We start from the raw sequence: 72,089 nt of genomic DNA, 5'->3' as shown, positions 1-72,089 counted from the left end.
GAAGCCTTGAACAATGTCAGTTGTTAGACACTATGGGACATCATTCTTAAAATTGGCTGAACACAGAAATTTGCTGTAATCTTAACTATAGAGTCATATAATAATAGAAAAGTACAGCACAGAAACAGGCCAATCCCATGATCCCACTCAACTCCATACATCTGCCTTCTCCCCATATCCGTTGATGCCCTGACCAATCAGGAAATGATCAACTTCTACTTTAAATGTACCCATGGACTTGGCCTCCACCGCGGTCTGTGGCTGAGCATTCCACAGTTTCACCACTCTCTGGCTAAAAGAATTCCTTTTTACCACCATTCAGGGCCTCTACCTTCCCGAGGCACAGCGACAACACGCGGATACCTCCTCTTATTTACCCCTCGATCGTGCCCTCACTAAGGAGCACCAGGCCATTGTCTCCCAGACCATCACCGACTTTATCCGCTCAGGGGATCTCCCATCCACTGCTACCAACCTTATAGTTCCCATACCCCGCACTTCCTGCTTCTACCTCCTACCCAAGATCCACAAACCTGCCTGTCCTGGCCGAACTATTGTCTCAGCTTGCTCCTGCCCCACCGAACTCATTTTTGCATACCGCGACACTGTTTTATCACCCCTTGTTCAATCCCTTCCGACCTATGTTCGTGACACTTCTCACGCTCTTAAACTTTTCGATGATTTTAAGTTCCTTGGCCCCCACCGCTTTATTTTCACCATGGATGTCCAGTCCTTATATACTTCCATCCCCCATCAGGAAGGTCTCAAAGCCCTACGCTTCTTTTTGGATTCCAGACCTAATCAGTTCCCCTCTACCACCACTCTGCTCCGTCTAGCGGAATTAGTCCTTACTCTTAATAATTTCTCCTTTGGTTCCTCCCACTTCCTCCAAACTAAAGGTGTAGCTATGGGCACCCGTATGGGTCCTAGCTATGCCTGCCTTTTTGATGGCTTTGTGGAACAATCTATGTTCCGTGCCTATTCTGGTATCTGTCCCCCACTTTTCCTTCGCTACATCGACGACTGCATTGGCGCTGCTTCCTGCACGCATGCAGAACTCGTTGACTTTATTAACTTTGCCTCCAACTTTCACCCTGCCCTCAAGTTTACCTGGTCCATTTCCGACACCTTCCTCCCCTTTCTAGATCTTTCTGTCTCTGTCTCTGGAGACAGCTTATCCACTGATGTCTACTATAAGCCTACTGACTCTCACAGCTATCTGGACTATTCCTCTTCTCACCCTGTCTCTTGCAAAAATGCCATCCCCTTCTCGCAATTCTTCCGTCTCCACCGCGTCTGCTCTCAGGATGAGGCTTTTCATTCTAGGACGAGGGAGATGTCTTCCTTTTTTAAAGAAAGGGGCTTCCCTTCCTCCACTATCAACTCTGCTCTTAAACGCATCTCCTCCATTTCACGTACATCTGCTCTCACTCCATCCTCCCGCCACCCCACTAGGAATAGGGTTCCCCTGGTCCTCACCTACCACCCCTCCAGCCTCCGAGTCCAACATATTATTCTCCGTAACTTCCGCCACCTCCAACAGGATCCCACCACTAAGCACATCTTTCCCTTCCCCCCCCCCCCCCCGCATTCCACAGGGATCGGTCCCTACACAACTCCCTTGTCCATTCGTCCCCCCCATCCCTCCCCACTGATCTCCCTCTTGTCACTTATCCGTGTAAGCGGAACAAGTGCTACACATGCCCTTACACTTCCTCCCTTACCAACATTCAGGGCCCCAAAAAGTCCTTCCAGGTGAGGCAACACTTCACCTGTGAGTCGACTGGGGTGATATACTGCGTCCGGTGCTCCCGATGTGGCCTTTTATATATTGGCGAGACCCGACGCAGACTGGGCGACCGCTTTGCTGAACATCTACGCTCTGTCCGCCAGAGAAAGCAGGATCTCCCAGTGGCCACACATTTTAATTCCACATCCCATTCCCATTCTGACATGTCTATCCACGGCCTCCTCTACTGTAAAGATGAAGCCACACTCAGGTTGGAGGAACAACACCTTATATTCCGTCTGGGTAGCCTCCAACCTGATGGCATGAACATCGACTTCTCTAACTTCCGCTAAGGCCCCACCTCCCCCTCGTACCCCATCTGTTACTTATTTTTATGCACACATTCTTTCTCTCACTCTCTTTTTTCTCCCTCTGTCCCTCTGAATATACCTCTTGCCCATCCTCTGGGTCCCTCCCACCCCTTGTCTTTCTTCCTGGACCTCCTGTCCCATGATCCTCTCGTATCCCCTTTTGCCTATCACCTGTCCAGCTCTTGGCTCTATCCCTCCCCCTCCTGTCTTCTCCTATCATTTTGGATCTCCCCCTCCCCCTCCAACTTTCAAATCCCTTACTCACTCTTCCTACAGTTAGTCCTGACGAAGGGTCTCGGCATGAAACGTCGACTGCACCTCTTCCTACAGATGTTGCTTGGCCTGCTGCGTTCACCAGCAACTTTGATGTGTGTTGCTAGGGTTCCTTCTTACCTCTGTTCTAAAAGGTTGCCCCTCAATTCTGAGGCTGTGCCGTCTAATTCTGGATACCCCAACCATAGGAAACTTCCTCTCCACATCCACTTTATCTAGTCCTTTCAACATTTGGTAGGATTCAATGAGATCCTGCCCCTGCATTCTTATAAATTTCAGTGAGTACAGGCCCAAAGCTGCCAAATGCTCCTTATATGTTAACCCCTTCATTCCCAGAATCATCCTTGTGAACCTTCTCTGGACTCTCTCCAATGACAACACATCCTTTCTGAGATATGGGGCCCAAAACAGTTTATAATACTCCAAGTGTGGCCTGACTAGTGTCTTCAAAGCCTCAGCATTAACTGAGTGTTTTTATATTCTATTTCCGTTGAAATAAATGCCAACATTGCATTTGCCTTCTTTACCAGAGACTCAACTTGGGAGTCTTGCACGAGGACTCTTAAACATAGAAACATACAAAATAGGTGCAGGAGTAGGCCATTTGGCCCTTCGAGCCTGCACCGCTAATCAGTACGGTCATGGCTGATCATCCAACTCAGAACCCTGTACCTGCCTTCTCTCCATACCCCCTGATCCCTTTAGCCACAAGGGCCATATCTAACTCCCTCTTAAAGAAAGCCAATGAACTGGTCTCCACTGTTTCCTGTGGCAGAGAATTCCACAGATTCACCACTCTCTGTGTGAAGAAGTTTCTCCTCATCTTGGTCCTAAAAGGCTTTCCCTTCATCCTCAAACTGTGACCCCTCGTTCTGTACTTCCCCAACATCGGGAACAATCTTCCTGCATCTAGCCTGCCCAATCCCTTTAGAATTTTATATGTTTCAATCAGATCCCCCCTCAATCATCTAAATTCCAGAGAGTACAAGCCTAGTCGATCCAATCTTTCATCATATGAAAGTCCTGCCATCCCAGGAATCAATCTGGTGAACCTTCTTTGTACTTCCTCTATGGCAAGAATGTCTTTCCTCAGATTAGGGGACCAAAACTGCACACAATACTCCAGGTGTGGCCTCACCAAGGCCTTGTACAACTGCAGTAGTACTTCCCTGCTCCTGTACTCAAATCTTCTTGCTACGAATGCCAGCATACCATTCACCTTTTTCACCGCCTGCTGTACCTGTATGCCCACTTTCAATGACTGGTGTACAATGACACCCAGGTCTCGTTGCACCTCCACTTTTCATAATCGGCCACCAATCAGATAATGATGCCCTTTGCACATCTGATGTTTGAATTTTCTCCCCGTTTAGATAATAATCTGCACTATTATTCCATTCACCAAAATACATTTTCATACAATTCCCAACACTGTATTCCATCTGCCATGTTTTTGCCCATTCTTCCAATTTGCTTAAGTCCTGCTGCAATCACATTGCTTCCTCAGCACTACCTCCCACATTTTTGGTATCTTCTTCAAACTTTGCCACAAAGCCATCAACTCAATTATCTAAATCACTGGCAAACAATGTGAAATGTAGCAGTCCCAATACTGACCCCTGAGGAACACCATATGTCATTGGCAGCCAAACAGAAAAGGCCCCCTTTATTCCCACTCACTGCGTACTGCCTGGCAGCCATTCTTCTATCCATGTCAGTATCTTTCTTGTAACACCACAGGATTTTATCTTGTTAAACAGCCTCCTGTGAGGTACCTTATCAAATGCCTTCTGAAAATCCAAGTAAATAACATCCGCTGCCTCTCCTTTGACAACCCCGCCCATTACTTCCTTGAAGAACTCTAACAGATTTGTCAGGTAAGATTTTCCTTTATAGAAACCATGTACCTATCCAAATTTCTCTTAAAGATTGAAATTGAGCTTGTATGTACTTGTATCGGCAACTCGTTCCACAATCTTATGATCCTCTCAATGAACGTTTCCTCTCATGTTCCCCTTAAACTTTTCACCTTTTACTTTTAACCCTGGACCTCTAGTTGTAGTCCCACCCAACCTCAGGGGAATAAGCCTGCTTGTATTTACCCTATCCATACCCCTCATAATTTTGTAGACCTCGATCAAATCTCCCCTGCTGGACCAAAGAAGATCTTATTTTATTACAGACAGGTATCAAGCAAAACTCTGTCAATCCCCCAGCATATTTCTCAGTCTTTTTCACTGCTTTGCCCAATAAGATTTCCCCTGAAGTGGATCTATTCTGCAGGACAAAGGGAAAAGTGTTTAATCTATATCACCTTCACTTCAGAAGCAAGTTTATGCCGACTTTAGTCATCGCGTTGCAGTACACAGGCAATCTTGCATGTTCACACATTTGCAGCTCAAATTATCAGTGAAGCAATTTTTAAAGCATACTAGAGGACAAGCCTTGCACTTAAAAGCTACCAATCAAAAGTTTATAGCACTTTAACAAATTGTTAAACAGAAGTTCTTTACGTCAAGTTGTACAACACAACATCTTGACAAAAAAGGTTCTGGGAAGATTCTGGGAAACATGGACAACTTCCCATTCCATGGGAGCCACTTTTAAACAATGGGTAGACAGTGCCGATGAGCACACCATTTCTTCAATTGATTAGCACAGTGTTTGGAGGTCCAAAGAAAAGATCAATACCTTAAAGGTGGAAAAAAGCTTATGATCTATGAGAGAACAGGGATCCTTGTGCTTCTGTGTACATGGTTAACTTACAGGAGGTACCTCAAAGCAATAGAAAGTTACCATTAACATCCTTTCTACAAATCCTCCAAATTAGTTATCAGTATAAGCACACCAATGGCGGCATCATTTTCCAAGTTAACAGCCCCAACATAAGGCCCAATTTAGATCCAACAGTTAGGCCACTTTATTTGCATGAATAATGTTATATAGCTGAATCAGACATCCTACTCAAGGTTAGAGATTTGAGATTCAAAGTTCTAAGCAGATTTATTAACAATGTACATATATGTCACCACACCATATACAAACCTGAGATTCTTTTTAAAATGCTTTTACTGAGTATGTAGTTATACTCAATAAATCCATTAAAAATAATCTCAGGATTGTGTATGGTGACATATCTATACTTGGATAATAAATTTACCTTGAACTTCGAACTTTAAATCTGGAATTTTGAATCTTAAATGGGGTGTCTCATATTTATCACGTGTACATAGAAACACACAGTGAAATGCATAATTTGGGTTAACAACCAACAATACCCAAGGGTATGCAGGAAGCACACCATGTGGTGTCAAGTGTCACCATACATTCTGGCACCAACGTAGCATCCCCACAATGCTCAGCCGGACAACACGGAACACAACAAAACAGAACATAACAAGCAACAAATGAACAGCAGCAAACCAGGCCCCATTCCTCCCTCCCTCTCACCCACACACATACACAGTTGCCATACACCAGGACAGGCTGTCTTCAGCCTCCAGCGGACGTGATCTTGCAGTCATTGGACCTTCTGTTTTGTTTGGCTGTATTCATGTATGGTTGAAAGATTTGAACTTCAACTTCAACTTCAACTTCCTCATTGGCTCACAGAGATTCATAGACTTGGCTACTGGTCAATGTTCCTCAACTTACAGACTTGCGATTTGACTGTCAGGCCTCGAGCTTCAGCATTGAGCCCAGGACCTGCTGATTACTGAATACTAGACCTCCAAATTCACTCTTGCTGATCTGCGCGCCCTGTGTGTCATTGGACCTCATTCCTCCTGCCCACATGGAACTCCAGCTCTGGAACCCACTGACAATTCATTGACCCTGGGGGAATCTCCCAAACTCTGACCATAGATGCCCCAAGTCCACGTCATTGGCCTTCAAATGTTGAGCGGGGGATTAGACTCTGGCCTTACAGCCAACTTCCCCCTCATCATTGTCACTAACTCTTAACCTGATCGTACTCCTCTCTGTTCCCAAAACCAGCTGAAATAAAGAATGAAATCTGAGCCGTGAGCTTGATGGAGACCACGTGTCATTACAATCCAAGCACTTTCATGGGAAGGAATACTTAGATATTCTTAAAGCCTGTTTGAAAAATGTGGAACATCCTCAACAACTCGTCGAAATCCCTAGCCCATGACAATTGAAAATTTAGGAGTATCCAGGACTGCACTGAACTCCATTGACGCATTTATCGAGAGCACAGCAACGTCCAGTTTAAACTACAAGTGAAACATACCACTGACCCGATTACTCATTTGCCAGATGTCTCTTGTACCTGAAGCAGAGCCTGTACATCCACATAGGCTTCAATAGTAATCTTTATTCCTGAGGGGCTGCGTATGATGAAGGAGTCAACAGGACATGAAGAATCTACAAATAGAAATGACACAGGGCACCCAAAAGAAATCCTTGTGAAAGTGGATATATACAGTAAATGAACATATACCATCACAACAGCAGACATGGAAGAGATTGGAAAGGCACATGACAGGGTTAAATCTGTAATGATATTATGTGTATCATGATTTTCTGCCACACAAGTTCCTTTTACCCATTAAACCCCATGCTATAAGTGAAGATGCATTCTTATGGAAAATTTTTGTTTCATATTAAACTTTTATTTCAGTGATGACAAAGTGACCCACTGCTGATACTTGACAACTGAGACCAATATTAGACTAGGGGAATGGACAAGGCTTGTACAGTATGAACAAGATATTTTGTCAATTTTTAATTTTTAGTCACTCATGACCTGGGACAATAAGATTTGGAAATAATGTCACTGCGTCAATTGCGTTGGCAGTCGGGAGAGAGATATGACCGCTCCAGTCTGATGACACGTGAACAGCCACCTGAAAGTGCAGTGATGCCATCTTCTTCATTTCCAAGGCCGTTTAAAAAGTGCGCCTCATCCTGGTTCCCCATTCCTTTGTTGCCACCAAAGGGCTGAATTGTTTTGGTAAGGAGTTTTGTGCTATATCCCCATGATTACAGCACTAGGTAAATTGTACTGTAATTGTTACTTCTACTTCGTAAAATGCTGGAATTCCTCCAGCATTTTGTATGTATTTCTCATGACTTCCTGCGTCTGCAGAACCTCTTGTGTTCATTATTTGCCAAATAATGGTCACCTTTACAGGTAGAGACCAGAATGCATAACATGGCAATAACAAGTTGGATGAATGAGAGATGAAACTTCAGACCAAGACTCAGATCCTGACCTTGATTTCAAGTTAATATTGTCCCCTGCCACAATTCTTCCTGATTTTCGAAATTGTCAAAGTACCACGTTAATTTGCAAGAGGAAGATTATGTCATGTGGAAAGATTGGAACAATTCTGCTATAATGCAACAAGGAATGACTCCCAATATTGGATACGATGTCATGTTTGGAGGTGTCATTGTGAATGGCGGGAGGGGAGCATTTAATTACAGATAAAATAGTTGTTTGATAAGATAGTCAAAGCTGTGGCAACTATATTTGACTATATGAAAAGAATTTTCATGGCATGTATGGGGAGGTGATTAGAACTAATGGGACAGTTCCCGAATTCTGTAGTACGATCAGAAAAAGACAAATTTCTTCCCAGAGTATTTTCTTTCGTTATTTTATTTGCTTAAGATGTTAGATAATAGGCTGATTTCTGTAAAGGTATAACTATTACATGACTGAAAATATTCCTTCAGCTATAGTAAGGTAGGGAAAAAGATGACAGCTTTTGGAAGAAATTACTGACATCGTTCTCTTTGCAACTGTTTCTTAAAATTGATATATTGCATTTAAATGGAACTTTCTGCTCAATGCATAATACAAGTAAAAGCAATACATAGTAAGTTTATTATCTCACGAAGTTATTTCTTTATTTTTATCATCTATGTCAAGAATGAAGCTTTACATTTTGAATGAGAGATATTTTCTTTGAATATTAATAACAACCAAAACAACTCCACACTATTACATATGGCATTTATATCAGTTACAAGTAATCCTATTCCTATTCAATCTAAAAGTACACAAAAGCGTTATATGTTTTTACTTATCTGAAATAGAAAATGTTCATGTAGCCAGTTTCCAGCAAAACTCAGTGTAGGCTCACAAGTGATTGAATTTTTTGTAGACTTCAAATGCTCCTTTGAGTTCACAAATGGAAGTCCTTATTGAAGTTTGGCTGAATTTGGGGATGAACTGCAATTTGAATGGATTTCTATTTTTTTAAATTAGTTTTTCATCACTCGTGTATTGTTGATTTAAAATCCATATCTCCATTTAAAGCCTAATGGGGAAAGCTACCAAGTTGTGTATTGGAAGAAGGCTATTGGTAATTTTTTGTGGTAATTTTGAATTAGATGCTGGTACAACATTGCACATTTCAATCATCATTATTCTTCACCACAACCTTGTTCTCCACTCTTTATCCTCTAAGAGGTAAGGAACCAAATATCTAATCCTATTATCAGACAAATAAATATAAAGTAAATAATCAAAAGATAATTCCTAACTCTAGAAAATGTTTATAGATTAATACAGCTTTAACTAGTCAAAACTAGTGTAAAGAGTTTTGTTTCAATCTGCATGATTAAAGGGTCATCACCAAATTCTCAGGTGCATTTTAGTGTGGGGAATAAATGTATCCACAGACACCAGTAATGTAATTGAAGTCATTTTATGCTTCTATTCTCAATGAGTTATAACAGTTAAATATACAATATGATGAAAGATAAACCAAACAACAATTTCAAACTCATCTTGGAAACAATACTTAAATAATCCAAAGTTAACTAACGCTTGACATTTTGTTTCATTCCTAGTTTTGAAATACTATATAGTTAACAAAAACCATATTAGAAAGTTGGTACATACAGAAGCTAAAAATTTTATTAAGAACTGTACTAAGATCATCATCAAAGACATGAGTAAATGATTTGCTGTAGAATTTCTTGTTTTCCATTCTTCATTATCTGTTGGGGATGTAATTCATTTAAATTAATAATAGTAATGCACTTTAAGATATAAAGTAATATATTAATACACAATTTAGCATATCTGCAAGGAGCACTGCCACAAGTAAGCAGCACGCAGGCCATGCTCTCTTCTCACTGCTAGTATTGGGATGGAGGTACAGAAGCCTTAGGTCCCACATTATCAGAATCATCAAAAGTTATTACCCTTCAACTATCAAGCACTTGAACTAGTGTAGATAATTTCCCTCGCCTCAATACTGAACTGATTCCACAACCTATAGAGGTACTTTCAAAAACTCTACAATTCATGTTCTCAGTAGTATGTACGTATGTACGTATGTATGTATATATATATATATATATATATATATTTATTTATTTTTAATATTTGCACTGTTTGTCTTCTTTCACACATTGGCTGTCAGTTTTTGTTTGTGTGTAGTTTTTCATTGATTCTGTTGTATTTCTTAGTTCTACTGTGAATGCCTGCAAGAAAATCAATTTCAGAGTGGTATATGGTGACACACGTGCACTTTGATAATAAATTTACTTTGAAATTTGAATTCATAAGTCTTAGAAAAAATTGTAACTTGCAAGAGGTAATCTTAGAAATTGGATTAGAGAAATCTTACTTTCTTCCATATTTATTGATAAATTTTGCATGACCATGATTCTGGGAATATTGTGAAGTATATTTTCTTGGCTGAATGGCAGATGAGTAGGAAAAGCTGAACTCAAACAACAGGAATTCTTCAGATGCTGGAAATTTAAGCAACACACATCAAAGTTGCTGGTGAACGCAGCAGGCCAGGTAGCATCTCTAGGAAGAGGTACAGTCGACGTTTCAGGTCGAGACCCTTTATCAGGATGAAGGGTCTCGGCCTGAAACGTCGACTGTACCTCTTCCTAGAGATGCTGCCTGGCCTGCTGCGTTCACCAGCAACTTTGATGAAATCTGAACTCAATTGCCTGCATTATTAACATTCTGTTCAACAAGGGACATTTCATGCCAAAAGTCTTGAATCAAACATGATTTAGAGGGACATTAGTAGTGAGTGACATTAATTATATACTGTTAGTAATATCATAATATCATTTTGATATTGATTATATAATTATAAAGCATACACTTTTTGCTGAGTGATCTTCATTGCATTAAAAATGTCAGCTGCCTATGCCAGGAGGTGCAGACACTACCCCTGACTGAATTGTGATACTTTCTCCTATTTGGCCTACTTTCATAAGGTATTGAACATCTAATCATGACTCCCTATGTCCCCACCAAATTTCACCCACCCCCTGCTTTCTATCCCTTCATCTCCCCACCCCAACTCTATTTTATTCCACAACCCTTCTTAATCTCGCCGGCCCTGATTCTTTCTTCCTGCCTCAACCCTTCATCCTATTTTTTCTCACTTCCATGACAGTTATCTTATCTTTACTCCTTCGTAACTATTATTGTTTCAAAGTGTATAACTTTATACATCCATTTGACTGACCTATTCAACTAACACACTCAAAATGTTGGAGGGGCTCAGCAGGCCAGGCAGCATCTATGGAAAAGAGTGAACAGCTGATGTTTCAGGCTGAGACTCTCCATCAGGACCAATCTAATTTCTGTTTTCATGAATCCCATTATCTTGCAATATTGACTCTTGATCCTTTTTTTAAGGTTTTCTTGTGATATTGCTTTTCTGTTCTGTAAACGTTTTAGCTTACATTATATCATGTCCTTTCTTTCCATGTTTTCTCTATTTAGTTCAGTGAACCTGTTTCCTTCTGATCCCGCTGATTTGGCCATCATTTTCACGCAATGTCCTCAAACCTACATTTTTCATTAAAAGCAGAATTCGCCCCAAATTGGTTTGCTGCTGTAGGTATGGTAGATTGAAAAACTGTGAAACAACTCTGTCAGAGCAAATGACCGTCTCTTAATCAATGCACCTTTCCTCACCAATTTCACTTACAGTTTGTGGCTGATTGAAAGGATTGCTTTGTTGAGACATTCTCGGATGTACTTCAGGAGACCTGAAAGAAAAAAGGAATCTTGTTATTTGTTCTATAAAGTCATTTTTAGAAAGCAGATTACCAGGTCCTTTCTGTAGCTTTGATTATCCAGACCCTGTATATTATTAAGAACTCACTTTGTGATTTTATTCTATTGAAACATACAGTTTCTAATCCTCCCTCAGCAACAGAAAACATCAGACCATCTCTTGCATGACCATGGACTTGTCTCTGAGCACTTTATCTTGTTCTGTACAGTCTGTTTTGCACTTAACTGTTTTGTATAATTTATGCATAAAGGCTTCAAAGTTTCAAACGTACATTTAATGTCAGAGAAATGTATGTAATATACATCCTGAAATGCTTTTTCTTCGCAAGCATTCATGAAACAGAGGAGTGCCCCTGAAGAATGAATGACAGTTAAATTTAAGAACCCCAAAGACCACCCCCCAGCTCACCTCCCTCCCGCGCGTATGCGGCAGCAAGCAATGCTCTCCCCTCCCCCCACCAGCAAAATAAATGCATTGGCACCATCACCAAGCACTCAAGTGTGCAGCAAAGCAACAGCAAAAACATAGACTTGCAGTACCCCAAGGACTACTCGTTCACCTGCTATTCAACGTAACACAGGCTCTCTCTCTCCGTAAGAAGGGAGAAAGGGATGTCTCCATTTCACAGAATTTACAGTATGTTCTGCACTTTGTCTGAATCTATGTGTCTGTGATGCTGAAATATAAGGGTACTGTTTTTCATTGCACCTGTACCTTACCTGTGCATATGATAATAAACACAACTTGACTTAAAACTTCAACACTGTTTCTTTATTTCTAATCCATTTATAATATTTAATTTCTGGACACGTCTTAGACATTATCTTCCTGTTTTACATTCTGGTGTATTTTCAGTTCTTTTAAGAGCGTACATAAAAACATTTCAAATAGGACCAGGGATAGCTAGTCTTCCACTCAAGCCTGCTGTTCCAGTCATGTCTAATATATTGTTATTATTTAAGTGGTAAAAAATTGTAGCATGCTGCTGTGCAGAAGGACTTGGGAGTGCTTGTGCATGAAAGGTTGGTTTGCAGAAGCAGCAGGCTATCAACAAGGCAAATGCTGGTTTTCATTGCTGGAGGGATTGAATTTAAGAGCAGGGAGGTTATGCTGCAACTGTACAGGGTACTGGTGAGACCACACCTGGAGTACTGCACAAAGTTCTGGTCTCCGTACTTGAGGAAGGACATGCTGGATTTGGAGGCAGTGCAGAGGAGGTTCACCAGGTTGATTTCAGAGATGAGGGGTTAGACTGTGAGGAGAGATTCAGTCACCTGGAACTGCACTTGCTGCAATTCAGGAGAATGAAAGGAGATCTTATAGAAACAACAAAAATTATGAAAGGGCCAGGAATTCCTGGTCCTATTTCAAATAAGATAGAGGCAGGAAAGTTGTTTTCACTGGTCCATGAGACTAGAATTAGAGGACATAGCCTCAAGATTCGGGGAGTAGATCTGGGAAGGAGATGAGGAAGAACTGCTCCTCCCAGAGAGGTGAATCTATGGAATTCTCTGTCCAATGAAGCAGTGGAGGTTCCCTCAGTAAATATATTTAAGACAAAGTTGGATAGATTTTTGCATAGCAGGGGAATTAAGGGTTATTGGCAAAAGGCAGATTGGTGGAGGTGAGTCCATGGCCAGATGAGACATGATCTTATTGAACGGTGGAGCAGGCTCAATGAGCTAGATGGCCAACTCTTGCTCCTATTTTTTATGATCTTATTCTCTTAAGTAACTCGGTTTCAACCTGAGATTACTGTGTTCTCTCTTTGTCCCTTGACCACCTTATAGATCAAACATTTGTCAAACTCTGCTTTGAATATGTTCAATGATTTGTGTTCCAGTATAAAAAGAATATATTACTGCCTCTCCGCTCATTCACAAAGCCAGCTGATATGGCTGAAAAATCACTTTAAAAAAAGACTAGCAAAAGGTGGCAAAGGGAGGTAACTGTAGTAAGCTTTTGAGACTGTTAATGACTGCAGCCTTGTGTACTCATTTTCTAAGGTGTTTTTTTCATGTTCCAGCCCGGGCAGCAGACATTTTGAAGCCTTTCCTTGGGTCCTGCTTCAGGAGGGTACTGAATATTTGCGGGACTACGAACAGTATATATCTCACCAACAGAAAAAAAAGATTGCTCTGCCAGCAAAACAAATTTTAATTACTTTTCATCTGGTGTGTTCAACAGCTGGTATTGTTAGATTCTGTCCTACCTCCTATACCAACATTTTATTCCAGAAAACCCAGATCACATTATGTTCAGCAGCAGGCAATTGTTTTAGTGACTTGGATAAGAGGATATGGGATAAAACTTATGCGTTAGGTGTTGCAATGTATGCGGATACTGAAACTGGTCATTGAGGAGAACATACTCAGCCGAGAAAAATGTACAGTTGAGAAACAAGTGTAATTTACTACAGAGAAATGTGAAGAGATGCATTCTGGCAAAAGGAATGAAGAGATTATAGTACAAGAACAGTATAAACTAAATGGGAGCAGCTCTAAAGGAACTGAAGGCCCTCGATCAATGTTTACAAATCATTATATGTTGCAGGGAATGTTGAAGGAAAAACTTGTAAAGAAATATGTTCATAGACTCTATAAATAGTCATTGAATATAAATGCATGGAAGTGATATTGTAACTTTACAAAACAGTGGTATAGGCTAAAAATGTGAACTTGTAAATCAGGCGATTGCTTTTAATGGAAGTTGTGGAGATGCTGGGCAATGTTCAGGACATTGAATGGAACAATTCTAAGAATGACGCCTTCCATCTGTGGCTGGACTGGAGAAGCTGGAGCTGTTCTTCAAGCAAAGAAGATTGCGAGGAGATACGATGGAAGTGTATTTGATTATGTTTGGCAAATTGAGAAGTGCTAAGCTATAGGTGGTTTGTTTGAGGAGCAGGGAACACCAATTAAAATTGATAAGCTAGAATGGAGGGGAATGTAAGGAAAAACCTTTTTGTGCAATGTAGTTACGACCTGAAACTCATACTATAAGTACTGCAAGTATTGACATTCTGAAACTAATTGCAATTTGATCATTTGTAGGGCATTGGGGAAAATAGAATTAATTGTACTGCAGGGATCTGGCATGGACTCAATGGGCTAAGTAGCAGTGTTTCAAGAATTCTATGAGTTGTACAAGAGTGTCATTTTCTTTGAAACCTCTCATTGGAGAAGGCTGTGTGGCATTTAATGCTTCTGCTGAACCTAGATATTTTTCTGACCTTTTGTGTGTCTGTAGGCAGTCTGCCCATTCTCCCTGTGACTGCACAGGTTCCTTGTGGCTGCTCCAGGTGTCTCGCACATCCTAATGGCTTGCTGGTAGCATGACTGGCTGGAGAAAATTACCTCTGTAGCCAATTAATCTCCCAGCATAAGTGACTGGTTCCATCAACAAATTATGACAGCCTCTGAGACACTGGCGTGAGGCTCAGTAGATAAAATATATTTGTGGAAGACTTTGAATTTCATAAGCATTTAAAATTAATGGGAACTTGTTTACAAATATGTTAAATAAAAATAACAAAACCTTAGGTCTAAAACTACAAATAGACTTAAAGTGTTAACATTTAAACTATTTTAATTAAATCCAATAGGAATTTTTACATAATTATCTCCCAGCAATTCATCTTGTTATTATTTTGGGAGATGGAGGAGAATCAGTATGTCATCAATGACTTACAACTTTCTATAAATGTGCAGTGGAGAGCAATACAACAGCTGCATCACAGCCGAGTACGGAGGTTCTGGTGCACAGACTGCAAGAGGCTGCAGAGGGTTATAATCGATGCCAGCTTCATCATGGGCACCATCAAGGACATCCTCAAGAGATGGTGACTTAAGAATGTGGCATCTATCACTAATGACCCCCCCCACCCACCATTCCAGATGTGCCCTCTTCTCATCGCTACCATCAGAAGAGAGGTAAAGGAGCTGAAAGAACTACACTCAACAATTCAGAATCCCCTCTGCCATCAGATTTCTGAACATGACCTTATTATTGATTTCTTTGTATTACTTACGTCTGCTTTTTTAACAGTAATTTTATGCTTTGCACTATACATACAAGATGTCATGCATGCCAGGGATAATAAACCTGATTCTCGTTCTCTCCGTTCATTGAATGGAGATGTTCTTCTTCAGGTATGTTAATCTGTTACAGGTCCAGCAGACAAATTTCCCTGCCTGACAGCTGTGAAATCTCCAGAAGGATGTTTTGTCTTGCTGAGTTCCAATTGCATCATTCTTGTACAATTTGGGTATCTTTTATGATTTTCTTGAGAGAGAGGGAGAGAGGGAGAGAGGGAGAGAGGGGGAGAGAGAGAGAGAGAGAGAGAGAGAGATGCAGTTGGTTTCAGGCAAACCTTTTGATGCCTGCTGATCCAGCTGTGGTCACCGACTGTGACCCCTCCATTCCGGATGCGATCGTTCTTCCGTGGTAAACCCGGCACCCAGGCAAGGGTGGACACAGACTAGATTCCCACTGATTGTACTTCTACACCCTGTGAACCTCTGACCGATTCCCACGAATCGGTCCTCCAAACTCCCACCAACTTGTGGGGCACTGTGCTCTTTCCAGGGTATTGTGGCATGTGTGTTGTGCCTTAGCAAACCGGCTATTTTTATCACCCTGATGAGGTATCACCTGTCCATCAAACTTCAAACAGTTCAGGTTCAAAACCAACTATCTGTGGCAGACGCCAACATCTGAATTATGTGTCTCTTTCTCTTTAATCTCTCTCTTCTCTCTTATTAGCATTTTGAATGGTTCTCCATTGTCTCTCGTTATCTCTCTCACACATGACACTGATAACAGGCTTATTTATTGATAGATCTTATGGGGCCTCAATGGATATTTTTCTCCAATAATATTGCAAGTAAATCTTATTGTCCGCAATGTAACTTTATATTTAGAAACATAGTCACCATTGACCTGAAATGTTTAAAGAATGCTTCCCGCATCTAAATATGATGAAATAATAAGTTATAAAAACAGTTGGGTACAAAAGCAGCAACAAATGTTTAAATTTTTGAAACGTTTTTCCAAAGGTTTCACCTTTGCCTCTGTGAGTCCAGCAGTTACTAACTTAAAGAAGCCGTTGAAGAGAAATGAATACAATGCATTAGGATGCATTTGTCAAGTTTCAGGTGCCCTCCTGTCCCTTCTTGAAATGGACTTACGAAGTTCTCCAAAAGAACTAAAGAGGTCCTAAAAAAGAATACAGGGAGTTGGGAAGGAAGCTGAGGAGCAGGACCTCAAAGGTAGTAATCTCGGGATTGCTGCCAGTGCCACACAACACAGAGGATAGGAATAGAATAAAGTGGCAGAAAAATGTGTGCTGAAAAATTGGAGCAGAGGGCAGGGGTTCAGAATTCTGGATAATTGTGACCTATTCTGGGGCAGGTGTGATCTCTTGCACTTCAATCCGAGGGGACCAATATTCTTGTGGGCAGGTTTACCAGAGCTGTTGGGAGTGGTTGAAACTAATATGGCAGGCGGATGGGAAATAGCGTGATAGAGCTGAGGATGAGCCAACAGGTTTACAATTAGATGCTGGGTGTAACATGAATGTAAGGAAGGACAAGCCAATCAAATGCAGACAGAGCAAAGAGTTAAAATTCAAAAGGAAGAATGCAGGACTGAAGGTGCTGTATTTAAATGTGTGTAGCATTCAGAATAAGCTGGATAAACTCATGGATAAACTCAATCAATATTTGATTTGATGTTGTGGGCATCACTGATTGTGGCTGAAAGAAGACCATAATTGGGAGCTTAACATGAAAGAATATACTTTGTATCTAAAGGAAAGGCAAGAAGGCATAGATGGTGGTGTGGCTTTGTTGGTAAGAGATGGAATTACATCCTTAGAAAGAAGTGACATAGGGTCAGAGAATGTTGAACCTTTGTGGGTGGATTTAAGAAAATGCAAGTGTAAAAAAAACATTATGGGAATCATATATAGGCTTCCAAATAGTAACCAGCATGTGGGCTTGAGATTGCGGAGGCAGCTGGAAAGGTCATGTAATAAGGGTAAAGACACAATTGTAATGGGGGAATTCAATATGCAAGGGGATTGGGAAAAAAAGGCTGGTGTCAGATTGCAAGAGAGGGAGTTTGTTGAATGCCTACAAGATGGCTTTTTAGAGCAGCTTGTGTTTGAACGTACTTGAGGAAAGGCCATCTTAGATTGGGTTTTGTGTCATAACACAGATCTTATTAAGGAGCTTAACATAAAGAAACCCTGAGGAGGCAATGATCATAATATGATTGAATTCATACTGCAATTTGAGAGGGAGGAGCATAAGTCACGTCTATCAGTATCGCAATGGTATAAAGGGAATTACAGAGGCATGAGAGAGGAGCTTGCCCGATTGGATTGGAGGAGGATATTGGCTGGGATAAAGGCAGAGCGGAGATCACGGAAGTTTCTGGGAACAGTTCACAAGCACAGGATAGATATGTCCACAGAGGAAGAAGTCCTCAAATGGCAGGGGGAGGAAACTGTGACTGATAAAGGACTGCATAAAAACCAAGGAGAGGGCATATAAGGTAGCAAAAATGAGTGGGAGCTGGATGATTGGGAAGCTTTTAAAGTCCAACGAAAGGCAACTAAAAAAGCTATAAGAAGGGAAAAGATGAAATATGAGGGCAGACTAGCCAATAATGTAAAGTAGGATACCAAAAGTTTTTTCAGATATATAAAGAGGTGGGAGTTGATATTGGACCACTGGAAGATGATGCTGGTGAGATATAATGGGGGACAAAGACATGCAGGTGATCTTAATGAGTACTTTGCATCAGTCTTTATCATGGAAGACACTAGCAGTGTGCCAGACGTCCGTGAGTGTCAGGAAGTAGAAGCAAATGCCACTTGCTATTACAAAGGAAAAAGTGCTAGGCAAACTCAAAGGTCTTAAGGTGGATAAGTCACCTGGGTCAGATGGACTACATCCTGGAGTCCTGAGGGAGGTGGCTGAAGAGATAACATATGCATTGGTCATGATCTTTCAAGAATCACTTGGTTCTGGCATTTTCCCAGAGGACTGGAAAATTGTAAATGTCAATTCCTTTAAGAAGGGAAGAAGGCAAAAGAAGGGAAATTATAGGCCAGTTAGCCTAACTGCAGTGGCTGGGAAAGTGTTGGAGTCTATTATTAAGGTTGGAGTCTATTATTAAGGTTTTGGGCTAGTTGGAGACTAATGCTAAAATAAGTCAGTCAGCATAATTTCTGTAAAGGAAATTCTTGCCTGACAAATCTGTTAGAGCTCTTCAAGGATGTAACAAGCAGGGTGGACAAAGGAAAGGCAGTGGATGTCATTTACTTGGATTTTCAAAAGGTTTTTGATAAGTTGACACATACGAGGCTGTTTAAGATAAAATGCAATGGCGTTACGGCAAAGATACTGGCATGGTTAGTGTAATGACTGATGGCAGGAGACAGTGAGTGGAAATAAAAGGGGCCTTTTCTACTTAGCTGCCAGTGACCAGTGGAGTTCCTCAGGGGTCAGTATTGGGACCACTGCTTTTCACCTTGTTTGTCACTGATTTAGATAATGGGATTGATAGCTTTGTGGCAAAATTTGCAGATGGTATGAAGATAGCTGGAGGTGTAGGTGCAGGTGTAGCTGGAGATTGCAGCAGGACTTAGACAAATTGTAAGAATGGGCAAAAACGTGGCTGAACTAGAGGTCACAGCCTCAAAGTTGAGGGGTGACCCTTTAGAACAGAGGTAAGGAGGTATTTTTTTAGCTAGAAAGTAGTGAATCTATGGAATGCTCTGCCATAGACTGCAATGGAGATCAAGTGAATCTGTGGAACCTCCATGATGGAATGGTGGAGCAGACAAAAATGTGCTGAATGGCCTAATTCTGCTCCTATGTCTTATGATCTTATGGTTTAATGCCCTGATTCCAAGCAAGCATGATTTAAAAAAAAGTAAGCCAAGAAATTGGTTTGGTTTACAGCCAGACTGCAATGTGTGGAAATCACATTGCTTGGAATTTTATACCAATTCCACTGCAAATCCTACTACTGGGAAACAGAACCAGAACAAAGCAGAGTATTTGATTCCAACACCATTCACACTCTAAACATTCATTCCCCTCTCCACTACTGTGACCACAGTGTATACCCTCTACAAATCTTCTGCAGTTACTTTTCAATTTAGTCTGATAGCAGCTGTCATACCTTAAATCTCTACCACAAAGAAAGGCAAGGGTGTTACGTACATGGGAGCACTGCCTTACGCTGCCCCTCCTTGTCACCATCCTGACTTTGAATTAATTCACCAAGCTTTCATCTAAAATCGGGATCTTCACTGGGATGACTGCAACAATTCAAAAAGTAACCAATCCTTTTCAATCAAAATTATTAATATCAATCAAATAATGTATTTGCCAGTAGATTTCTTTGCATTTTCTAAAGAGATATTGAACTACTCTCTTTATACTGGGACACAGGCAGGCATTCAAATAATGAACTCAGTACAATGTTTCATTTGGATTTTTATTTGAAATTTTGGATTTTATTAGAATTTTTATTCTTAAAATGGAAGTAAATTACTATCTTTCAGATTTTGGCTAGAAATTTCTATGTCTTCTTTCTTTAATGCTCGGAAAGTGTATCTAGAGTGTCAACAGAAACTTGAGAGTCTGGATTAGAAATCTCCCTGTTTGTCAGATTTCCGTTTAAGTTATTCAGTAATCCTGTCAGCACTTCTTTCACATTACCACGATCTCCTGAGAGGTAACACAACCCACTGAAATTAGATTCTTTTTAAGCCACTGTCTATTGGTCCACATTCTAGTTTATCCCTTTTTGTTTGAAGATCTGTTTTGGAATTTCTAAGGGTGATTTTTTTTTAAACAGAGTATGAATTTCATGTCCAAGATCACAAGAAAGTCAATGGTTTGCTGTGAGCAATTAAGTAAAACTTCATTTTCTTTAATGGATTTTAAAAAATGTCCTTAGTAAGTAAATTCTAATATTCTTCGAAACTAAGTAGTCTGTATTGAACTGACAGAGGAGGTATGGGATGAGTGTTTTAAGAATATACATGTTTGTTCGGTCAACGTCAGTCACAGACTTATACAGTTTAAAACAATACATAGACTTCATTATTCCAAAGAAAAGTTGCACAGTTTCTATCCTGATGTTTCAGCAGTTTGTAATAGATGTAAATCTGTGAACAGTAACTTGTCACATTTATTCTGGTCATGTTGTAAGCTTTATGCATACTGGAAAAGTATTTTTCACTGTTTCTCTGAGACTTTTGGGAAGCAGTGGGAACCAGACCCGCTCATAGCCATCCTTGGAGCAACCAGCTCCCTATCTTCAGCCAATAAGTATGAGAAAAAGGCTGTATTGTTTGGAACGGTGATTGCTAAGAAGTTAATACTGCAAATGTGGAAAATGGACTCTGTGCCTAAGTACGATCTGTGGCTGAGAGAACTGGCAAATACTTTACATTTGGAGAGACTGAGACTATGTAATGAAGACAGAGGGGACATCTTTGAAAGGATATGGGGCCCTGTATTGGACTTTCGTACGGGGTGAGGACTGAGGTTTTTTGGTGTGGTGCATCTCTGCTGTGTATGTTTACTTTTGACTTTATATTTTTCTCCCTTTTGCTGCTCAATATTTAAATAGATTTTGTTAAGCTCATGGTTTTTGTAGATGTGCTTTTCTTTTGTCTTGTTTTTCTGTTTGGTAATAAAAAAAATAAAAAGAATATGAAAACAAAACAAAAAAAATATAGTTGATGCCTCTGCTATACAACCTCGGCATCAATACCAAGCACAATAATCCAGTTGAAAGATAAAATACAATTAGTCTCAATGAAGTGAATAGATGAAATAATAAGGAAAGCGGGAGAGGAACAAAAAGGATCATGGAGAAACTGAGGTGACAAAGGGATGCAAGGCTAGGAGAAGAAGAATTATTAAAAAGGAAGAGCAGCATGAAGGAACAATGACACAGGCATGAGGAAGGAAAATGGATAAGAAGTGCAGATGGAGAGAGAAGCAGAAATTTTATCCAGAATCATGTCTAATTATTGGCAGAAAGTATCAGGAAAAGCTATTGCATCCAGAAGCAATAAATTGTCTATTCACTGGGGTACTGGAAGGGATTAGAGTTGAATTCCTGAGAATGGCCAGATGAACTTGATTTAGACTTCGTTGACTTCGATGTCAGAGGCATCAGCGGCAGCAGAAGGCAAGTGGAGCAGCCATTGTTGGAGAGGCCATCATCAGTGTGGGGGCCAGAGTCAGAATGGGAACCTCGAGGCTTTGACTCAAGAGGCTTAATTGAGAAGAGGCTGAGGCCAAAGAAAGATAAGAAAGGTAGGTTCTTCCTTTCGTTATTACTGATCGGTCTTGGTTGCCCAGAGAACAGTACAGGCAGGATGGCAGTAGAATGTTCCTCCTGTATAATGTGGGAAATCATTGAATCTGATGGTCTCCTTGATGACTACACCTGCGGGAAATGCAGCTAACCACAGCTCCTGAAAGACCACATTAAGGAGCTGGAACTGGAGTTGGATGAATTTAGGATAATCTGGGAGGCAGAGCAATTGATAAATAAGGATGTTAGGGATAAATTTATCTCGGTGAGGAAGATAAAGAATGGCAGGGTGAAGGAACCATGGGTGACAAGTGAGGTGGAAAACCTAGTCAGGTGGAATAAGGCAGCATACATGAGGTTCAGGAAGCAAGGATCAGATGGGTCTATTGAGGAATATAGGGTAGCAAGAAAGGAGCTTAAGAAGGTAGCATGAGAAGGCTTTGTTGAGTAGTGTAGAAGATTGTCGAAGATTGCGGAGGGACATTGATAGGATGCAGAAGTGGGCTGAGAAGTGGCAGATGGAGTTCAACCCGGAGAAGTGTGAGGTGGTACACTTTGGAAGGACAAACTGTAAGGCAGAGTACAAAGTAAAAGGCAGGATACTTGGTAGTGTGGAGGAGCAGAGGGATCTGGGGGTACTTGTCCACAGAGCCCTGAAAGTTGCCTCACAGGTAGACAGGATAATTAAGTAAGCTTATGGGGTGTTAGCTTTCATAAGACGAGGAATAGAGCTTAAGAGTCGCGGTGTAATGATGCAGCTCTATAAAACTCTGGTTAGACCACACTTGGAGTACTGTGTCCAGTTCTGGTCACCTCATTATAGGAAGGAAGGAGGGATGTGGAAACATTGGAAAGGGTACAGAGGAGATTTACCAGGATGCTGCCTGGTTTAGAGAGTATCATTATGATCAGAGATTAGGGGAGCTAGGGCTTTACTCTTTGGAGAGAAGGAGGATGAGAGGAGACATGATAGAGGTATACAACATATTAAGAGGAGTAGGTAGAGTGGATACCCAGAGCCTCTTCTCCAGGGCACCACTGCTCAATAGGAGAGGACATGGTTTTAAGGTAAGGGGTGGGAAGTTCAAGGTGGATATTAGAGGAGGGATTTTTACTCAGAGTTGTTGGTGCGTGGAATGCACTGCCTGAGGCAGATATACTAGTTAAATTTAAGAGACCACTGTTACGTAACTGGCAACAATGAATATCAATTGAGACAGATTATTTAAAAAAAACAAACATTTATTGAACACGGATAAATGATAAAAAAAAAACAAATGAAAACTTTAAGCGGAAGTTAACAGATATGCAGCCGTTCACCAACTCGCCACTCAGCTCAGGTTCTGAAAGCATTAAATGCGAAAACAGTTCTTAAAGCGATACAGTCAGATATAGTTCTTAAAGCGATAACTTCGGAAGTCCAACAGATTTATACGTTCAATTGGGAGAGATTTCTCTGGAGAAGGATTTCTTTACAGACGCAACTTTCCTGCTGGTTCTGTCCACAGGATTCACGATGCCGAAAATAAACAGTTTAAATTAACTGACCTGAAATTCCTTTAGAGAGAGAGAGCACCTTTTTGCATGAACTCCTTGCTCTTTTTGGCAAGAGTTATCTCGATGCAGGTAGCTACTCCTCCAACGAAGCCTCAATAGGGTAAACTTTATTAAACTGCCAAATGATGCCGACTTCTCCGATTCTTCGATTCTGTACTTCGATAAATTCTTCACTTTCCCTTCCACTGTTGGAATTGGTAAATCAACATATCTAGCAAAAATTTCCAATCCAATAATATGGAATCTCGCATCAAAACGCACAACTGTTTTAAAAATGAAACTGCATTATAAAAACAAACACGCAACAGAAACGGAAACACAGCACGTTCTACCTGGAAATCTACAAAATAAAAAACCCAATGCATCACCTGGGTTGACCCTTATATAGTCATGGGTCACATGTCATCACGTGACCTCACATCGGCAGGAAAATCACATCAGGTGACCTCCAAAAGACCATTACATCATTCTCACAAAAAATACACAGATCTCCTTGAGCATGTAACACTCCTGTCCAAAAGAAAATTTGGTCTCTTGAAGAACAAAATTTTAACAATTTATACAAAAAAATACAAAGGTATAAAATTTACAAAATACACAATATATACAATCTTATCTTTCAGCCCTTTACAAACTAATGTACAGTAGGAGTGTTACAAATGTTAAAATACGACCTCAAAAAAACAAATTTTCATTGTATATTTAACATCTTGACAAACAATCAGTGATCACATTGTCTTTACCAATAATATGAATGATCAAAATATTGTACTCCTGTAACATTAGACTGTGGTATTAAATTGGAGTCTAATTTCCTTAACACTTTTCCTTAACTGTCACAGTGGCATGCCCAATTGTAGTCCTACATTAACAACCCCTGTAACTAATCCTGACCTTAAATTTACTCTATGTAAATATACTGGCATAAGGGCACTCCCAACTCCTCTTATATACTTTACCTCAGCAATGTCAGACTCATCACTAAACCTTAGCACACTGTCTAATATTAGTGACTGTGATGCTCCAGTATCTCTGAGTATCCTTATTGGTACTGAATTTGATCCCTCTTTCAAGGATACAAATCCTTCTGTTATAAAAGCTTCATATCTCTACTTAACTTGGTCAGACTCTGACACAACTCCATTAATATTTTCTTAACCCTGTGGCTTTACAGGTTTTTCAATATGCTGCACACAAACATCTGGGACCACTTTTTCTCTTTCCATTTCAATTGGAAGCAATTAGCTATTACATGTCCAGGTTTCTTATAATAATTACAAATAATACCAAAATGTCTTTCCTTCACATGTCTCCCTTCATCCTCACTTTTCTCACTAACTTCAGATTTAATTTCTGACTTATCTTGACTCTCTGTGCTGTTTTCCTTTTTAAAAATTATACCTGGAGAAAATGTATTCTTGTGAATAAAAACATACTCATCAGCCAATTTAGCAATCTCCTGCAATGTAGCAGTGTTCCGTTCATTTAAGTATGTTCTCACTTCAACAAGAATGCTTCTTTTAAATTCCTCTTGCAAATTCAGCTCTTTTAAATTATTATACTCCCCATTCACATTTTTAGAGGAAACCCATCTCTCAAAACACACAGATTTCTCATTGGCAAATTCCACATAAGTTTTTTCCACCGATTTCTTCTGTAACGCCAAACCAAGCTATGGGACAATTGATGCTAATGAGAGAGATAAGAGAGACAATGGAGAAACATTCAAAATGCTAATAAGAGAGGAGAGAGGGATTAATGGAAAAGAAACACAATTCAGAATATTGACAGACCGGTTGCTTTGAACCTGAAGTGTTTGAAGTTTGATGGACAGGTGATACCCCAGCAGGGGGATAAAAAGAGCGGGTTCGCTAAGGCACAGGACACCACGAGACCACGAGACAACGAGACCCTGGAAAGAGCGGTGTGCCCCCACAAGTGGTGGGAGTTTGGAGGTCCGGTTCGTGGGGACCGACCATAGGCTCACAGGGTGTAAAGGTATGATCGGTGGGAACCTGGTGTGTGTGTTCGCCCTTGCCTGGGTGCCGGGTTCACCGCGGAAGAACGATCGTATCCGGAACGGAGGGGTCACAGTTGGTGACCACAGCAGGATAGAAGACATCAAAAAGGGTCTGCCCGAAACCAACTGCGAAGACATCAAAGGTCTGCCTGAACCAAATTGCATCCCCCCCACTCTCTCTCTCCAACAGTACAACAGCGATTACTGCGAACTGCACTGGCTGAAATTAACTCTGCGTCACTGTAAGACTGATCATTTTACCCCTAGACTGCAATAGAGCTTGGTTGATTCCTATTACCCTAGTTCTGTGTATAGGTGTGTATTATCATTGCTAACCTGTTACATTTACATCCTTACGATTAGAGCACTGTATTATTTGTTTCTTTAATAAACCATTATTAGTTCCTAGTAATCCAGACTCCGACGAGTGCTCCATTTCTGCTGGTTTGGCAACCCAGTTACGGAGTACGTAACACTTCAAACTTCTAAATCTTTCTCTATACGCTTCTGGAACCATCTCGTATGCCTTTAATAATTGCTGCTTAACAATATCACAATCCAGTGCTTGCTCAGCATTTAAAGCTGTATAAACTTGTTGTGCCTTGCCTTCAATTACACTTTTTAACATCACTGGCCATTGGTCTTTCGGCCACTTTAAACTCAGAGCAACTATTTCGAAATGTTGGAAATATGTTTCTACATCAGCTTCATTAAATGGAGGAGCCCAAATAACCTCACGACTAGCAATAAACTGTTTCGTAGAACCAGAAGACTGACTCCCGGACCTTAATTTCTGCATCTCTAGCTCGAATTTCCTCTGCTTATCAGCTTCTCTTTCTTTAAATTCCCTTAATTTAATAGCCTCCATAGCCTCGAATTCCTTCTGTTTATTTACAGCTTCTAACCGACTCTTTTCCAAATCAGCTTCTAATTGCTTTAACTTTATTTGTTCAAGATGTAACTGCATTTCCAGACTACTCATTGAAAACTTATCTAACACCTCCTCATCAAATAAATTCAAAGTAATATAATGTTCAGTGATTTTTCTTTGTATGAAAGCCTTGGTGGAATTCCTCATGATTCCTTTAATATCCAACTTCCCAGCAATCTCCAATACCTCAGGTTTCCTCACATTCTCAAAAGATCTCGAGTCAGGAGTCTTCAAAAACCCATCAATATCCATTGTTGCCGAATACAACACACACACCAATCAAACCAAAAAAAAAATTGGGTATTTCCCTTTTCCAAATCAAAATGACAATTACGAGCTCTTAAACTCAAAATCCGAACATATCCCGGATAGCCCCCACAGTTTATGTTACGTAACCGGCAACAATGAATATCAATGGAGACAGGTTATGAAAAAACAACCAAACATTCATTAAACATGGATGAATGATAAGGAAAAAAAAACAAACAAAAACTTTAAGCGGCAGTTAACAGATATGCAACCGTTCACCAACTCGCCACTTGGCTCTGGTTCTTAAAGCGTTAAGTGCAAAAACAGATCTTAAAGCGATACAGTCAGATATAGTTCTTAAAGCGATAACTTCAAAAGCCCAACAGATTTACACCTTCAATTGGGAGAGACTTCTCTGGAGAAGGATTTCTTCACAGACGCAACTTTCCTGCTGGTTCTGTCCACAGGAGTCACTATGCCGAAAATAAACAGTTTAAATCAACTGACCTTAAATTCCTCTAGAGAGAGAGAGCACCTTTTCGCATGAACTCCTTTCTCTTTTTGGCAAGAGTTATCTCTGATGCAGGTAGCTACTCCTCCAACGAAGCCTCAATAAGGTCAATCCTTTATTAAACTGCCAAATGATGCCGACTCCTCTCGATCCTTCGATCCTGTACTTTGATAAATTCTTCACCCTCCCTTCTATTGTTGGAATTGGGTATATCAACACATCCAGCAAAAATTTCCAGTCCAATAATATGGAACCTCGCAACAAAATGCACAACCGCTTTAAAAATGAAACTGCGTCATAAAAACAAACGCGCAACAGAAACGGAAACACAGCATGTTCTACCTGGAAATCTACAAACTCAAAAACCCACTGCATCACCTGGGTCGACCCTTATATAGTCATGGGTCACATGTCACCATGTGACCTCACGTCGGCAGGAAAATCATATCAGGTGACCTCCAAAAGACCATTACATCATTCTCACAAAAATAAAAACACAGATCTCTTTGAACATGTAACACTACCAGACAGGTATATGGGGGAATTGAAGGTGGGGGTTATATGGGAAGCAGAGTTTGAGGGTCAGCACAACAATGGTGGCTGAAGGGCCTGTACTGTGCAGTACTATTCTATGGTGAGTTGTCGGAGGGATTTGGAGCTAGTGAGCTGTCAGAGGGATCAGAAGATAGTCAGTTGTCGGAGGGATTAGGAGATAGTGAGTTGTTGGAGAGATTCGGGGTTAGTGAGCTGTCGGAGGGATCTGGAGTTAGTGAATTGTCAGAGGGATCTGGAGTTAGTGAATTGTCAGAGGGATCGGGATTAGTGAGTTGTCAGAGGGATCCGGAGTTAATGAGTTGTTGGAGGGATTCAGAGTTAGTGAATTGTTGGAGGGATTTGGAGTTAGTGAGTTGTCAGAGGGATCAGGAGTTAGTGAGTTGTTGGAGGGATCAGGAGTTAGTGAGCTGTTGGAGGATTCGGAGTTAGTAAGTTGTCGGAGGGATCAGGAGTTGGAATTCCATGCAGGCTGGAGGAACAAGGTCTAATGACAACCTCTGGTTGCGAATGGGTGAGAAAGGAGCTCAAGGTCTAGCTTTCATGTTCCCGCCATCAGCTAGTGCAGAGCTTGAGAGCTACAATTTGGTGACGAATAGATCCTGGGCTCAATGTTAAGGACTGGGGCCCAAAGGTTGAAATGGAAGACCAGAAGTCGAGGCCCATTGGCCAGAGCCGGAATCTGCAGATCTCTGTGAGTACACTGAAGAAGTTGGGGGCCCAATGTCTGTGAGTTCAAGCCCAAGTTCACTGGAGGCTGGAAGCTGAAGCTGGCCTCTGCTGTGGATGAATGACTGTGCATGTGTGTACGTTTATGGGTGAGAGACAGGAATGGGGCTTGTTTCACTGTTTTTGCTGTTTTGTTTCCTGTTGAGTTCTGTGTTGTCCTGCTGAGTATTGGGGGCATGCTATGTTGATGCCAGAATGTTGTGGTGACTCTTGCAGGCTGCCTACCAGACCCTTGTGTATGTTGGTTGTTAACACAAATGACAACTTTCACTGTATATTTTTGATGTATGTGCATGTGATAAATAAATTTGAATCTTGAATCTTGAGGTGGGATTACGGTTTTGGTGGGTGTTATTGTGCAGGCCATGCAAAGCTATTTAAGTGTTCTTCCAAGTAAAATTTAAGTTTCTTGAAGTGTAAGTAGTTGCTTAAAGTATTATATTTAGATCTAAAAGTATTTATAAAAATATTTTATTTACAGTCTATTTAAGACAGACAACATTCCAGGCCAAGTATTCAAGGAATGTGCACACCAGCTAATTGACAATCTTGTGGACATCTTCAACACTTCATTCATCTGGGCTGCTGTCTCCACGTGCTTCAAATCAGCCGCCATCATCCCTGTACCAAAGAACTCTAAACCTTCAGAGCTAAATCATTGCCACCCAGTGGCACTGACACGAATTATCACAAAGTACTTTGAATAGCTGATAATGGTATATATCTATAGGCATCGATTAGTCTCATGAGACCATGGATTTGCGCCTTGGAAGGTTTCCAGGATGCAGGCCTGGGCAAGGGTGTATGGAAGACCGGCAGTTGCCTATGCTGAAGTCTCCCCTCTCCACACCACCGATGTAGTCCAAGGGAAGGGCACTAGGGGCCGATACAGCTTGGCACCGGTGTCGTCGCAGGGCAATGTGTGGTTAAGTGCCTTGCTCAAGGACACAACACGCTGCCTCAGCTGAGGCTCCAACTAGCGACCTTCAGGTCACTAGACCAATGCCTTAATCACTTGGCCACGTGCCAATGGTATATATCAAAAAATCTATTTCCGTCACATTGGACAGTCACCAATATGCTTAACGACAGGTTCAGAGGCAGAATCGTAAAAATTGTTAACGTAGCAGTGGCAGTACAATGCAATACATGAGAATATAGAAATCAATCAATCAATCATGGGTCGCAGCTATGCCTGCTATCTTGTCAGCTATGTTTCAAGCCTACACTCGTGTCTGTTCCCCACTTTTCCTACGCTACATTGACGACTGCATTGGCGCTGCCTCCTGCACCCATGTGGAACTCGTTGACTTCATCAACTTTGCCTCCAACTTCCACCCTGCTCTCAAGTTTACCTGGTCCATTTCCAACACCTTCCTCCCCTTTCCCGGTCTCACTGTATCTACCTCTGGAGACGGCTTATCTGCTGAAGTCTATTATAAACCCAGGGACTCTCACAGATACCGGGACTATATTTCCTCCCACCCGTTACTTGTAAAAACGCCATTCCCTTCTCTCAATTCCTCCATCTCCACCATATCTGTTCTCAGGATGAGGCTTTTCATTCTAGAATGAAGAAGATGTCCTCCTGTTTCAAAGAAAAGAGTTACCCTTTCTCCACCATCAACGCTGCCCTCAATTGCATCTCTTCTATTTCATGCACGTCTGCTCTCACCCCATCCTCTCGACACCCTACCAGGAATAGGGTTCCTCTTGTCCTCACCTATCACACCACCAGCCTCTGTGTCCAGCAAATAATTCTCCAGAACGTCCACCATCTCCAATGAGATCTCACCACGAAGCACATCTTTCCCTCCCCCCCACTTTCTACTTTCTGCAGGGATCAGTCTCCATGTGACTCTCTTGTCTATTCGTCCCTCCCCACTGCAAGCAGAACAATTGCTACACTTGTCCCTACACCTTCAATACTAATACTTCAATACTATTCAGGGCCCCAAGCAGTCATTCCAGGTGGGGTCCCTACACCTTCAATACTAATCAGGGCCCCAAACAGTCCTTCACCTGTCAGACTGTTGGGTGTCATATACTGTGTCCGGTGCTCCTGGTGTGGCCTCCTGTATATCGGTGAGACCTGACATAGATTGGGAGATCACTTCACTGAGCACCTGCACACCATCTGGCTGAAGAAGCAGGATCTCCCTGAGCCACACATTTTAATTTTACTTCCCATTCCCATTCCAATATGTCAATCCATGGCCTCCTCTACTGTCACAATGAGGCCACACTCAGGTTGGAGGAACAACACCTTATATCTCTCTGGATAGCCTCCAACCTAAAGGCAGGGACATTGATTTCTCAAAGTTCTGTTAATGCCCCCACACCCCATACTTCTTCATTCCCCATTCTCCTTTCCCTCTCTTACCTTATCTTCTTGTCTGCCCATTGCCTCCCTATGGTGCTCCTCCCCATTTTCTTTCTTCCGTGGCCTTCTGTCCTCTCCTGTAAGATACCCCTTTCTCCAGCCCTGCATCTCTTTCCAGCTTCCCAGCTCTTTACTTCATCCCTCCCCCTTCCGGTCTCAACTATCACCTTGTATTTATCTCTCCCCCACCCGCCACCTTTTAAATCTACTCCACATCTTTTTTTCTCCAGTCCTTCTGAAAGGTCTCAGTCTAAAATATCAACTGTACTTTTTCCATTAGATGTTGCTTGGCCTGCTGAGTTCCTCCAGCATTTTGTGTGTGTGACTAACAATTACTTCATTCTCCTTACACTTGTGTACAGGAAATGACATTAAATAATTTTGACTCTCATGTTTGCGACGATTGAAGTTTACATCTTCTTCAGTGAAAACACAAAATGCTGGAGGAACTCAGCAGGTCAGGTAACATCTATGGAAATGAAGAAACAGTCAATGGGTCCTGAAGAAGAGTCTCGGCCTGAAATGTCGACAGTTTATTCATTTCCATAGATGCTGACCTGCTGAGTTCCTCCAACATTTTGTGTGTTTTGCCTTTTGATTTTCCAGTACCTGCAGATTTTCTCGTGGTTTTGATCTTCTTCAGCCAACCATAAAAGAATTGGATTAGTCACTGAAATTCAATGGCAGATGAAAAAAATAGAAAGATTTCATTATCAAGTAAATAATATTACAGAACTAGCCTAATGGGCCAGGTCATACTTCTGTACAGAAATGCACACATCAGCACCTACTGGATTAGTGTGTCTGTACATGATAGAGCAAGTGTAATTGTGAAAGGTATGTGGACCTTTGAACTTCTTGCAAAATCAGATGTGAAACATTGAGCTTGATGGAAATTGTATTCACAAATCCTCTAAGTGGCATTTCCTAACAGTAATAAACATTGAAAAAGTCCCAAAATAATTAGAACTAATTATTCATTTTAAATATACATTGTTAAAATTCTCTTTTGTTTGCAGAGCAGAGTAAGATGGTTCCAATAATACACGATACAGATGAAGAGTGGGGAAGTCAGAGTGAAAGTGAAATGGCTGAAAGAAGCGAACTTGCCAATAAGAAAAGCATCATTGCATATTTGGCTTCATTTCAGCCAAAAAAAACTTCATGATATTCATGAAGTGCCTAAGAAAGGAAATTGCCAAAAATAAAAAAAGATTTAATTGAATTGACTTTATTACTTACATCCTTCATCTCAATGAAGAGAAAAAATATTTTCGTTATGTCTCTGTCTAAATGTGCAATGTGCAATTTATAATAAATATTATGTACAACAAGATAGTCAGTAGAATATAGAAATACATTTGTATCAGCATGGGTTAAGCAGTTCGATGGCCTGGTGGAAGAAGCTGTTCCGGAGCTGTTAGTCCTGGCTTTTATGCTGTGGTATCGTTTCCCGGATGGTAGCAGCTGAAACAGTTTGTGGTTGGGGTGACTCAGGTACCTAATGATCCTTTGGGCCCTTTTTACACACCTGTGTAAGTGTCCTGAATAGTGTGAAGTTCTCATCTACAGATGCACTGGGCTGTCCGCACCTCTCTCTACAGTAGTGGTCACTAACCTTTTTAAGCCCAAGATCCCCTACCTCAACCTCAGTGTAAGGCAAGATCTAGCGACTGAATCGTTTAGAGAAAAAACAGCTCAGATTGTACTTCCAGTTTGAGGCCTTTTATTTGGGTGAATTTTATTTGAATTACACAAAATACTTTTGTCAAACTTTCAAATGAATTCAAACAAGAAAACACTGTAGCTAGCATATCAAACAGGCCATAGCTCTCTTTCTTTAAGAATATTACAATACTTCACACCTTTAATTCTGTTTCATTATTTAATTTTATTTCAACTCGAAAAATAAATGAATAAAAATTGACTGTTGCACTCAGTGTGATGACTGGGGCTGAACACTTTCTGCTAGTTCCCTGAAATTTGGCTCATAACTACAGACAGTCAGTCTGAGACAGTCTGTGAGGTGTAGGGTTGCCAACTGTCCTGTATTCCCCCCACTAAGGTAGAATGTTCCTATGAAACGTTTCGTGCCGAAATGCTTTACGCCGAAGAAGCAAATACCATTAATCTATATGGGAGATTTTTCTGAGTGTTCCTAGACCCAAAAAAAAACCTACCAAATCATACCAAATAACACATAAAACCTAAAATAGCATTAACATATAGTAAAAGGAGGAATGAGATGATAAATACACAGCCTATATAAAGTAGAAATAATGAAGATTGAGCCAAAACCGATTCATGGGGTTAAAATAAATCGGCACATCACGCATGCGCACAGAGGTGCTCGTGCAAGGCTTCATGGTCATGGTAGTCTTTCTCGGGGTAAACACAAATGTCCTGGGATTAGACTGTTACTTTTGTCCCTTATTTGGGAGCGAGAAAGTTGGCAACCCTAGTGAGGTGTCTGTTAGTAAATCAGCTCCTGTACTTAGATTTAGTAATTTTCATCTGTTAAAATGCAACTTCACATTGATAAGTTAACCCGAGGTAGGCACTTTCAGTGCTATAAAACTGATGGACACACCCAGCATTGCTTGGCCCCATCAGTAGTAATTCCCACCCATTTATGAATGGGGATGTCATTTTCTTGGACATATTTTTTAAAACTCATTGTAAATATCCTCACCTCTCGTTCTTTCCTTTAATTGAAAAAGAGTGAGGAAGTCCTCCATTGTTGTAAAATCCTGGAAAGCCAATCTGACAAATACAACAAGCTGAGCTGTTTGCATTACATCCAGGGATTCATCGAATTGTAGTGAAAAATATCCACGTCCTCTGACGGTGTCTCTACCCTCCTTGTCACTGTTGCAGGGCCAAGCAGTATATTACGTATTGTCCTGACGAAGGGTCTCGGCCTGAAACGTCGACTGTACCTCTTCTTAGAGATGCTGCCTGGCCTGCTGCGTTCACCAGCAACTTTGATGTGTGTTATTACGTATTGTGGTTGTGATGCCATTTTTGTTTTTAAAGTCATTAAAACAGTCTCTGCGGTAATGACCATTGCTTCCTTGAATAAATCGCCATCAGTAAAAGGCTTCTTGTGTTCAGCCATAAGGTGACTTACATGAAATGATGCTTCAATAGCAGCGTTATTTTGAGCAGCATGATCTGCGGAAAACAACTGCTGGGCCTTCAACCCCGATTTCAGCTCCTCAACTTTCCAGGCACGAATTGCGCTCTTTGGGGGGTAGGTGTCTTTAAATTCCTGGTGGTTGGTGTTGCGGTGCCGCTCCAGATTCCCTCTTTTAGACAGTGCTTGTGTTTGGTGGCACAACATACATACATACATACTTGCCTTTCACCAAGGTAAATAGAAATTCCTGTTCCCATTCTGGATGGAATTTGTATGTTTTCGCCTTCTTTCGTGGAGCCTCCACTATGCTATCAGGAGATCACGATTGCCGATTGCGTCACCTCTGATCTGAGCCGACATTTACGTGCCAGGCAGCACCTAATTAATTAGCTTGTTTATTTCGGCTTTTTTCTTAAAAATGTGCTGTGTGCGTCCCGACTACCGCTGTACCCCTGCCTGCTTCACGGCCCGGAGGTTGGGGACAATGCTGTATATTGATGTTTGCGACAGTCTGTACTCTTATCTAATCTGATTGGTCACTTTGATGCAACACAGGCTACACTGAAAACGTGGTGCATGGCGGGGGAACTACACACATGCGCACTGGGCAGAAAGTACGGAACTAAACCCCTGCAACCCGGAAACAATCTCTCTTTACAAACAGCTTTTAGCGAAAATATTGCTGTATTACCATTATCCTAATTAGTATTACTTATTTTTATAATGCTCACATTACAACAGTATTTGTGTATTTATTTCTGGTTTTTCATCAGGATTTACTGGGACAGTCTCAAAGATCGACCGGTCGATCGCGATCGACGGGTTGGCGACCCTAATCTACAGAGTCCTGTGATTGAGGGAAACACAGTGCCCATACCAGACAGTGATGCAGCCAGTCAGGATGCTCTCAATTGTGCCCCTGTAGACAGTTCGTAGGCTTTGGGGGCACATAACACATTTTTTCAACTGTCTGAGGTAAAAGAGGTACTGCTGTGCCTTTTTCACCACACAGCCAGTACGTGCAGGCCACATGAGACATTCGGTGATGCTTATGCAGTGGAACTTAAAGCTGTTCACCCTCTTAGTCCCAGGTCCATTGATGCCAGTAGGGGCTAGCCTGTCTCCATTCCTCCTGTAGTCCACAATCAGCTCCTTTGATTTTGTAACACTGAGGGAGAAGTTTTTTTCTTGAAACCACTGTGTCAGGGTGTTGCCAAAGAGAAGTAAAATAATCAGATCAGAAAAAGTATGCAACCTGATTGCCTGAGTTTGCTTAAAGCGATTGTTCTTGAATCAATACAGATCAAAGAATGTTCAAGGCATAGATTTTATATTCCTGCAGAAACACATTCTTATCCTAATAAAATTTGCACTAAAACTGTGCAGCTTGACATCAGTCTGGAATTTTCTAGAAATTTTTATTAACCAGCTAAATGATGCTGCAATGTTAGTTCCTTCAATGGAATTTTGCATAGAACATATTTTTGCAAGCATTGGTACTTCATTGCTGATTCTAAGAAATGAAAGCCAATTACATGATTTTGCCCTCTTACAAAAGACCAGCTCTCAACATTCCAGGATTCTCTTATATACTGGACCTGTGTACATTTGCACTAGGAACTTGTATGTGGTTCAAAACCAAGTGATATTCATACAAATGTGATCTTGGTAAAGACATAGAATTTGTCTTTTCTTAAATATAAATGAACACCTGCTCCGTACTTAGCTAAATTTGACCCCTGATATACTGTACTTGCAGAAGAACTGGATGGGCCTCAGCAGCAGGAGACCGTGAGTGTATAGTCAGTGGCAACTTCATTAGGTAGAGGAGGTACCTAATAAAGTGACTACTGAGAAGAGTACTGTGCATATGAATCTGTATTTAGTTGATCATTTTGATTAGTGAAGACTTTAATGGTGACAAGTTGTTCCAGGTAATTGGGTTTGGCTACACATCTCCCTATGACCCTTAGCCTGGTTCTCAGTACGTCTGATTACATGCCCATCTCACTCTGGTTAACCATCTGAACCCAAGTCCCAGCAAGGCACCTGACCCGCTATCCTGACCCCTGCCTCTGGCCACGAGACTGCTCACGTTCCAGACTACTGACTCTGCCCTTACACCTGATTCACTGCATTCCTGTCTCCTGGCTTCCGTGACAAATTTATTCATGCTCCTAAACCCAGAGCTGACTACACACTTGACCCAAGCCCCTGATCACCCGTCTTGCATCTTGTCAGGCACGGAGCACACGTACTCTTAGGAGTATAGAATGCTAAAGAATCAATACCTTCTGGGTGAAGAAATTTATTCCTATCTCTCCCTGTGTACTTACTTTGAAGTTCATAGAAATATCAACCCTGCATCTCAACAAATTTTATATGTTTTCATTATGTAGCAGATATGGTATCTTATTTGTATTACTTCATGAATAATATTTAAGCCTGCATCAGCAGATTTTCTTTGGAGAGATAGTAATTAAGTTTAAGTGAATGATTCACTATCCTTCTGAATTGTCTTAATAACTTACCAAAAAATCGCAAGGCTAAGAATACAGTAATATTCTTGTACCATGAAGCTGCTATTAGAAGAAAGGATGTTGGACTATTGCACTCATCTTCCCCGTGGTGTAGATTTATGTCCCAAACATGCTATAAATGTCAAGATGGTGAAAACTGAATGTTAGTGTGTCCATTTTTCGACAGCCAATGCATTTGCTGAGTGGAACAAAAATGCACTCATCCGCATTGTATTCCTTTTCTTTAGTAGTTTTGTTGGCATATTGTGAAACTTTGGTGGTAAGATGCACTATGTTCATTTTCAAAGTATTTTGATTATACTTTCACCATTTAAAATCAAATATTTCTTTTTCCAGATCAGAAAGGGTCCTTTTGAAAATTGTAAGTGTTGCTTTTCTCTGTTACTTGTTTTAAAAGCCTTTCACGCAACGTCTTTCTTAATGTTTAATGCATTCATTTCAAATTCTTCATTAATTAGATTATGAAGTGGATGTTAGCAATTTAAAAGAGGATATCCCACAAATAAATTCAGGTAATTTATAAGACTTAGAACAAAGAATGCATTCTCTACTATCTTGAAAGTTAAGTCTCTTAAATTTACTAGTATATCCTTCTAAATTTCTCTGGATTATTGAAAATTCTGACAGCATCTTTGATCAACATGTAGAATTTCTTATAATATGTTTTTCCGATTACCTTTCTGATAGAATCCCAAAGGTTTTTGATTCAGGGAGACATTGCAGTAGTTGTAAGTATGATATGCATTATGTTGATTCATAATAGATTCATTTGTTGTACCATGCTGTCATCTTTCATAGAATATTGATTTCCTTACTTTGTTTCAGCGAGAACGGAATGCTCATAAAGACCCAACAAAGAGATGGACATTCCCAATTCCATACATTCTAACAGATAGTCTTGGTAAAATTTTATTTATAAATTATCGATAATATGGAGGTCTTCACACTCATTATTAATGTCCTGATTTAAGCATCTAATATTATATGAATGTATAATGTGCACATTTGAAATTTCTCAATAGTATTTTGCAGGAGAGTGGTCAATCTTGTCCAAACAGGGAAATTTGAAATGTTTACATTGACAGCTTTAGAGACTTATTGAAGATAAGCAATCAGAATTCAAAAGTGAAATATTGCTAAATGGACAGAGCACTTTTTCACTTTTGTTTTGATTAACAAATGTATTCACTGTTGTTGTTCATTGTAAAATAAATCAAAGCAGAATAATTTTTGACCCAGGATGATAGGTAATTTCTAGTGCACATGTTGTAGCCCAGAGGATAATCATTTTGCTTCATTAACTGTATATGCTTTCCTAAAGTTAAATCATGGGACAGCAAAAGATGAACGCATAACGTGCATATCTGAAATTTCTCCGCATTATTTTGCAGAAGAGGGGTCAATCTTGCCAGAATTCTGAATGATGTTTGAACAGAAAACAAAGTTGATTCTTCAAAACATTTTAAATAGTTGAAAACATGAAAATAAATGTAAACAATAATAAAAAAATCAAATTAAGATATTGTTACTTCTTTCTCTAACAGAAGCACAAAAAAATCTAATTAATAGTTTGCAAACATGAGGAAATCTGCAGATGCTGGAAATTCAAGCAACGCACACACAAAATGCTGGTGAATGCAGCAGGCCAGGTAGCATCTACAGGAAGAGGTACAGTTGACGTCAGGACTCCTGGTGAAGGTTCTCGGCCCGAAACATTGACTGTACCTCTTCCTATAGATGCTGCCTGGCCTGTTGCATTCACCAGCATTTTTTGTGTGTGTTGCTCAAATTAATTGTTTCCTGGAACATGATTCCTAGGGACTCTGAGCAAGTTTCTACTCAGTGGCTGGGCTCCATGCAGAGCCCATTCACAGAGCACAACAGAAACATGTCAGTGAGCATATGCTCAGGAGTTGAAAGACATAGTGGCACTTACACTGAGAATTTCCAGAAAAATCCATTCTCATCATCTCATAAGCATGAAGTAGAGGTATTTGGGTGTCATTTTAAATCATATTTTAAGTAGCTTTTGACCATTACAAGTGAAGAAGTTTATGGTCAAACTCCTTCATTTGTTATATTTACTTAGCGTTGGTTTATTGTGTAAAAATACTTCAAATGAATTGCTTAAATTCTGATTTTCAGAGTTAAATGCCAAGGGCATCATCTTGCATGCGTTTGAGCAGTTTCGCTTAAAGTCGTGCATTGATTTTAAACCATACGAAGGAGAGAAATCTTTCCTATCTTTTAAAAGGTTAAATGGGTATGTATAAAACTATACAGTTTTTATAATTATTTTTTATATATAGACTGCACCAAAGATTCTAAGTTTCATAAAATAGTACAAACTGTGTGCTGTTTTGACTGTGAAAGAAGAGAGCCAAGTATTATTTTTCTCCTTTCAGGTACTCTGCAAGTATTAAACAATATAACAGGTTCATGCTGTAAATATTGACCAGTGCTTTAGATTTCTAGCATCTGTAGTAGTTTGATTTACCCTTGCTCCATCTTTTCTATTAACTTAACTTTCTACGTTTGCATTCTTAATTTTCCCAAATCTATCTTTTGCGTATTCATCTCTATCTCTCATTAAAAGAGTCCTCATCTGATCACTCTGAAATTCTCTTCGCAACTATTTAAACCTAAAATCTGTATTTAATTCTCTATGATTAATTGATGGTAGATATAGTCTTTCTTCCTATCTCTCTCCATATATTGATGGGCCTTGGTGCATTAAGCATGATGTACAAAGAAGAAATATTGTTGATTTTGTTCAAAAGAGACAGCAATATACTTTTAAAAATCTTCTCTAAATGTAGAGACAAAAACTAAATTAATCTTCAGAAAATCTCTGGGAAATTTTAGAAAGAAATTATGTTTTAAGTTGAAAAAAAAAGAGAAGAGAGACTGAGAGAGAAATAGGAAAGATCTGAAACACCACCACTGCTAATCTCATTCAGTCTCTCCTGGCCTACACCATGTCCCAGCCCTTCCCTTTATTCTCCCTGTCCTGCTCATCTTTTCCATAACGTAAGGTATAGCGTGGTTCGTAACTTGATTTGCCTACACCAGGATCAGGAAGAAGATCCCTGCACTCCATTTCAAGCTAGATGGTTAGGAGATGGTTAGAAGGAGATGGTTAGAGGCTCGTCTTTTTAATATTGTGCAGTGTACATTGACAGTCAAATTAAATATTTGAGCTATAGCTGAGTTTGTGGCTCTCTGCAGGTACCTGGAAAGAATCCTTGCATATTGCTGCAGCTTATTTTAATCATGAACTTGGCATGCATACTATTTATGATTGACATCACAACAACAACACCAAAGATCTGATGCTATTTTAATAACAGCATTGCAGTTCAATAATTCCATTTAATATCAGAGATGAAATCTCTGAAATTCTTGAAATTCTTTTTCTTTGCAGACATCTACGAAGACAGAAGGGAGCCCCAAAGAATGAGTGGCAGTTAAAAAGTTAGAACCCCAAAGCCTCCCCCATTCCCCCTCCCACGCACAAGCAGCAGCAAAGCAATTATCCTCCCCCACCCCTACCCATCTCTATAAAAATAAACATCAGCACCCTCCACTTGCTGAGTACACAGCTTCTGACAGCTGATCTGTGTTCCTGATGCTTCATTCTTTCCTGTAACATTTCAGTCAGTGGCACTGTCTTAGAATCAGCCCATCCTCAGGGCTGCAAAACCTCACAACCTTGAAAGCATGATCGTTTTCTGGGCTGCGTCTGTGAGGTATCGAAAAGCGACTGGTTGTGAGCTCCTGGGAGCAGTTCCCACCACAGCAAAGAAACGAGGTCTGAGTGTAACTTCAGGTCGGGGTCTTTAACAGAACCCCATCCAACCTGAAAGGGAAAAGGAGAGACATCAAAGTTAGAAATTAAACTGTTTTCATAGATGAGCACAAAGGAGTCACAATTTAGCACCAACGTGACTCCTCCTCGGCTATGTCATGGAAATATGGAAATATGTCCTGTACGTTGCTAAAATGACCATATTTCAAGCATATCTGCTGGATTCTAAACAACTATATATTTTCTTCTTTGTATGTAATTGTCAAAATACCTTCTTCATTGGACAGGTGCTGGTCTTTTATTGGTAATAACCACAATGGCCAAGATTTGTCCATTGGTACGTGGTGTGACACAAAAGCTATTGTTGAGCATGAAATTCTGCATGCACTAGGATTTTACCACGAGCACTCAAGAACAGACCGTGGTTACTACGTTAATATTTGGTGGAATGAAATTCAGCCTGGTAAGGTTTCAAGTTAACAATCTCATAGGTATATTGGTTTAGTTGAGCGTACTGACACAGATCTGAAAGGATCTGGGCTTGACCCTGTCCTGCGATGCTGTCTGTGTAGAGTTTGCATGATTTCTCCATGAACACATGGGCTTCCTCCCACATGGTAAAAACTTGCTGGTAAAGTAATTAGCTCATTCCAATGACTTCTGAGTGTAGGGTGGAGGTAAAAAGAATCAAAGGACAATTGATGAGCATGTGTATGGGGAATAAATATCAGGGAAATAGGGAGGAGATGGGACTATTGGGATAACTATACTGGGAGCCAATGGGCCAAATGACATCCTTCAGTATCAATTTATACATCAGGTATTTGTAATTTCTTTCAAATGATACGTTAATACCTCTATGTTGCAAAAGAACAATAGGATTGCTTGGTTATTGGTATAAAATCTGGAACTCTTTAATTAAATAAATTTAACATTTAATCTAATTTTGAAAATAAATTACCCTTAACTGCTGCTGAATGTCAATGTTGTACTTTTATTCAGATAAGAAGATAAATTTTGAAGTGTATGGCGATGACATCACTACTGACCACAACACTCCATATGATTATGAATCTCTGATGCATTATGCACCATTCTCCTTCAGCAAAAACGATAGTGTGCCAACCATCTCTACAAAGATACCAGTGTTTAATGACATTATTGGACAGCGATTAGACTTCAGTGCTCTTGATCTGCTGAGGTTAAATCGAATGTATAAATGCAGTAAGTTCAGTTTTCAATTCATTTTCTTGATGACTATGGTCCTCTTCAGGGATATTGATTAATTTTGATTTTCACATAAACCTTTATCTCAGATGCCACTCTCACACTGTTGGACCAATGTGCATTTGAGTTTCTTAACATCTGTGGCATGATCCAGGGAGAACAGGATGCTACCGATTGGGTTCATGTGAAGAGCAGTCCTGGAAATGAAGATCATACTATAAATGGAAAATGCAGAGGTGAGTGTGAACCATCAAGTTCTTTCAATTTCCCATGATCACCTAATCCACCATTCCAATCCTTGCGCCTGTTCTGTCTTCGGGAAAGATCGTGGCTGATCTGGATCTGAACAACATTTACCTGCCTTGTTTGCATAACCTCAAATAAACTTGACTAAAGAAATCTCAGTTGTGACATTTCAGATTGGCCTACTCCTCAAAAGCAGTCTGAGAAAGAGTTTCAGATTTATAATACCTTTAGTGTGATGAAAAACTTCCTGATATTACAGCCAAATATCAGAAAGCTCTCATTTAACAATTTTCCTCTTAGTTCTGGACTTCTTGGTGAAAACCTTGATATCTCTTGACCTATCCTGTCAAATGTTTTAATTCCCTAAAACTCTTATCTTTGACTGTTTTATTTAAGAACTGCTGTTGCATATTAGTTATCATTTTATACTGAGCATGTAATAACATTCCTAATGATACAATCTGGATCTTATTAAATATGAATTTGATTCCAGGTGAAGCCACAATATTATTAAATGCCCATACACTAAAATAATAGGGTAACATTAATTTGGCTTGCCTGGTATCAAATGACAGCTGGTCTTCAGATATGAATGACAGAGAAAACCAGTATTTTGATTTGTCCAAATATGACTAAAAGGGTTGCGGAAGTGTGATGAATTGTTTCTTTCTTGCTTTCTCAATCTTTTTTATTAAGTTTCCAAATATTAAACATAATAATGATAATAATACAAAGAGATTAAGATTACATTAATAACAGTTAACGTATACAATCACAGACTCTGAGTAACATATGTAATTTAAGCCTCCCAATCTCTTAATAACTGAACATGAAAAAGATTCGAAAAATTTTATACAAATAAAAAGTCCCCCTACACTAAAAAAAAACCAAAAAAATAAAACGAAACAAAACAAAGGCTGGGCTACCATGTTTCATCAGTTAAGATCATTATTTGTCATTAACTCCGCTCCTCTATACACAAACAAAAAGTTATTGAAAAGGATTCAGAAAAGGTCAGCTTACATCATATGAAAATGTTGAATAAATGGCTTCCAAACTTCTTCAAATTTAACCGATGGATCAAGAATACCACTCCTAAAATTTTTTCCAAGTTTAAACATGTTATAGTTTGGAAAAGCCATTGAAATGTACTAGGGGGATTAGAATCTTTCCATTTAAATAAAATGGATCTTCTGGCTATTAATGTACCAAATGCAATCAAATGGCAAGCTGAAGGGGATAAATGACTAGAGTCTATCACTGGTAATCCAAAAATTGCAGTAATAGGATGCGGTTGTAAATCAATATGGAAAAATACTGAAATAATACCAAAAATGTCTTCCAATATTTTTCCAAAAGAGGGCAAGACCAGAACATATGTGTCAAGGAAGCTACCTCAGAATTACATCTGTCATAGACAGGATTTATACAGCAATAAAAACCAGCTAACTTAGCCTTAGACATATGGGCGCTATGAAACACCTTAAATTGTATCAAAGCATATCTAGCACATATTGAAGAAGTGTTAACTATTTGGAGAATTTTCTCCCATTTTTCTATAGGTAAAGATAACTGAAGTTCTCTTTCCCATTCATTTTTAATTTTATCAGATGTACATAGATGTATTTTTGTAATTAAATCGTAAACAATTGCTATTAAACTCATTCTGATAAGGGTTTAAAGCTAAATTTTTTTCTGTAATTTCTGTTTGATGTGGTATCGGAAAAGTAGGTAAAATAACATTTAAAAATTTTCTAATCTGTAAATATCTGAAAAAATGTGGTATTAATGCAAATTATATTTATTAGATGACTGTTCAAAAGACACGAGACAATTATCCATAAATAAGTCACGAAAACATGTTTTCCCTTTGTCTTCCATGAAAGAAAAGCTTGATCAGTTCTGGATGGTTGGAAGAAAAAAGTGCATATAATAGGACTTGATAGGGTAAATTTATTCAATCCAAAAAATTTCTGAAATAGAAATCATATTCGTATTGTTTGTTTAGTTATTGGATTAATCATTTGTTTATTCAGTTTAATAAGTGCAAAGGGAAGCGAAGCCCCTAAAATAGAAGCCAATGAGAACCTCTGTACAGAGTCGCACTCGAGGTTCACCCATCGTGGACATTGAATTTCATCCAAATCTTCTGTTCAGAACGTTAGATATCGAATATTAATTGCCCAATAATAGAATCTAATGTTCGGCAATGCCAAACTGCCATCTGTTTTTGATTTCTGTAAATATTTCTGACTTAACGTAGGATTTTTATTCTGTACTATATATGAAGAAATTTTAAAATCAATAATATCAAAAAATGATCTAGAGATGAAGATTGGTACCGCCTGAAATAGATACAGAAATTTAGGTAAAATAATCATCTCAGTAGCATTAATTCGACTAATCAATGATAGGGACAATGAGGACCATTTAGTAAGCAGTTGTTTAACATGAAAAATTAAGTGTAAAAAGTTAACTTTAAATCGATCCTTATACTTCTTAGTAATTTTAACACTCAAATAAGTAAAATAATCAGTAACCAGTCTAAATGGTGATTGTCTATAAATTGGAACTTGCATATTTAATGGGAAATGCTCACTCTTATTAAGATTCAATTTATAACCAGAAAAACTACTAAACTGAGGAAAAAATGATATTACTGCAGGGATGGATTTCCCTGGGTTGGGGATATATAGTAACAGGTCATCCGTATATAGTGATACCATATGCATTCCATTCCCACGGATAATGCCAAATATATTGGGTGAATCACGAAGAGCGATTGCCAAGGGCTCCAAGGCAATATCAAGTAGTAAAGGGTTTAAAGGACAGCCCTGTCTAGTACCTCGACAAAGCCTAAAAAAGGGGGATCTCTGATTATTACTAAGTACAGAAGCCAAAGGTGTATCATATATCAATTTAATCCAAGATATGAATTTTGGGCTAAAATTAAATTTCTCAAGCATATTAAATAAATATTCCCATTCAACTCTATCAAACGCCTTCTCGGCATCAAGCAAAATAACACATTCTAGAGTTTTAGATGAAGAAGTATATACAATGTTCATTAACCTCCTAACATTAACATACGAATAACGATTTTTAATAAATCCTGTCTGGTCGTCAGACAATTTGTGGCAATACATCTTCCAATCTAATTGCTAATATTTTGGAAACCATTTTGATGTCCACATTCAACAAGGATATAGATCTATATGATACACATTCAGTGGGGCCTTTATCTTTTTTAGGAATTAAAGAAATAGATACTTCATAAAAGGATTGTGATCATTTACCTACAAACAAGGCATCCTTAAAGATTCTACAAAACCAAGGAGAAAGTAAATTTGAAAAAGATTTTTAAAATTCTACTTTATACCCATCCAGACAGGGTGCTTTACCAGAATTAATGGAAGAAATTGCTTTCTTTACTTCTTCCGTAATGGATGCATCTAGTGTTAAACATTCATTCAATGGTAATTTTGGAACATTCAATTTCCTTAAAAATTCATGCATTATGGTAGAATCATCAGGAAATTCTGATTGGTATAAAGAGGTATAGAATTCCTGAAAAGATTTATTAATTTCGTCATGGTCAACCATTGAAATACCATCCCATTTACGAACTTTAATAATCTGACGTTTAGCCGAAGCAGCCTTCAATTGGTTGGCCAGTAATTTACCTGATTTATCACTATGTATATAAAATTGACTCTTAGTTTTAAGTAATTGATTTTCAATCGGGGATGTTAATAATAAACTGTGTTGCATCTGAAGTTCAACTGTCTTTTTATAAAGCTCCAGATTAGGAGCAGCGGAATAGTTTATATCAATTTCTTTAATCTTATCAACCAATGTACGTATCTCATTATTAATTCATTTTTTCAATCCAGCAGAATATGAAATAATTTGTCCACTGATATATACTTTAAAAGTATTCCATAATATCCTGCTGGAAATTTCTTCTGTAAAGTTAGTTGAAAAGAAAAAGCAATCTGTTCTTTAATAAAGTTAACAAAGTTTAAGTCCTGAAGTAGAGTAGAACTGAACTGCCATTGCTGAGCGCTGAAAGTTACATCAGTTAATTTGATTGATAGTTTCAAGGCCGCATGATCAGAGACGGCGATTGAATCGTACTCACAGGCAGTAACAGACGAAACTAACAGAGAGTGCATAAAAAAGTAATCAATTCTAGAGTAATTATGATACACATGCGAAAAGAATGAGAACTCTTTATCTTTAAGATTTAAAAGCCTCCAAACTTCTGAAATTCTGGAGTCAACTGAAAAGGAATTAATAAAAATAGTGGATTTGTTTGGAAGTACCTGATTGGGCGCAGACCTGTCCATTGAGGGATTCAGGCAACAGTTAAAATCGCTGTCCATTATCAATGTATATTCATTTAAATTAGGAAGAGATGCAAATAAATGCTTAAAGCATTCAGGATAGTCGGTATTTGGTGCATAGATATTAACCATAACAACTTTTTGATTATAAAGTAAACCAGTAATTAACAAAAATCTACCATTCAGGTGTGAACTTGTTTCATAGTGAACAAATGAAAGTGAGGAATCTATGAAAGTAGGGACTCCTTTCACCTTATCCTGTGAGTTGGAATGAAATTGTTCAGCTTTCCAAGACCTAAAAAACCATCGATTATCCTCCTTCCTCACATGAGTTTCCTGGGCAAAGATAATCTGAGCATTCAATCTATGAAAAACTTTAAAAATCTACTTCCATTTAATCGGATGGTTCAAACCAGTCATATTCCATGAAACAAAGTTAATAATATTATCCATTTTACTTGAATAAGCCATATGGTATGTGAAGGATTAACCTTAATACATTGGAAACTCATAAATCAGGAAGATGGAAAATGGTTTAAAGGGGAACCAGAAGTTACGACAATTCAGACCATATTTATAGTTTCAGATAAGCCCAGGTGAAAACAACTAAATTAAAAATAGCCTCACTTCCCAGCCACAAAAGCCTGAAAACTGGCCAATAGACAGCCAGAAAGCTATCTAGAAACTCCCCTACTCCCACCTCTCTTGAAGGCCAATCTCCAAAATTGAAAAGAATGCAAAATACAACCCATACTCAAAACATTGAGAAAAGAATGCCATAAAAAACACCAAATAAATGTTAAAAAGAACAGCTGTTTGCAAAATATTTTGAAAGGCGAGATCTTGGAAAGTGAAACAGAATACAATCTTATTAATATTTCAGGAAAAAAACGCATCAATCACCAAATCAGATTCTCAATTATTTTCAAAAAAGAACAATTGAAAAAATAAAATAAAATAATAAAGGGGAAAAAAAGAAACTTTAACATAAAAGCGTGATAAACATTCATACTTCAAAACAAACTACGAGTATTATTAAACCGAGGGCAAAATCCTTCAAACTTTGAAAGTCCAGATCTATGAACTGGTTATTAACTTAGAAACCAAATGAGTACAGACATGAAGAAACAGTAAATTTATTAGACTGCTGAGATTGAACATTGATCCTCAAGGAACTGATGAGTTTCGTCCACGGATTTAAATCCATTTACGTGATTTATCAGGCAGAACAACCCTTAGGTGAGCTGGAAATAACAGAAGTGGTTGGAACTTTCTTTGATAGAGCTCTGACATCACCGATTTCTTGCATTACCTCAGGACTGTAATCTTCAACCAGACGAAACTTGAGGTCTCTGTGTTCAATAACCCCTTTCCGATGGGAAATTCGAATTAAATGCTTCTTGCTATGCAGATAATGGAATCGGTGTAAACAGGTCAAGGCTTCAACTCTTTAGGAGGTTTTGCTCTTAAAGCCTGCTGAACATAATCAAGTATAGGAGGAGAAGAAAAAAAAATTGATCAGAGCCGAACACATTCAGAGCCGAACACGTCCACTAAAAATTGAGAAAGGAATTTAGTAAGGTCACCACTCTCAACGTCTTCACGGTGTCATATTATTCGCAAATTCTGTCTATGACTGCGACTTCCCAGGTCAATAATCTTGACTTTATACTGTTCCAGTGTTTGAGTGTTCAAAGTTAATTTCTTTTCCAACAAATCTAATCTACGATATCTCTGTCTACCAGCTACATCAAGTTCAGAAATTTGCCGCTGCTGTTTTTCACTCTCCCACTTAAGTGCTCCCAGTCTACCTTCAATCTCCTTTAACAATACTTCCAAAGTAGAAAATCTTTTATCGAATTTATCATCCAGGAGCTTCGACATAGCTTCCAAAGTGAGTTGAGACTGTTTAGGCTGTTTAAAATCACCTTCTCTCCTTCCATTTCCATTACCTGCTTCCTTGCCTTCGGCTGATGCCTTTTTCCCTCTGGTATCCATTCCAGTGATTAAAAATCAAAGTTCAAGCATATAAAAGTGTTATAAACACTTTAATATAGATAGTAAAAGGGTGGTAAAAAGATTGAAAACTGAATGGAGCAAAGCCAAAATGCAACTTACTCCATCTAATGCCCCAAGAAAACTTAAGAATTGTTTTGTGATCCAAAAAAAAACTATAATGGTTCTGAGTTGCTGTGTTTTTAACTATTTTTATCTAAGTATGTCCAATAAGAATTGAAATCAAAGAACAGAAAATTCTACAGCATTGTGACTTAGAATTCTATTTACGATGGATGGCTTTCCTGCTGATAAGAAAAGTTTTTGACCTTGTAATAAATGATGCGAAGCAGAAATAAGACCACAAGACTATAAGATATAGGAGCAGAATTAGGCCATTTGACCGAATGAGTCTGCTCCACCATTTCATCTTGGCTGATCCATTTTCCCCCTCAGCCCCGGACTTCTGCCTCCCCCCGCCATATCCCTTCATGTCCTGACCAATTACAAATCTATCAACCTCTGCCTGAAATATATATAAAGACTTGGCTTCCACAGCTGCCCATGTCAATGAATTCCACAGCTTCACCTCTCTCTGGCTAAAGAAATTCCTCCTCATCTCCATTCTAAATGGATGCTCCTCTATTTTGAGGCTGTGTCCTCTGGTCTTAGACTCGTCCACCACAGGAAATATCCTCTCCACATCCACTCACCATGGCCTTTCACCACTTGATAGGTTTCAATGAGGTTATGTCTCATTCTTCAAAATTCTAGTGACTACAGGCCCAGAGACATCACATGTTCTTCATTTAACAAGCTGTTTAATCCAGGAGCCTGAATGGAAATTAGGAAGAATATGACCTGTACCTGTTGCCATAGCTTCCAATAAGATTGACACAAAGGTTGGGGGTGTTGTGGACAGTGTGGAGGGCTGCAAGACGTGATAGTGGGACATCGTTAGGATGAAAAACTGGGCTGAGAGTGGCAGATTGAGTTCAACCCAGATGAGTGTGAGGTGGCTCATTTTGGTAGGTCAAATATGATGGCAGAATGTAATGTTAATAGTAAGACTCTTGGCAGCGTGGAGGATCAGAGGGATCTTGGGGTCCGAGTCCATAGGACACTCAAAGCTATTGCGCAGGTTGACTCTGTGGTTAAGAAGGCATACAGTGTATTGGCCTTCATCGATTGTGGGATTGAGTTTAGGAACGAAGAGGTAATGTTGCAGCTATCTAGGACTCTGGTCAGACTCCACTTGGAGTACTGTGCTCAGTTCTGTTCAGCTCACTACAGGAAGGATGTGGAAACTATTGAAGTGGTGCAGAGGAGCTTTACTAGGATGTTCCCTAGATTGGGGAATATGCCTTATGAGAATATGTTGAGCAAACTTGACATTTTCTCCTTGGAGCAATGGAGGATGAGAGGTGACCTGATAGAGGTGTATAAGAGGATGAGAGGCATTGATCGTGCGGATAGTCAGAGGCTTTTTCCCATGGCTGAAATAGCTAACACAAGAGGGCACAGTGTTAAGGTGTTTGGAACTAGGTACAGAGGACATGTCAGGGGTAAGATTTTTATGCAGAGAGTGGTGAGTGCATGGAATGGGCTGCCGGTGACAGTGATGGAGACGGATACAATAGGGTCTTTTAAGGGACTCCTGGATAGGTATATGGAGCTTAGAAAAGTGGAGGGCGATTGGTAATCCTAGGTAATTTCTAAAGTAAGGACATGTTTGACACAGCATTGTGGGCTGAAGGGCCTGTATTGTGCTGTAGGTTTTCTATGTTTCTATGTTAATAAGGAAACTTGGCAAATGTGAAAAGCTACACAAGTAACTCCTGACAGGCGATAGCATGAATGATCTATTGAAAAAAATGAAAGCAATATACAGGGTGATGCCAAAGGGGATTGATTGCATTGTTGGCAGAAGGAAGAAACAAAAACTTATGATCAATGACATATCAATGGACAAACTAGGACTGGAACAAAATATAATTGCACATCAGAAGCTTATTTTAGGAATGCTGTATAATCAGCAGCCCCTAAACTGCTGAGCAATCGCCTACAGACATCTACTACATTTTTACACTCAGTTATGTAAATATCAACTTAATCAATGATCCTGTTTTGTTTTATTCAATTAGAAATAAATGGTTATCATATCTTCAATTGCTTCTTTAATTTCAGATTGAGTTTGATTTGAAGCATGCTTCATCCTGAAGTCTATCATTTGATATAGATTTGTAAAACTAAAATTATTCTTTCTCTTGTCACCAATAACTTCTGCATCTTAATTAGTTCCATAGTTGTAAAACAATGAATGAATCTGTGGCTTTTTTTTACTACGTACAAAAATAGTTCCACTTTCTCCAGTTTCTAACAAATTATTCACAATTTAGATGCTGGGTACTTCATGTACTTTGATACTAAGAATAACAGGACTGGTGAAAATGCTGTTCTGGAGTCCAGGATCCTGTACCCCAGAAGGGATGAGCAGTGTCTTCAGTTTTTCTACAAAATGACAGGCAGTCCAATGGATAAGCTCGTTATATGGATGAAAATGGATGATGGAACTGGAACTGCTCAAAAACTAGTTAAACATCATACATTACAAGGTATGATCTTTTTAGACTGATAACCTACTACTTCATTTGTCTATGTTTGTCCATTTCTCTCTAAATCTGCAAGGTGGCACAGGTGAACCATGGCAACATTCTGCGGGCTACATACGACCTGTTGGTGCAGTCTTTCATTGATTCTGTTATGCTTATCAGATTTATTTAGTATGCCTGCAAGAAAATGTATCTCAGGATTGTATATATTGACAAATAACTTCTTTGATAGTAAACAAGGAAGAAGCTGCAGATGCTGGAAGTCCGAGCAACACACACAAAATGCTAGAAAATCTCAGCAGGCCAGGTAGCATCTATGGAAAAAAGTACAGTCGATGTTTTGGGCTAAGACCCTTCATCAGGACTAGAGAAAAGAAGATGAGGATTAGATTGCAGGAGTAAAGATAGGAGTAATTTACTCCTCATCTATTTTTCTCCAGTCCTGCTGAAGAGTCTTGGCCTGAAATGTCGACTGTACTTTTGTCCATAGATGCTGCCTGGCCTGTTGAGTTCCTCCAGCATTTTGAGTGTGTTACTTTGATAATCAATTTACTATGAACTCAAATCTCTCCTATCCATAATATTTGTCCAAAAGTCTAATATCGATATCAAAGAATTTACTAATCTCTGTCTTGAATATGCTTAGGGATTGAGCCTAATATTCAGTACACCCAGGTGGAGAATTTCCTTCTCACTTCTATCCAGTCTGGCCAGCATTTATTTTAAAATTATGACCTTTGGTCTAGATATCCCAACCAGGGGAAATATCTATCCCACATCTACACAGTCAAGTACCCTACTTCTTAATGGCGACCCTCTCAATTCTTGGTCCAGTCTCCTTAATCTCTCATCAAATGCCAAGCTGGCACTCACTTTCGCCACAGACCTGTTCACAGTATTTTAAATGTAGTTTCATCAATGATGTATATAATCAGAGCTAATGCTCTCTACTCCTCTCTTTGACTCTAGTCTGCCTACAGTAAAACCCAATGCACTGTTTGCCTTCCCAGTTGCTTGCTGTACCTGTACACTAATTTTCAATGTTTCATGCATTAGGATGCCCAGATCCCGCCCCCCCCACTTAACATAAGCAACTTTCAATCTCTTACCATTTAAAAAAACACTCTACCTTTCTGTTTTCCCCACCAAACCATTTGATCTCATACATTTACACAATATGTTCCATCTGACATGTGTGATCCAATCTGTCAATTTTTCTGTATCCCTTCACAGCTTCATTACATCCTCCTGACAGCTCGTATTGCTAGCTAGCTTTGTATCATCACCAAACTGGAAATATTACACTTATTACACAAAATGCTGGATGAACTCAGCAGGCCAGGCAGCATCTATGGAAAAGTGTAAGCATTGCCGTTTCAGTCCGAGACCATTCCTCAGGCCTCATCAAGTCCTGAAGAAGCATTTTGTGGTATTAAGGGGTTCATATGTTTAGAGGTGGTGCCACACTATAGGTGGCAGTGATAGTGTTAATTGCGGAGTTGATGATTATGGAAAGTGAAGACAATGATTAAATGGGGAAACGAGATTCTCTAGATGCCGGAAATGTTGAGCAACTCAAACAGAATGGAGGGAAATGCACAGACAAGTTTTCAGGCTGAGACCCTTCACAAGGCCTGATCTTGAGTCTTGATGAAGAGTCTTAGCCCGAAATGTTGACCTTTCATTCCTCTTCAGGCATATTGCCGCTCTTGCTGAGTTCATTGAGAATTTTGTGTGTTTTCCACGAAGAGTGGGTTCAGGAGAGTATCAAATGGAGAAGTGCAGTGAATGGGGTGGATGCAGCTGAAGATCTGCTCATTAAGGATAATCACTGATGAAGGAAATCAGAAGCAAAGGTGTGGGAGGTAACATTATTGAAGTAGATATAACAAAGATAGAGGAAACCGGAAACTAGCATTGTCCTTTCAGGAACTGGCAAGAGAGGGAGTGTGGCCAAGAAAGTTATGGGTTTGTTGGTTTTTCATAAATGTTGAATACCTATCTTTTCCTGAAATAGAGAAGGGGAAACTAATGTAGAACCTGATTTGAACAGTGTGTAAATTAGGACAGAGTAGAAATTGCCAGTGAAACTGATGTAAATTTCCATTTCAGGGTGTGAGCAGGAAATAGCAGTGATAGTGATCAGGGTGAGGAACTTGAGTATCATTGGCTAAGAGAACTTTCTGCAAAATTAGCATCCATAACAATTCCTTATTCCATAGCGACACCTTTGATCTATCCAAGCAACCTAGAAACCAAATTTTTCACTACTTTCAATAAATAATTGCAATATAATAATACTCTGAGCATATGTTGATGTGCTGGTTAGAAAGAATACTTTTATGTTTAGTTATTCCAGTCATGAGATTACTCATTTTCAGATTGGTAAATGTTGTTTCACTTCACTTCATCTGAACGTGCTTTACTCCCGGTACTCCTGGAGATTTCATCAACCACATTAAATTCCATGCCTTGTATGATAAATCATTTTGACTGTTAAAACTTTGACAAATATTTCATGTTTTTATCATTTATTTCTTTCTCTACAGCGGATGGCAGCCATTCATGGAACATTGCCCATGTGACCTTCAATGCGACGGCCAAGTTTCGTTATGTTTTCGAAGGAATAATTGGTAACTCCAGTGATTCTTCAGGTGGTATTTTCCTGGATGATGTCACACTTACCGAGACCAAATGTCCTTATAGTGTCTGGCATGTAAGGAACTTCACCAAAAAGCTTCAAAACAATTATAGGAGGGCCATAACCAGTCCATGTTTCTATAGCCCGGAAGGATATCGATACGGTTTAACTTTAAGACCTCATTCTTATTACGAAAATTATACTGGGATCTTTTTCCACCTGTGCAGTGGTGAAAATGATGATATGCTTGAATGGCCAGTTGGGAACAGACAAGTTATCATTACAGTACTGGACCAGCATCCTGATGTGAAACTCAGAACGTCGTCTACTCGAAGCTTCACTACAGATGGAAGTTATCTTCTACCCGGTGAGAAAATAAATGCAATATCTCTGTTACAATTTTAGCATCTGTTTGAAATGGATTCTATAAGAAAGAGCTTGAACTTTGGTCAAACTGTTTCTCCTTGTTTTCAGTTAGTATAAAACAGGGGTCCCCAACAGTTTTTGCACTGCAGGCCAGTTTAATATTGACAATATTCTTGCGGACCGGCGACCGGGGGTGGGGGGTAGGGTTGCCAACGGAGAAGAGTAGCAGTCAAATGCGTTTACCCCGAAAAAGACTACAATGACAATGAAACCTTCTGCGGGCACCAGTGCACATGTGTGAATGTGCTGATTTTTTCACAAATCATTTTTGGTGATTCTGATTGGGTGGGGGTGGAGTGTTAATCACGACCGCAAAATTGGTGATAAGTGGCTAATACACTCAATTTCATTTCTAAAAGGGTTTATCTAACAAATTTAATATTAAACACACAGCGCATATTTTCCTCGTATGAATACAGTGATAAGTCAATTATCAGGAGAGCTTGAAGTAAGTGTTGAACGAACTTACGAACTTCCAGTAGAAGTGGTAGAGGCAGGTTCGATATTATCATTTAAAGAAAAATTGGATAGGTATATGGACAGGAAAGGAATGGAGGGTTAAGGGCTGAGTGCAGGTCGATGGGACTAGGTGAGAGTAGCGTTCGGCACAAACTAAAAGGGTCTAGGTGGCCAGTTTCCGTGCTGTAATTGTTATATGGTTATATAAGTCACTTATAAGTCAATAGTATCATAACATTTTAAGTAATGTTTGGATATTAAACACACAGCACATATTTTCCCCGTATGAAGATATAAAATCATTGCAACACACCAATACTGCTGAATCAGTGGGAGCCCTGGGCTTGTTTCCCTGCAACATCAAGGGGTGATGGGAGACAACGATACCCGAAGGGGGTTCCTTATGTCCAGTCTATTCCGCTGTTTAGTTTTTGTTGCATTCATTGCAGAGATATGTTGGAAATGAAAGCAACATTTTCAGTGCTTTCGTGGCTATCTCAGGATATTTAGCCTTGACTTTGATCCAGAATGCCGGCAGAGGTGTAATGTCAAACATACTTTTCAGCCCACCGTCATTTGCAAGCTCGAGCAGCTGATCTCCTTCCCTCACTGACATGGATGACACACGGATAATGACCTCGCGTGCGTTCATGCTCAACAGTGGCCGTGACAGGGAATGAGGAAAGGTGCAGCTGACTCATGTCACCAAATCATGTTGTTTCCTCGCGGCCTGGTAGCACATGCTTTGCAGCCCGTCACCTGTCCGCAGCCCGGTGGTTGGGGACAGCTGGTATAAAACATACGCATAATGGGCACAGGTGAATAAATATGAGTGAAAATAATCAGACACCGGGAAATATGAAACAAAAATATTTTTTGTACTTGTTTCACAGAGAATCTGAATTTTCCTTCATTCTCTAGTTTTAAGTCTCTCAGTGCCATACACACACCATGTTCATAGTTTCTATGGGTCGGATCTCCATCTTCCTTAACCTAGTTCCCAAACTATTAACCACTTAGTGGTGTCTCCTTGTTATTTGTTTACAAACTCTGCAAGGTCGCCATCTATTGGCCATCTGTACTTACACACTGAATCACACACTTTGCTATAGGACTAAAGTCACCTAGAATGCAGGCCAGGTTAAGAATTGGTTTCACTTTCCCAGATGGGCCTTAATGAAGTAGGTGAGTATTTATTAACAATCAAATAACTTCACAATCACTAGTAATGTTTGTTTTCAGTACTGTTCTCCTCTTGAAACCTGGGAATTTATCTTTAGGTTTAGATTATGAAGACACGCAGTCCTCTTTCATTGTCATTTAGTAATGCATGCATTAAGAAATGATACAATATTTCCCCTGGTGTGATATCACAAAACACAGGACAGACCAAGACTGAAAAACTAACAAAACCACCTAATTATAACATATAGTTACAACTGTGCAACAATACCATAACTTGATGAAGAACAGTCCATGAGCACAGTAAAAAGTTCAAAGTCTCTCAAATGTCCCACATCTCATGCAGATGGGAGAAGGAAGAAAAACTCTCCCTGCCATGCCCGAACACAGTCTGACTCTGAGTCGTCCGAAAACTTTGAGCCTCCGATCAGCCTCCAACACCGAGTACCGAGTATCATCTCTATCCAAACGATTCGACCTCAATCTCGGTTGCCAACAGCAGGCAAAGCCGGGGATTTTGAGGCCGTCCCTCCGGAAGATTCTCGATCGCACAGTAACAACAGAAGTGAACATGCGTTTCAGAAATTTCTCCATATGTTCCTCTGTGCTTTCACGTCTGTCTCCATCAAATCAGAATTGACCACGGCCCCTATTTAATGGATAAGGAATCACTTTGACTGGAGGGCTGCGCACACGCGACGCGCTGCTATCTCTTCTAAAAATTATTTACAGTTTGAACTTCATCCTTTCCTTTTTTCAATGAATCTCAAAGTGGTATATGGTGACATACAGCTCAGGTACATTGGTAATAAATTTACTTTGAACTTTCACTTTTCCTTCTGTCTCTAAAGCCATAGACTAAACTTTGCCACGTGCCTTCGTTATTTCACTATATAGTGAAGTCTTGAGCAGCCTTCCTAATTAGGGGTGGCTGGGAGTTACAGAGGTCCATTGGACAGGTGCCTGGATAAGCTGCGGATTTCAGGGCAGCACCAACAGAGAAACAAAGTTGAGTTTGAAGAGATATTGTTAAAGATCATACAGTTGGTGTGGCACATTTAGTAAATTGGGGCAAGTGAAAAAGAATGGGGATTAGAGGGACCTGATGATCAAAGTATCATGGCAGAGAGTGGAGATCAAGACATGCATAGAAATACTGATTGGTAGGGTCAAGGTTATTAGGGTATTTAGGAAATTTGTTCTCAGTGATCAGGAAGTGGGACAATAGCTGGGTCTGGAGAGAAGTCCAAGGAATAGAACTACAGGTGGTACATCACTGAAAATTCAGTACGTCTTGGTTTTAATCAGACACCCAAAATATGTTTCTTCATCCTGCTCCTGATCTCCATGAGGATTCAGCAGTGGACTGCAATGTTGCTGACTCACTGCTGGATTTGACATTGCTTTGATTTCGTTGGAGATCCCAGGGGAAAGGAGTGGAAGGACATTGAAAGATAAATTCCTTTAGTTTTAATATTTCCTTATAATATTACAAACTACTTAAATATTTTAAATGTATTGAACCATTTAATTTTTTTTTATAATTTAGCACTTACAATGAAAATATAATTTTTTGCAATTGAGATCACACTAGTCGGCTCAGGGATATGGAGAATTATTGTGACTGGATCCCATACCTGGACTATGTAAACATGGATGTCATAAAAGATAAAATACCAAATTGAATTAAAATATTCTTTTTCTAAGAATGTGCTGATTAATTTCACCTACTATTTCTCTGTAATAGTTTATGGACAGAAGACTAAAGTATACTGCTATCAATGCAATAATGTTCTTGAATCTGTAGATCACGAACAGCCATTATTGAAGAACCTAATAGTTCAGTATATTTTTCATTCCAAAGTTTAGATAAGAATTTTTAATAATGAAAAACCCAGGTATAATCCATTGAAGTGCTTGTTTCTGGCTCGAATCGACTCTAAACTCAGAAATGACCGGGATTCCCTTCAGTTTGCCTATTGCCACAATAGGTCAACAACAGATGCTATTTCATTAGGTCATCACTTCGAGCAAGATCATCTGGACAACAGTCATGCACATGATAGTATGCTGTCGTTTGACTACAGTTTGGTGTTCAACACCTTCATCCTCCCCAAACTGATCACCAAGCTCCTAGATCTGGGCTTCTGCACATTCTTTTGCAACTGGATCCTTGACTTCCTCATCAGCAGATCCCAATCAGTATGCTAAGAGTATCTCCGCTTTGTTGATCATAAGACCATAAGACCATAAGACAAAAGAGCAGAAGTCGGCCATTCAGCCCATCGAGTCTGCTCCGCCATTTTATCATGAGCTGATCCATTTTCTCCTATTTAGTCCCACTCCCCTGCCTTCTCACCATAACCTTTGATGCCCTGGCTACTCAGATACCTATCAATCTCTGCCTTAAATACACCCAATGACTTGGCCTCCACTGCTGCCCGTGGCAACAAATTCCATAGATTGACCACCCTCTGACTAAAAAACTTTCTTCGCATTTCTGTTCTGAAAGGGCGCCCTTCAATCCTTAAGTCATGCCCTCTCATACTAGACTCCCCCATCATGGGAAACAACTTTGCCACATCCACTCCGTCCATGCCTTTTAACATTCGAAATGTTTCTATGAGGTCTCCCCTCATTCTTCAAAACTCCAAGGAATACAGTCCAAGAACAGATAAATGTTCCTCATATGTTAACCCTCTCATTCCCAGAATCATTCTAGTGAATCTTCTCTGTACCCTCTCCAACGTCAGCACATTCTTTCTTAAATAAGGAGACCAAAACTGCCCACAGTACTCCAAGTGAGGTCTCACCAGCGCCTTATAGAGCCTCAACATCACATCCCTGCTCCTATACTCTATTCCTCTAGAAATGAATGCCAACATTGCATTCGCCTTCTTCACTACTGACTCAACCTGGAGGTTAACTTTAAGGGTATCCTGTATGAGGACTCCCAAGTCCCGTTGCATCTCAGAACTTTGAATTCTTTCCCCATTTAAGTAATAGTCTGCGCATTATATTTTCTGCCAAAGTGCATAACCATACACTTTCCAACATTGTACTTCATTTGCCACTTCTCTACCCATTCTTCCAATCTATCCAAGTCTCTCTGCAGACTCTCGGTTTCCTCAGCACTACCAGCCCCTCCACCTATCTTCATATGGTCAGCAAACTTAGCCACAAAGCCATCTATTCCATAATCTAAATCGTTGATGTACAATGTAAAAAGAAGCAGCCCCAACACTGATCCCTGCGGAACACCACTGGTAACCGGCAGCCAACCAGAATAGGATCCCTTTATTCCCACCCATCTGTTTCTTGACAATCAGCCAACACTCTATCCACGTATGTAACTTTCCTGTAATTCCATGGGCTCTTATCTTGTTAAGTAGCCTCATGTGTGGCACCTTGTCAAAGGCCTTCTGAAAATCCAAATATACAACATCCACTGCATCTCCCTTGTCAAGCCTACTGGTAATTTCCTCAACAAATTGTAATAGGTTTGTCAGGTAGGATTTTCCTTTAAGGAATCCATGCTGCGTTCTGCCTATCTTGTCATATGTCTCCAGGTACTCTGTAACCTCATCCTTGACAATCAACTCCAACAACTTCCCAACCACGGGGTATCAAGCTAACAGGTCTATAATTTCCTTTTTGCTTCCTTGCCCCCTTCTTAAATAGCGGAGTGACATTTGCAATCTTCCAGTCTTCCGGAACCATGCCAGAATCTATCGACTTTTGAAAGATCATCGCTAATGCCTCCGTAATCTCCACAGCTACTTCCTTCAGAACACGAGGGTGCATTCCATCTGGTCCAGGAGATTTATCTACCTTTAGCCTATTCAACTTCCTGAGTACTTTCTCTGTCGTAATTGTGACTGCGCACACTTCTCTTCCCTGCCACCCTTGAGTGTCCGGTATACTGCTGTCTTCCTCAGTGAAGACTGATGCAAAATACTTGTTCAGTTCCTCTGCCATCTCCTCATCTCCCATTACAATTTCTCCAGCATCATTTTCTATCAGTCCTATATCTACTCTCACCTGTCTTTTACTCTATATACTTGAAAAAACTTTTAGTATCCTCTTCGATATTATTTGCTAGCTTCCTTTCATAGTTAATCTTTTCTCTCTTAATGACCTTCTTGGCTTCCTTTTGTAAGGTTTTAAAAACTTCCCAATCCTCTCTCTTCCCACTAATTTTTGCTTCCTTGTATGCCCTCTCTTTTACTTTAACTTTGCCTTTGACTTCTCTTGTCAACCACAGTTGCATCCTTTTTCCACTCGAAAATTTCTTCTTTTTTGGAATATACCTGTCTTGCATCTCCTCATTTCTCACATGAACTCCAGCCACTGCTGCTCTGCTGTCTTTCCCTCCAGTGTCTCTTTCCAGTCAACTTTGACCAGTTCCTCTCTCATGCCACTGTAATTTCCTTTACTCCACTGAAATACCGACACATCAGATGTCGGCTTCTCTTTTTCTAATTTCACAGTGAACTCAATCATGTTATGATCACTGTCTCCTAAGGGTTCCTTCCCCTCAATCTCTCCAATCACCTCCGGTTCATTACACAATACCCAATCCAGTACAGCCGATCCCCTAGTAGGCTCAACAACAAGCTGTTCTAAAAAGTCATCTCGCAGACATTCTACAAATTTTCTCTCTTGAGATCCAGTGCTGACCTGATTTTCCCAATCCACTCGCATGTTAAAATCCCCCACAATTATCATAACACTGCCCTTCTGACAAACCTTTTCCATTTCCAGTTGTAATTTGTAGTCCACATCCCTGCAGCTGTTTGGAGGCCTATAAATAACTGCCATCAGGGTCCTTTTACCCCTGCTATTCTTTAGCTCAACCCATAAAGATTCTGCACCTTCCGATCCCATATCACCTCTTTCTAATGATTTAATATCATTTCTTACCAATAAAGCCACGCCTCCCCCTCTGCCTACCTTCCTATCCTTCTGATACACCGTGTAACCTTGGACGTTCAGCTCCCAGAGACATGTATCCTTTAGCCAGGTCTCAGTGATGGCCACAATATCATATCTGCCAATCTGTAGCTGTACAACAAGATCATCCACCTTATTCCTTATGCTGCATGCATTTAAGTACAATACCTTAAGACCAGTATTTGATACTTTTCGCTTTGATTTCACTGCAACTTTATTGCACTGCAACTCATCCCAATGGCTACAAATTTGCCCCATCAACTGCCTGTCTTTCCTGACATCTTTACTCCTCACTATCTTAGATTTATTTCTGTTTTCCCCTTCCTCCGCTCAATCATTCCAGTTCCCATCCCCCTGCCAAATTAGTTTAAACCCTCCCTAACAGCTCTGTTAAACTTTCCCGCCAGGATATTGGTCCCCTTTGGGTTCAGGTGTAACCTGTCCTTTTTGAACAGGTCATACTTCCCCCAGAAGAGATCCCAATTATCCAAGAATCTGAAGCCCTGCCCCCCGCACCAGTCTCTCAGCCACACATTCATCGGCCTGATCCGACTACTCTTGCCCTCGCTAGCACGTGGCACAGGTAGCAATCCCGAGATTACTACCCTGGAGGTCCTGCTTCTCAGCTTCCTTCCTAACTCCTGGAAATCTCTCTTCAGGACCCCTCCTTTGTCCTATCTATGTCATTGGTACCAACATGTACCAAGACAACTGGCTGCTCACCCTCTCCCTTTAGAATATTCAGGACCCGATCCGAGACATCCCGTACCCTGGCACCTGGGGGGGCAACATACCATGTGGGTATCTCTGTCAGGCTCACAGAATCTCCTACCTGTTCCCTTGACTATGGAATCCCCCACGACTACCGCATTTCTCTTCTCCCTTCTTCTCTCCTGCACAACAGCGCCAGGCTCAGTGCCAGAGACCCGGTCACCATGGGTGTCCCTCGTCAGGTCATCCCCCTCCACAGCATCCAGAACGATATTTGTTGCTGAAGGGGACAGCCACAGGTGTGCTCTCCACTATCCGGGCATTTCCCTTCCCTCTCTTGACAGTGACCCAGTTTTCTGACCCCTGTAGCCTAGGGATGACTACCTCCCTGTAGCTCCTGTCTATCAGCTCTTCACTTTCCCTGATAAGCAGTAGGTCATCAAGCTGCAGCTCCAGATCCCTAACACGGTCTCTGAGGAGCTGCATCTCGGTGCACCTGGCGCAGATGTGGCCATTAGGGAGGCTGGAGGGCTCCCAGGATTCCCACATCTGACACCCTGAACAAAGCACTAACCCTGCAGGCATGCTATCTAATTCTACAGGAATGAAACAGGAAAAATAAGTGTACTCACCTACTTACCTCGCCAAACAGACGAACTTTTTAAATCGTTAGCTCATAACGTTAGCTGTGAGAGCCCTGCTATTCCTGTCTGTCCGGGCCGATTCGCGAAAGGGGTGGGGAGGATGAAAAAAAAAAGAGTTGGCGCTTCGCTCTCGCCTCTTCCCGTTTACCGCCGAAGCCCGTTGAAGCCAAAGCCCTACACTCTGCTCCCACTCACTCTGCTGCCCGCTCCGACAGCTGCCCATTGTATAGGGTGGTCTCCTTTTTAAACTCTCCACTCGGACCTGCTGACGTCACGCGCCTGCGCAATCTCGCCCTTCTTGCACTTGAAGACAGAAACATCTCAAGACTGCATTCTTCGCCCCCTGCACCATTTGCTTTACATCTATAACTTCATCTCTAAGCCCAGATCCAATACGATTGATAAATTCGCCAATGGCACAACTACTGTTAGCCAGATCACTTGTGGCGATGAGTAAATATACAGGAGTGAGATAAAGCATCTAGTTGAGTGGGGCCACTATGACAACCTCATGGTCAACATCAACCAAACCAAAGCAGATGATAAGAAGCCTGAAGTCCCACACCACAGGTTTGGGAACAGCTTCTTTCCTACAACCATCAGGCTCTTGAATATACCTGCACAATCCGAACCCTATCTCAGCAATGGAACACCATAGATTACTTCTTGCGTTGCCATGGATTTCTATTGCATCTTTGCTTTTTGATATTACAGTCTTGCTTTAACAAACATGGTTTAATTAGATCTGTAACATATATGGAATTTTTATTCTGTGTTTATTTAAACCTTTGTACTGGTGATGATGTTGCAAGGAGTTTTTCATTGTCCATCTGAACCTGATAATAAACTCAACAGGAATTGTTAAATTTGAGATTGTTACACTATTAAGTTGTTAGATTTGCTTCATATTTCCTACCAATATGATTCTGCACTCTGCTTTAATATTTAAGGTAACATTAAATGACCTAATATGTATGACACTGTTTAATTACAGGCAGCAATAACACCTCATATTGGGACAAGCCCACATTAACTGGATACTACATTCATGCATGCGACTGTTACTGGAGTTCCTCCAGGGGATGGGCAAGATTCATATCACATAGGGATCTCCACCGCAAAAGTTTCTTAAAAAATGATGACCTCATTATTTTTACTGAGTTCAATGGTAAAGTTTCTTCTCATGTTTTCTCTTGGTGTGGTTGTTACTTTCCCATCGCAGACTGAAAGTCGGGTTTAGAAAGCTGAGTTCTGTGCTTCATTGTTAACTTCATGTGATTTGAAGTTGTTTAGGGATTTTTGCAGAGAAATTAGTTACTTGTGCAAGTAATAAATATGATTGGTCAACAAGGTGATAACAGTCAGTTATAAGGAGAGCTCATGGCAGGGACACATGAATGAGAAACTTGGCTAAATTTTGTAAAGCAAATGGTATTGTTGATGGGTGTATGGTTTGAAGAACTAGAGGGGGAAATATGTGAGAGTCTACCTCCAGTTGCTACTTTTATATCTGGTAATTTGACATGCTGCTTTTTCAAACACACTATGGAAGACTGAAGGGGTACAGTACACTGCACATTCTGTTCTTCTTAATGGTGAAGGAAAATGATTGAAGCTTATTTCTCCAATAAACCAGGGGTCAAAAAATACAAAGGTTTATGTACTGTTAGTTAAAAAACAGTTGACACACCTAACAACTGCGAATTATGGATCTGGAGTGGGATTAGTTTACTGGTTATCCCTCAGGTGGGATCATTTAATCAGGTAGCACTTCCTCTGGCCTCTCATTCCATATTGCATGCTGCTCTGTGTAACATAAAATAGTTTCCATAGTTCCTATTAAATATTTTCCCTCTCACTTTAAACCTAAGACTTCTAGGTTTTGGTTCCCCAACACTGCAAAGAATATGCTATGTATGCACTCATAATGAGTTTATATGTTTTATCAAGTCTCCTCTTGCTCTTCTAAGTTCCAATGGATACAGAGACACTTACTAAATGCATCAAACAAACTACTGTGAGATCGTCCCTTCAAAGCTTCTTCTCTGGTGTGGATTCTGAGGCAGTGAATGAGCGAATGTGAGAATCGCAGACTCCACATGTGGGGCAGCAGAGAGCTAAAGGGAGAGGGGTTTGGTTTTGTGAGGTGGTGTGATTCTGCCCCTACTTACACCAGGACATTTGTGTGCTCTCAATACATGACCTCAGGACTCTCAATATGATCCTGAAAGCAACCTCTCTACTCAATATTGCTCAATGCAATGTGCTATTTTGAAGCATTGCCACTTTTTAAGGAACATACTGTTCCTATTTGGCCATGCTGTTCCCCTCCCTTTCTCTACCTCTCAGACATTGTTAGACTCACACCTAACACAGATTGTCGCCCTTCTTTGTAAATGGTAACAATAACTTCCAGGATTTTTTGAACTACACTGAGAATTTTATTGGGTGCTAAACTTGCAACCATGTGGTTCCTGAATCAGGGCTACTGGGCTGACATTAGCAGCAACAATTGCCATATGCAATGTAGCATAGTCTTTGAACTATGGTCTAGGGGGCACATACACCCTCAGGTGGTTTTTGCACTTGTCCAAGGTTGGAAAGGGATGGATTAGACTCAATTCATGATTCTCACACTCATGAATGACCTGCATAATGGGATAATGGATAATGGCACAGAAATGGTTGGATGTGGTTCATGCCGTACTTTCCGTATCCAGAGTCTTGTCTAATTTGATGCTTGAAGAAGACACTGGAGAGAAGCTCTGGATGATTGAGAGAAGACCAAGGGAATTAACCCAGAGATTATAGAAGAAAACAGGAAAGAAACAATTATCAAAATGCAAAAATCAATTGCTGAACTTAACTAATCTTTTTTTCAAAGATCTGACTCCACTGATTCATACAGAAGTACCAATTCAGCCCAGGAGTCCTCCATTAAGGCATCGGCGAACAGTAGAACAGACTGGATACTCAGCAGTCTGAGTTATTGTGAATGGGAAAGCAAGTTGCAGGTAGGTGAAGCTTCTGCAACTCATGTGTGGGTACTTTGAAGTAGCAAAATAGTTATTTTGCAGGGTTTACTTAGAAAATTTTGATGATCTTTTGTCTCAGTTTGCACTTTGAAATCTGATTTCTCTCATTCCAGAACCACAGATGTCCATTTGTTACAAAGAACTGATCTACCCTTTTCTGAAATGCAAATTACTTTTGTTGAAAGCCAACCTCAACAATATTTGAATTTGCTACACCACATGACGATAGGACACATGTCCTACTAAGTTGATAGAGTTATTTGATATCAAAAAGTCCATACAGCTCAACTTGTCTATGCTAACCAAGTTGCCCATCTAAGCTAATGCTATTTGCCTGCATTTGTCTCTTTTCCCTCATCATTTTGTTTCCATGTAGTTGTCTGAATATCTTTTTGAACGTTGTAATTATACCTGTAATAATGGCATGATTATAAACGTTGTAGCAAAAAAAAGTATACAAATATATGACACTGCTGGGCAAGAGAATATTGATGATCATCAAGCCCACGTTGTATTCCCCATGCTAGCATTAGTTCAACTTTATTGATAGATAAAACCTACCTGACCCATTAGTCACATGCAACAATCTTTAACACAGTATAATCTTTAGGGAGATGTGCAGCTCCGAGTGAGAATAGAATTTTCCCTATATTTGTGTTTGATAGAAGATGGGCAAGATTCAAACACGATAAAGCCTGCAGAGGTTGGAAATCCAAACAACACACACAACATGCTGGAGGAATACAGCAGATCAGGTCGCATCTGTGGAAAAGAGTGAAATGCGAGGACTAAGCAATCCATTTTGTTTGGATAGCCCTCGCAGCCCAAACTACCATTCTCCCTAATGCCCTGTATCTCTTTCCAGTTTCATCAAACAAAATGCAGAACATGAAATTAGTATGACCAAAAATAATTAATTGTAACTTCAGAAGATGCTCTTATAGATCAGGGCCACTGGGTAAACTGCTCCTTACAACTTATCCTGGCCATTATCTGATGACACATTCTCAGAGTTGCTTGTTACGGCTCTACATAGCTTGCATTATTGGTATAGTAGAGAACTATTGCTCACTGGGAAACCTAGGTAAGCACATGAAGACTGTAGAAAGGATGTGTTAGTGAACTTGGAAGCTGTTAGATGGGGAGATCTGTATGGAACATACTGTAGGTACCAGCATTAAACTGTTGGACAGAAAGGCTGTTGTTTGTGCGATATTGTTATGTCATATTCTGTAATGTTGTTCCTTTTTAGGTGTGCCTCAACTCAAATAAACCAGCTCTTTGGTGATCGCTGTGAGAGAGCACAGGTTCATGGCACAGTCCTGGGCGTCCTGATTGGTGCAATTGCAGGTGTGCTGGTGTTGTCTATTGCTATTATTAACATAATTGCCAGAAAACGAAATTAAATCATCATAATGCTCATAGGTGGATTATAAATTGAAATTTTCACTAATTTACAAATCTTTTAATGTCTTGCAAGAACTTGCACGAGTTTTGTGTTCAATGGTAATTTCATGAAATTTGGTTGTATTTGCATCTCCTCACATTAGACATTACTATTATTTCTAATTGTATTATGGGTAATAAAGCATGTAATAAGTAATTGAGTCAAACTGTTGAGCACTGCTTTGCTTTGTAGAGCTTTTACAATAAATCATTATGCCTGTTCACATTTCCTGAAGCTTGTGTGTGAATTTGGGATTCTTTAACATAACTCAGAGTTAAAGCAGACAGCAAGGCTGGTTGAGCAAGGGAGTCCTGGTCTATAGAAAGTGAGTTCAGATGAGATGAGGAACTGTGTAAGAAAGCAATCTAGTCGCCACCTTACAAGGAATCTGATTTAAAGGGGAGTAGATGCAGAAAGAACTTGTGTAAAATGGTTGATCATCAACATACGAGATACATTGTGAAGATCAATGAGTAAAGGAAGATCCAGGAAGTATTCAGCACTGACTTCCAGCACTGTGGAAGTGTTCTTTTGTGCCAGGGACATCTTAGGAGGAAACGATAATCAAACATATAAGGTGCAAAAAAGATAAATGGGTTTGAAGTCTTATACATCTTTAGTTAATTTAATGCCACCGAGTGGGACAGTTAGTGTTCTATTTTAACAGAGGTGTTAAGAATTTATACAGTAACTTCAATCGAACATCTCCAGCGATTTCTGGAAGTTATAAATTTGCCACGTGTGAAAGAGGCAGATCACCATCGTCATCATCAGCATCTTGCACCGTGTCATATGATGTGCACGATCGTGGTCTATGACCATGATTGTTCTTGGAAAATTCTCCAGAAGTGGTTTGTCACTGCTTTCTTCTGGCCAGTGTCTTTACAACACGGGTGACCCCAGCCATCATCAGTACTCTTAAGAGATTGTCCGCCTGGCGTCAGTGGTTGCATAACCAGGATTTCTTATGTTCTTATATACCAGCTACTCATACAGTGATGCATCACCTGCTCCCATGTGACCCTGATCGGCGGGAGACGGGGTGGGTAAGCAGGTGCTACACCTTGCCCAAGGGTGACCTGCAGGGAAGCAGCATCTTACACCTTCCCTGATAGAGACGTATCTCCACTCTGCCACCAAAGATCAGTGATCACATTAGTAAATTAAAGCATGCATTGTACCAGTACACTTTCTGTAGTCTTTGCAAGTTGCATGTGTTCGTTGATAATGTATTTAAGCAAAGTTCCTTAATACACCACAATATGACTTTGAAGGTATATACACAACTGGAGATGCCTCAAGGAATGCAATAGAAATTTGGGGCGTGGGGATTCAGGGAAGAATGATTTGTTTTAGGCCAATCAGTGCAAAAAGTAGATTGGCTGAAAATTCTTGGGAGCCAGGGATGGGGATGGGTGAGAAAATTTGATCGCATTGTAAGGTTGCTATGTCACCCAATCTAGCTCATTTAGAACAAATGGCTTTTCTAACTTAAAAACAATATGCAATAAGAGTTTGCCTGCAAGTCACAACAGCAGCAAGTACAAACTTCTCACAAGGGGACAAGTTCAGGAAGCAATCAGGAACCTGCCCATCTGGAACCACATTGAACATTATTTATGCTGCATTTTGACCACAATGTAAAGTATTCTTTCACCACTCAGAAGTCTTGAACAATGTCAGTTGTTAGACACTATGGGACATCATTCTTAAAATTGGCTGAACACAGAAATAAGTTTGCTGTAATCTTAACTATAGAGTCATATAGTAATAGAAAAGTACAGCACAGAAACAGGCCATTCATCCCATCTACTCTGTGCCTAACTATTTAGATTGCCCACTCCTGTCAACGTGCACTGGGACCATAGCACTCCTTCCCCCTACCAGCCATGTACCATAAGACCTAGAGCAGAATTAGGCCATTCAGCCTATCGAGTCTGCTCTGCCAATTCATCAAGGCTAATCCCATGATCCCACTCAACTCCATACATCTGCCTTCTCCCCATATCCGTTGATGCCCTGACCAATAAGGAAATGATCAACTTCTACTTTAAATGTACCCATGGACTTGGCCTCCACCGCGGTCTGTGGCTGAGCATTCCACAGCTTCACCACTCTCTGGCTAAAAGAATTCCTTCTTACCTCTGTTCTAAAAGGTTGCCCCTCAATTCTGAGGCTGTGCCCTCTAATTATGGATACCCCAACCATAGGAAACATCTTCTCCACATCCACTTATCTAGTCTTTTCAACATTTGGTAGGTTTCAATGAGATCCTTCCCCTGCATTCTTATAAATTTCAGTGAGCACAAGCCCAAAGCTGCCAAATGCTCCTTACATGTTAACCCCTTCATTCCCAGAATCATCCTTGTGAACCTTCTCTGGACTCTCTCCAATGACAACACATCCCTTCTGAGATATGGGGCCCAAAACAGTTGATAATACTCCAAGCGTGGCCTGACTAGTATCTTAAAAGCCTCAGCATTATCTGTGTGTTTTTATATTCTATTGCTCTAGAAATAAATGCCAACATTGCATTTGCCTTCTTTACCAGAGACTCAACTTGGGAGTCTTGCACAAGGACTCTTAAGGCCCTTTGCACCTCTGATGTTTGAATTTTCTCCCCATTTAGATAATAATCTGCACTATTATTCCTTTCATCAAAATACATTATCATACAATTCCCAACACTATATTCCGTCTGCCACGTTTTCACCCATTCTTCCAATTTGCTTAAGTCCTGCTGCAATCACATTGCTTCCTCAGCACAACCTCCCACATTTTTCATACCTTCTGCAAACTTTGCCACAAAGCCATCAATTCAATTAGCTAGATTACTGGCAAACAATGTTGAAAAGTAGCAGTCCCAATACTGACCCCTGAGGAACACCATATGTCACTGGCAGCCAAACAGAAAAGGCCTCCTTTATTCCCACTCACTGCGTACTGCCTGGCAGCCATTCTTCTATCCATGTCAGTATCTTTCTTGTAACGCCATAGGATTTTATCTTGTTAAACAGCCTCCTGTGAGGTACCTTATCAAATGCCTTCTGAAAATCCAAGTAAATAATATCCGCTTCCTCTCCTTTGACCACCCCGCCCATTACTTCCTTGAAGAACTATAACAGATTTGTCAGGTAAGATTTTCCTTTAGAGAAACCATGTACCTATCCAAATTTCTCTTAAAGATTGAAATTGAGCTTGTATGTACTTGTATCGGCAACTCGTTCCACAATCTCATGATCCTCTAAGTGAACAAGTTTGCTCTCATGTTCCCCTTAAACTTTTCACCTTTTACTTTTAACCCTGGACCTCTAGTTGTCGTCCCACCCAACCTCAGGGGAATAAGCCTGCTTGTATTTACCCTATCCATACCCCTCATAATTTTGTAGACCTCGATCAAATCTCCCCTGCTGGACCAAAGAAGATCTTATTTTATTACAGACAGGTATCAAGCAAAACTCTGTCAATCCCCCAGCACATTTCTCAGTCTTTTTCACTGCTTTACCCAATAAGATTTCCCCTGAAGTGGATCTATTCTGCAGGACAAAGGGAAAAGTGTTTAATCTATATCACCTTCACTTCAGAAGCAAGTTTATGCCGACTTTAGTCATCGAGTTGCAGTACACAGGCAATCTTGCATGTTCACACATTTGCAGCTCCAAATTATCAGTGAAGCAATTTTTAAAGCATTCTAGAGGACAAGCCTTGCACTTAAAAGCTACCAATCAAAAGTTTATAGCACTTTAACAAATTGTTAAACAGAAGTTCTTTACGTCAAATTGTACAACACAACATCTTGACAAAAAAGGTTCTGGGAAGATTCTGGGAAACATGGACAACTTCCCATTAAACAATGGGTAGACAGTGCCGATGAGCACACCATTTCTTCAATTGATTAGCACAGCGTTTGGAGGTCCAAAGGAAAGATCAATATCTTAAAGGTGGAAAAGAGCTTATGATCTACGAGAGAACAGGGATCCTTGTGCTCCTGTGCACATGGTTAACTTACAGGAGGTACCTCAAAGCAATGGAAAGTTACCACTAACATCCTTTCTACAAATCCTCCAAATTAGTTATCAGTATAAGCACACCAATGGCAGCATCATTTTCCAAGTTAACAGCCCCAACACAAGGCCCAATTTAGATCCAACAGGTAGGCCACTTTATTTGCATGAATAATGTTATATAGCTGAATCAGACACCCTACTCAAGGTTAGAGATTTGAAATTCAAAGTTCTAAGCAAATTTATTAACAGTGTACATATATGTCACCACACCATGTACCAACCTGAGATTCTTTTTAAAATCGTTTTATTGAGTATGTAGTTATACTCAATAAATCCATTAAAAATAATCTCAGGATTGTGTATGGTGACATATCTATACTTGGATAATAAATTTACCTTGAACTTCGAACTTTAAATCTGGAATTTTGAATCTTGAATGGGGTGTCTCATATTTATCACGTGTACGTAGAAACACACAGTGAAATGCATAATTTGTGTTAACAACCAACAATACCCAAGGGTATGCAGGGAGCACACCATGTGGTGTCAAGTGTCACCATACATTCTGGCACCAACGTAGCATCCCCACAACGCTTAGCCGGACAACACGGAACACAACAAAACAGAACATAACAAGCGACAAGTGAACAAGAGCAAACCAGGCCCCATTCCTCCCTCCCTCCCACCCACACACATACACAGTTGTCCTACTCCAGGACAGGCTGTCTTCAGCCTCCAGCGGACGTGATCTTGCAGTCATTGGACCTTCTGTTTTGTTTGGCTGTATTCATGTATGGTTGAAAGATTTGAACTTCAACTTCAACTTCCTCACTGGCTCACAGAGATTCATAGACTTGGGTACTGGCCAATGTTCCTCAACTTACAGACTTGCGATTTGACTGTCAGGCCTCGAGCTTCAGCATTGACCCCAGGACCTGCTGATTACTGAATACTAGACCTCCAAATTCACTCTTGCTGATCTGCGAGCCCTGTGTGTCATCGGACCTCATTCCTCCTGCCCACATGGAACTCCAGCTCTGGAACCCACTGACAATTCATTGACCCTGGGGGAATCTCCCAACATCTGACCATAGATGCCCCAAGTCCACGTCATTGGCCTTCAAATGTGGAGCGGGGGATTAGACTCTGGCCTTACAGGCAACTTCCCCCACATCCTTGTCAGTAAACCCTAACCTGACCTCACCCCTCTCTGTCCCCAAAACCACCTGAAATAAAGAATGAAATCTGAGCCGCGAGCTTGATGGAGACCACGTGTCATTACAATCCAAGCACTTTCATGGGAAGGAATACTTAGATATTCTTAAAGCCTGTTTGAAAAATGTGGAACATCCTCAACAACTTGTTGAAATCCCTAGCCCATGACAACTCAAAGTTTAGGAGTATTCAGGACTGCACTGAACTCCACTGATGCATTTATCGAGAGCACAGCAATGTCCAGTTTAAACTACAAGTGAAACATACCACTGACCCGATTACTCATTTGCCAGATGTCTCTTGAACCTGTAGCATAGCCTGTGTATCCACATAGGCTTCAATAGTAATCTTTATTCCTGAGGGGCTGCTTATGATGAAGGAGTCAACAGGACATGAAGAATCTACAAACAGAAATGACACAGGGCACCCAAAAGAAATCCCTGTGAAAGTGGATATATACAGTAAATGAACATATACCATCACAACATCAGACATGGAAGAGATTGGAAAGGCACATGACAGGGTTAAATCTGTAATGATATTATGCGTATCATGATTTTCTGCCACACAAGTTCTTTTTACCCATTAAACCCCATGCTATAAGTGAAGATGCATTCTTATGGAAAATTTTTGTTTCATATTAAACTTTTATTTCAGTGATGACAAAGTGACCCACTGCTGATACTTGACAACTGAGACCAACATTCGACTAGGGGAATGGACAAGGCTTGTACAGTATGAACAAGATATTTTGTCAATTTTT

The 72,089-nt window shown here is 40.1% G+C and overlaps 1 protein-coding gene across 2 annotated transcripts; it reads left to right on the top strand.

Moving 5' to 3' along the window:
• The first annotated feature begins 36,507 nt into the window (after positions 1-36,507).
• On the top strand, positions 36,508-66,193 carry LOC140209952 (meprin A subunit alpha-like). Of its 2 annotated transcripts, XM_072278643.1 has the most exons (14): positions 36,508-36,631; positions 36,709-36,733; positions 36,831-36,884; positions 37,060-37,100; positions 37,198-37,273; positions 38,518-38,635; positions 40,468-40,643; positions 41,183-41,404; positions 41,497-41,643; positions 50,394-50,609; positions 53,156-53,614; positions 62,617-62,790; positions 64,507-64,636; positions 65,910-66,193. In XM_072278643.1, exons 1-13 carry the CDS (start codon positions 36,542-36,544, stop codon positions 64,605-64,607), a joined length of 1,899 nt encoding a protein of 632 aa, XP_072134744.1. In that variant the 5' UTR covers positions 36,508-36,541; the 3' UTR covers positions 64,608-64,636; positions 65,910-66,193. The 2 variants fall into 2 exon arrangements, with proteins under 2 accessions (XP_072134744.1, XP_072134751.1); XM_072278650.1 differs by lacking the exon at positions 62,617-62,790.
• The last annotated feature ends 5,896 nt before the right edge of the window (positions 66,194-72,089 follow it).

Source organism: Mobula birostris, chromosome 2, assembly GCF_030028105.1.
Source record: "Mobula birostris isolate sMobBir1 chromosome 2, sMobBir1.hap1, whole genome shotgun sequence".
NCBI classification, from domain to species: Eukaryota; Metazoa; Chordata; class Chondrichthyes; order Myliobatiformes; family Myliobatidae; genus Mobula; species Mobula birostris.
The sequence above is the reverse complement of the archived record's forward strand: the minus strand, read 5'-3'. Positions and strand labels throughout refer to the sequence as shown.

Coding starts and splice junctions, on each gene's coding strand:
- LOC140209952 (XM_072278643.1), top strand. CDS start 36,542: ATGCATTTGCTGAGTGGAACAAAAATGCACTCATCCGCATTGTATTCC. Junction 36,885..37,059: donor TATCCCACAAATAAATTCAG/GTAATTTATAAG, acceptor CCTTTCTGATAG/AATCCCAAAGGTTTTTGATT. Junction 40,644..41,182: donor GTGGAATGAAATTCAGCCTG/GTAAGGTTTCAA, acceptor ACTTTTATTCAG/ATAAGAAGATAAATTTTGAA.